Genomic DNA, 72,089 nt, shown 5'->3' on the forward strand with positions numbered 1-72,089 from the left:
CTTCGATCCCAATAGGTCAGAGGCAAGTTTTTGATGGACATCCACACATAACCCTTAAGATGCGGATGACTTTACTTTTCACGAGGTCACTTTTCAATATACAAATGTAAATTACCAGAGTCTCCATTTACCTTAAGAATCAAAAGACATGAATGAGTTTCCACCCTTAAAATTTAGTGAAGCCTTGTTTTCCATGAAATGATTAATTGAAACAAAGTCCTTAAAGTTCTCTTCCAAAACATCATTAATCTCCTTCCAATTGTTGTGAGTGAATAGCCTAGAAACAACCATAAGCTCGCTAAGATTCAAATTCACCACTTCTAGGTCTTTCTTCACCCATTGAGAATAAGAATAATGCAACTTTTCAACTGTGCTTAAAATATTGTCTTATTTGTTGGATGAACACGACTCTCCATTAGTGTAAGGCCTTCTGGAGAAGCCCAAAGCAAAGTCATGAGAGCTTATACTCAAAGTGGATAAGAGTATTCCTTGATTATAAACCCATGACCATTCCCTAAATTAGCCGATGTGGGACTTTCATCCGACACCTCCCCTCGAACAAAGTACGCCTCCCCTTAATCAAGGCTTGACTCCTTTTTCTTTTGGAGTCTTAGTCATTTTTTACTATGCCTTCAAGGAGCCTTTACTCTTTTTTTTCTTTTGGAGTCCTTTGTTCGACATTTGAAGATTCTATTAATATGGCTAAGTTTAGGGCATGGCTCTGATACCATGTTAGATGAACACGACTCTCCACAATGGTATGATATTGTCCACTTTGAGCATAAGCTTTCATGGCTTTGTTTTGGGCTTCCTCAGAAGGCCTCACACCAATGGAGAGAGTATTCCTTGATTATAAACCCATGACCATTCCCTAAATTAGCCGATGTTGGACGTTCATCCAACATTATTGATGGGAAGCCCAAGTCCCTGTTTTCCGTTCAAGTCCTTTGATACATCCCGCACATTACAACTAAAAGAAGAACAATTTTTTTTCTAAGGCGTCTTAGCTAAACCCTTTAAAACATGGGAGTTGTCATCATAATTCTTGAGGAAGTCTTTTAGCATTTCTTAGAAAATATACCAACTTTTTTTTTAAGGAACTCACAGGGAATTGAATTTACTTTCTTCCTCCAAAGGTGGCCAAACAATGCAATTATGAACCAACCAGAATAAGACCTTCGTTTTGACAAACGAATTGTACCACTATCAATCTCGAGTTTGCTTTTGAAAGTTCATAGACATTAGAAGAAGCAAAAGATCCACAAGCGAGCCTTCCAACTAGTGGAAATGTGGTAACGAGAGAGGAGTAATCAACTTGTTCTTCACTACTTGAACAAAGAACACACCATTTGCAAACCAAATGCTAAAGTTCTTATTATCAACATAGCAGCTCCTTTCAACCATAACTTATGGGAAAAAAGAAAGTGCAAAAAACGAAGTTAAGAATCCTTCGGCTGGCAATTAGACAAATGGCGATAGAGCTGATGGACTACAACAAAAACAATAACTAAGAAAGAAGGTGTGTTGACAGCAGGCAATGGCGACACACGACTGTTGAAGCTAACCCATCGGAGAGATAGAAGAGCTTTTGCAAACTAGAACCAAAGTGTGATGTCCCGCATTGGTTGGGGAGGAGAACAAACCACAATTTATAAGAGTGTGGAAATCTTCCCTTAGCAGATGCGTTTTAAAGCCTTGAGGGGAAGCCCGAAAGGGAAAGCCCAAAGAAGACAATATCTGCTGGCAGTGGATCTGGGGCGTTATAAATGGTATCAGAGCCAGACACCGGACAGTGTGCCAGCCTTCTCGCTGTTCCCCGAAGGGGGGTAGACACGAGGTGGTGTGCCAGTAAGGACGCTGGGCCCCAAAGGGGGTGGATTTGGGGGCGGTCCCACATCGATTGGAGGAAGGAAAGAGTGCCAGCGGGGACGCTAGGCCTCGAAGGGGGCGTGGATTATGATGTCCCATATTGGTTGGGGAAGAGAACAAACCACCATTTATAAGAGTGTGGAAACCTTCCCTTAGCAGACGCGTTTTAAAGTCTTGAGGGGAAGGCCGAAAGGAAAAGTCCAAAGAGGACAATATCTGCTGGCGGTGGATCTGGGGCGTTACACAAAGAATGAGTTCATAAATGTGGATAGATATTGAAGCAGAGATCGCAAACAGGGACAACAGACAAAGGCAACTGGTCTACGACAATTAGATGATAATGAATAGGACCAGCGGTGGTGCGACTGAGTTTGGCAACGATGGCAACTAGAGTTAGGTTTGACGACAACGGCTAGGGTTAGGTCCATCAGGAGTAGAGAAAAAGCCTATTGGCTTTTGGTTCCTTGACTAAATATTTTAATCATTGTCTTATTATAAGAAGAAATAAGGGACTCTCAAATTTTCCTAATTTATATCACAACTATCACCAAATTCTATCACTATAGTCAATCCTGCTTAACTTTCTTGATTGTTTTATATCATTGTGATTTATAACTACAAATGCCTAACTTCTAATAATTTGTGCAGACGGTGAAGTGTGGAGATTACTTTCCAGCTGAAGATGGTAGTAGAGATTTTGGTAATCTAGTGGTAGTCTCCAAATGGATAAAATCTTCCAATTCCTCTCTTATACTGCGCCATTTGGAAGTGAACCATAAAGAGGTAATTTCTTACATGCTATTTCTACACGTGTATAACTTCTATACGTCAACCGAAACATATAAATACTAATGTTGCCTCTGGGTGTCATGTAGTTAGAGGGTCAGTTGGGTATATTTTGAAGGTGACAAGTTGGGTTAGAATTAGCATGTGTGTGCAAATAAAGTGCATAGGAAGTTGAAGATAGAGGGTGACGAGTCGGGTGTAAGGATTCTGAATATAGGAAAAATAACGCTAAAACTATATTGCCAATATCAATAATCTTTCTAGAGGGCTATCTTTCTCGACAATCCTCCATCGTGTATTGATTCATCAAAATTATCTGTATCTCCATCTCCCGAACTTCCTCTATGGTACGAAGCTAGTGGAAATGACACAAGAAACTATGGGGGAAAAAAAAAAAACCTCTTAGACCTCTAGTACACAAACTGAAAGAACACAATAATATCAAATTGAAATTGACTCGAGGTGAGAGTTGGAAGTAGGGTATCTTATGGTCGAAGGCAAAGAAAAAACTTGTTCTTACCTCGAGAATGAAACGCTCTACAAGTTTGATGACCAACCAATACATGAATGCTTCAAACATGTAAGACTAAAGCAAGGCTTACAAAAGGACATGCGTGAACACAATTAAGATAATTCTTCCTAAACTAAAAATGCAATAAAATAAAGCTATAAAAGTCTCTTACAGAATATAATCCATGATCTAACATATCTCCAAAAGGATCAAGTATATTTCTAAATTAATCAAAGAAACAAGCAAGGAAACTTCTCAAAAGAAGTTGGTTTGGGTCAGGTTGTGGGCTGTTGAAGGGTGTGCAGGGAGTTGGGCGGTAGACAGGGTAGAGGCACGTGTAAGGAGAGGCGACTAGCCTTGTGAGTAGTGGATTAGGTGTTGTGGGTGGCCAACAGGTGATGTGCTCAAGGTTGGCATGAACATCCTGTGAACAAATGTTGGCATGCACCCGGTGTCCCACGCATGCATCGATGTGTTGGCAATGTTGATATTGTGTGTACACATTGGTGAGCAAGCGTGAGCTACCAAGACAGGGCAGTTGTGCATGGTATAACTTCTTAGGAGGGTTTTGAGTCTTATTGTGCGGATACACGTGGCTGATTGGCAATGGACGTGTGTCGTATGCACAACTTTACTCCTTGGTCCTCTATGGCTTATCCCTTGATGCGTTTTGGTAGGTTGAGACTCATGGTATCATGATCATATCACACCATTCATAAATGAAAAACCCATAAATATATAAAAACTGAACGACTACCGAAATAAAGACCTTACTTCCTTTTGAAACCAGGGCTGAATAGACTAGAAGGGTACAATGACAGCTTCCCAATGCTTGAGTCGAGTGGAGCCAACTTATAAAAAAGCCAGCTCATTTAGTGAGCTGCTTTAACATGTGCTACTTCTGGTGAAATTCATCCCCCTTTACGAATTCCAAATGCTAAGGTTTTGAACCATAAAAAGATCTGCTCACGAAATTCTCCTCCGCTATCCTAAATCCTAACCCAAGCCCACTGTAAGTAGCTATTGTCCTCGTTGGGCTTTTCCTCAAGGTTTTTAAAACGCGTCTACTTGGGAGAGGTTTCAACATCCTTATAAATAATGCTTCTTTCTCCTCCCCAACCGATGTGGGATCTCACAATCCCCCCCCCCCCCCCCCCTCCCTTTCGAGGCCCAGCGTCCTCGCTGGCACTCATTCCCTTCTCCAATCGACGTGGAATCTCAAAGAACAAGCTACCACATTTTGAGGAATAGAAGCAGAATTTCATCAACACAAAACTTTTTTGCAAAAGTATAACTTTGTTGAACAAGAGAAGCAAGTATCTACTTACAACACTGTCAACCGAAACACCCAAAACTTCTGTGTTTAGCTCCTTAAATTCTTCATACCGATCACTGAAAGCAGTAATCTCTACAAAATAGGAGGTAAAATAAACACAAGTTCAAAGCAGCTCAAAACAATATTTGCTGAGCTTCAATTTGGTATAGTTTAGTGCAACAAACCTGTGGGGCAAACAAACGTAAAATCCAATGGGTAGAAAAAGAGAATCACATATTTCTTCCCAATGTACTCAGAAAGTTTAACCTGAAATCATAACACTTTAGATCAAATGTGAAGACGATGCAATCCGAACGGTAAACCTTTGAAACTTGCACATAATCTTTAACCAAACCTTTTATAAGCTTACTGTAATTCTACTCCAAAAATCATTGCACTAATACAGTCTGATGACAACAAAGAGGAATAAACAGTATCCAAAACCTAAGCCATGGAGAATTACCTTGATAAATTCCTGGTCAAAAACTGCCTCAGCCTCAAAATCTGGTGCTACATTTCCAACCAATGGCAACTCACTCTGTAAAAACAAATAATGGAACACAACGTCAGAAGTGGAACCCTCAAAAGAAATAACTCGCATGTTCATATTTTGAGTTGCAAGACGCTGATTTCTGCCTTGCACGAACAAATATCATAAGTTACATATACAATATACATGAAAATTCTAATAGATACAAACTGTTTAAACTCACCCTGCATGACTGAATCAATAATCTGACTACGTGAAGAAAAATNTGGGACCCTCCAATTCACTCTCCTTCGGGGCCCAGCATCGTTGCTGGCACACCGCCTCGTGTCCACCCCCTTCGTGGCTTAGCCTCCTCGTTGGCACATTGCCCGGTGTCTGGCTCTGATACCATTTGTAATGGTCCAAGCCCACCTCAAGCAGATATTGTCCTCTTTGGGCTTTCCCTCAAGGTTTTTAAAACGCGTCTACTAGGGAGAGGTTTCAACACCCTTATAAAGAATGTTTTGTTCTTTTCCCCAACCTGTGGGATCTCACAATCCACCCCCCTTTGGGGCCTAGCGTCCTCGCTGGCACTCATTCCCTTCTTCAATTGATGTGGGACCAACCTATCCACCCCCTTGGTAGCCCAACATCCTTGCTGGCACACCGCCTCGTGTCCACCCCCTTCGGGGCAAAGCCTCCTCACTGGCACATCGTCCGGTGTCTGGCTTTGATACCATTTTGAATGGTCCAAGCCCACCGCAAGCAAATATTGTCCTCTTTGGGTTTTTCCTCAAGGTTTTTAAAACGCCTACTAAGGAGAGGTTTTAATACTCTTATAAAGAATGTTTCGTTCTCCTCCCCAATCGACGTGGGATCTCACACCTATAATGTACATAAGAATATCAAATCAGATACTAAAACACTCAAACAGGAACTACGAGCATTCTACTAATATTGCTTGATGAAAAAGACAAACTAATGGAAGAAATACGTAAAAGCATTAGCAAATCACTCACAAATATTAGGTTTTATACTTTAAGTCATAGCTAGTAACTCTTTTTAAGAGTTCTCCAACCCCCAAACTTGAATTATAACATGTCCCTAACTAATACAAACCTCATGAATCTCCCCTAAAATTTTAACCATCAGTAAACCAACTACCCTAGCTAGAGAATTTGTTTCTACCTTGTATAGCTCTCCATTGGGCTCTTCTTTCCACAAATCGCTCTATCAAGATTAATTATGCTGCAAAACTTTCTGCTGTAATGTTATCTTATTAGTTCCTAACTTAACTTACCTATGCTACAGTCTCATCATTCTCTTGCTAAAACCTATAAACGCTTAACTAACCCGTTAGTTCCCAATCGCTAATACAACCATTACTTGAATCCTCAAACTCACTATGCAATCTTTAACCAATTCTTATTCTTTAACTTTGTGATATCCCACATTGGTTGGGGAGGAGAACGAAATACCCTTTATAAGGATGTGGAAACCTTTTCCTAGTAGACGTGTTTTAAAGCCTTGAGGGGAAGCCCAAAGGGGAAAACCCAAAAAGGACAATATCTGCTAGCGGTGGGCTTGGACCGTTACAAATGGTATTTGAGCCAGACACCGGGCGATGTGCCAGTGAAGAGGTTGTTCCCCGAAGGGAGGTAGACACGAGGCGGTCAATAAGAACGTTGGGCCTCGAAGGGGGGTGGATTTGGTGGGAGTCCCACATTGATTGGAGAAAGGAACGAGTGCTAGCGAGGACGCTGGGCCCTAAAAGGGGGTGGATTGTGATATCCTACATTGGTTGGGGAAGAGGACAAAACATCCTTTATAAGGGTGTGGAAAGCTTTCCCTAGCAGACGCGTTTTAAAGCCTTGAGGAGAAGCCCGAAAGGGAAAGCCCAAAGAGGACAATGTCTGCTAACGTTGGGCTTGGGTCGTTACAAACTTACTAGCTAAAACCTTTCTTTTTCAATCACTCTTAGAGAATCCCTAATGTCACATCCTTCGTTCTTGGAACGACAAAAATTTATGATGAGGTGTATCCTAACATCTAGACTCGTCTCCTAAAACGAATAGTACTCATTCTCCAATCAAGATTAAGACCAGCCTTCTTGTTACTTCCTTCTTGCTCCCAGAATGGCAAAGTTGGTAATGAAGCTCATCTAACTTCTGGGAAGGTTGTAACTTTAAGGCAACCACTCAACCCTTCTTTCATTTTGATTCTTTTTTTCTTGTGTGTGGGCAAAGGCATTACTTCCGCCTTGGGAGACACTTTTGTGGATGATAAACAATTGCTCTCCAATTCTTGTTTCAGATTGTTAGTTTCTAACTCCTCCATTGTGGATTTTGCATATATCTTTGTATGTTTCTCCTGCATTTTCTGCTCGAAACTATCCGTAACGAGCTCACCCAGAACCCGAATCATAGAACAATTTTCAACATCAGTGGGGTATTTCAGGTTATCATAAACATTGAATTTCACCTCCTGATCATTCACTCCTATAGTCAACTCCCATTTATGAGGATCTTCCTAAGATGGTGGGTACATTTATGTCAGCCTCATGGTCCAAAATGAAAAAAGTACTTGTCAACTCGCACTGAAATACACTAATTTCCCTTCAGGAAAGGTAGTGGACCTATGTGCAAGTTGCAAAGTGATAGTGGTGAGCCTAGCTTCTCCTCTGCCTAATTTCTGATAAACAAAAAGAGGCATAAGGTTTATGCTAGCTCCAAGGTCACAGAGGGCTCTAAACAACTCTTTCCCTCCTATGTATATAGGGATGCTGATAGTGTCAGGTTCTTTCGCCTTAGGAGGAATTTGATCCTTCGAGATTGCGCTGCATTCCTTAGTCGAAGAGACCGTTTCATACCCGCCCAATCTCCTCCTCTCCTTGGTGAGAATATCTTTGAGTAATTTTACATAGTTGGGCCGTTGTTTCAAAACTTAAACCAATGGAATATTTATCCACTGATTTCTTGATGTTTTTAAGCACCTTCGTATAAATATTGAAACATAACATTAGTTCCATTGTTTATGCATGAGTTTTGGTTATAGTTTAATACAAACATTCTTAATCCTTACCTAATGGTGATTAGTTCATGTTACAAGCTGAATTATATATATGTGTGTGTGCGCGCGCACGTGTGTATGTATATATACACATAAACTAAATGAACAAGCCATCAAAGAAAACAAACTACAGTAGACTAAAGTTCAGAGGAAGAAAGAAGCTTCCCATTGGTTGATTCGAGCTGATTCAACTTATAAAAGAGCCAGCTCTTTAAGCTCATTTAATGAATTGCTTTCACACGTGCTCTTTTCATTCATTCGTGCGACTCTTCGTGGACCTATTTTGTGCTTTTACTAAGCTCCGAGTCGCGTTTCCCTCTCCATTGGCTTTCTAGTCAGAAGAACGTGTGGCTGTTCTACATATTCAGTACCCAGAATGGCCCGACCATGGAGTTCCTAATGACACACTTGCTGTTCGTGAAATGTTGAAGAGGCTGTATCATTTACCACCCGATCTCGGCCCAATAGTGGTGCACTGCAGGTACAGCCTATGTCCATCATCGTACGACACACAGTGCTCGTTCGCTTTATCTGAGGTTATTTCACTTCTTCAGTGCAGGTATTGGAAGAACTGGAACATATTGTGCAATTCATAACACAATTCAGAGAATCCTTATTGGAGACTTGTCTGCTTTAGATCTTGTCAGTACCATTTTTACATTTAGATCCCAGCGAATTGGAATGGTTCAAACACTGGTAAACTAGCCTCTCTCGTTCTATATCTGTAGCCTCCTAATTGTTCTAAATTGTTTGTCCATGAAAAGGTCGTTATATGCACGATAACGTAACCGTTGCTGCGCTCGTATAACCATGAGTTTATTTGCCTTTGTTGGTTTACTCCTAACAAACTTGCAACTCCTCTGTCTATTAGGATCAATACTTTTTCTGCTATAGAACCATCGTTGATCAACTACAAGACCTTATATCTGTCCCACAGTAGAGGCTCGAAGCGGTATGACTGTCTTCTTGACTCGTTTTCTAGCTTTTTTTAATGTTGCTCATGAGTCCAACGAAGTGCGGTGACTAGTAATATCATGTCTAACCGAGTTGCGACTGCTTGTTAATCTTTTTTCAGACGGATTAATGACCGACCGTATGCGGGGTTGGGATCTTGCTTAATAAAGAGCTTGCTGGATTTGATCTTCTCAGCGTTGATGAAATCAGCAGCTGTGGTTCCAGGAGGTTCGTTTTCTCGAGCAGCCGAGTATGAACACTGTTCATTGTGGTCACAGTGAATGTGCTAACCAACTAATTTTTCTCTTATGATGCTCACCATTGATCATTTCAGTAATTTGCTTAAACTGAATAGAATTGAACCATTCTGAATTCAGGCATTGAATTCATGAGCTTCATATATTTTGTGGCAAACATTTGCCACCCAACTGATTGTTCTTGGGTTTTAATTGGACATTCCTTGCTGAATATCATTACAAGTTTATCGTCTCCTTCAGTTTGACAATGGTACGTCTTGTAGTATGCTTAGTTACAAACATGCCCTTAGCGGGTGACGAGTTATTTTCATCGAAACTATTTCAAATGGGATTTGTCCTGTGGACACACGAGCAATCCAACACGTAGGTTTCTCAGTACTCGGGAGATCCATGAGAACTCTGACCTATATCGTTATTTTATACATATTCGACAATGTCTTCAATAGATCTAACTTTGTCTTCTCCTTGACGATGTTGAACGTCATGTTTCTAGACAACGTCAACTAGATCAACCCTAAGACTTATTGATTCTTGAGCTTTTGGACAACATCAACTGGATCAACCCTAGAATCTACCAATCCTTGAGTTTACACTTTATTTTTGGTCAACGCCAATTGGATCAACCCTAGAGCCTACCAATCCCTGAGCTTCCACCACGTTTCTAGAGACTAAGCACTTTTTTTCTCGGTGATTCCCTTAAAGTAGCAAACGGTGTCTAATTCGTTAAAATAAGTCAAGTATCGTTTCATGGCTTCTATTTCGTCCCAAACTCAAATGGATTAAAGCATTACTCGAAAATCTCGAAGTAGATCATCCCCACACCACAAATTTATTTCGTAACAGTTAACCAACATTACATATTACTCAAATCTTAATCTTTACGAAATCATCCGAAAAACAACCATTTCTTTATCTTCTCCGCAATCTCCATACTCCAACTTTATAAGAACGACTACTATTAATTTAAGAGCACACAAACATTTAAAAAATTATTATGTAGACATTTTAAACGTGGAATAATAATTTAAGAAGAAATTAATTTTAATAAAAAAAAAATAAATGACTAATTATATAATCAATTGTTTGATTGAAAAGGATTGACTTTTCAACGATCCCAAAGTCAAATTTCCTAAATTAAAATATAAATGAGAAACAAAATCGGTTGTCATTAAATAATTTTGCATTAAAAATAAAAAGGGAGAAATTTCTAGTCAAACCTTTAATTTTTAAAACAATGATAATTTATATGTTTTTATTTTTTAAAATTATAATGTTTTTCAAACTTTGACTTATAAAAAATGAAACATATGTTCTAAGTTGGAAAATATTTTATTAGGTTAAATATTATTTTGGGTTTTCAATTTCAAGTCAATTTTTATGAAAAATTGTTTATTAATTATAATTATTATTTTCATATATATATATATATATATATATATATATATATATATATATATATATATCCCCACTCTCACGGTTCACTCCCCGGTATCTCTACCTAACCAATTTGTCCCTCACTCACTCACGCACAAACTTACCTCTGCGCAGGGAATGTTAAGTGTGTCAATGTAGCGACCCGAAATTTTTTACTTAATTTAAGGTCGTTACTGTATACATATCATAAATATTAAATGTGAAAATACTTCATTTAAACTTTCATAAAATATAACATTCCGCTGGACTTACGTGTTTTGAAAACACTTTTAAGAATGACACAACAAAAAACTAAATAAAATAAATAAACGTATAAATTAAAAACATCATATTCTAGCCTAAGTCTAAGAAAATAAATATTACTACCCTATGCATGTGTCATGGTCTTGAGTTGCGATGTCGTCGTCAGCTGTACAGAAATGTATTGTCTTAACCTGAAAAATGTAGTAGCACGTGGCTTGATTATTTAAAGAAAGTGACCCCACTATTGAGGTTAAATGCAAGAACATGCAAATGCAATGACGGGACCTATCCTTTCAGTCTATTTTCTTATGGTACTATCCGGGTAACTTGAATGTGTACCATATGCTTTACATACAACCCATATGTGCGAGTATGGACTCACTAGTCAGTTCACACACTGCTGAGCCACTTGCCTTATCAGGCGAGCATACTCTGTGAGCTCCTTAGGCCAGGTACCTATTAGAATTGGTAACCGTCACGACACATTATGTAAAACATAATGATCGTACCCCTGCCCATTAGTGTACGCGTCCGTACCATCGTGATGAAATAGGGGTATCCCCCAATGCATGAGCACACATAATGTATGAGGTCCCAATATTTTTTCATTTTCAACATTATTAGATATAATCCCGCTATCGTTTTTCATTCATATCGTATCATTTATCATTTTTATTTCTCATATCATACATAATTCTAACGGGGTTATATTTTATGTCATTTATCGTGATCTCATGTCATTCCTATCATGTTGTATACACACAATTTAGAACACATAACATAATGTTTCATGCTTTTAACATAACATTGTCATCATATACATATCATATGTATCACAATATATCATATCATAAATATGTCAATTTATCACATTATCTCGTACCATAACATATTCCATATCATTTTCATATCATATGACGAGATATATATATATATATATATATATATATATATATATATATATATATCCGTCATTCACCTGTCGTATCATCATCATATCATATCGTAAACACTTCGTGGTCATATCATTCCTTAACTTATCATAGTCTTAATGTTCTTATACATATTATAGTCGTATCGTTACATGAACGTACCTTAGTCATATCATTACAGGAACGTATCCTAACGCTACCGTTCTATCAATCTATTACAATCCTATCTCTTTCTACCCATAACCTAATCGTATTCTTTTATCAATCGATCGTGACCATATTGTGTTTATCAATCTCTCATATCCATAGCACTTCGATACATAACCTAACCTTAACGTTCCATGAACATATCTTACTCCTATTATTACTTTACATTTAGTGCATCCTTCTCGTATCCTATCTCAAACATATCATTGAACACATCGTACCGTAAATATTATTATACAATTCACATATTATAACATATACACATCATATCATAAGCATATTGATCCATAAACAATTCACACATATCAATATATGACACGCACGGGTTATGTGTCAATATCAAATATATCTATGTCGATAGTAAGGCCCACTTACCTGATTAGCTTAGGCTGGTGTCACCAATTTATCTTTAAAAAAGTTCGATTTTGTTCTTTGTATTCAAGTCAACCTATATGAACCATGACATCAATTTCAATTTCAATTCTCTAAATTTTACAATGATCTGTACGTTAGACTTCATGTAAGCAGTAGAGACTTTATGAGTAGAGTTTCTTAACATGATATTTCTTTTATTTTTTTAACGTTCACGGAATCTTCCATTTTCCTCTATTAAATTTTCTTTTTTTCCTCTACTTCCCTTCATATTAATTTTAATTATGTTCACCATTTACTCTATTAAATTTCATCTCAAATTCGTCTACTAACCTATACGCTACTAAATAGAAATGCATTTCAACATATACTAACCTATAGTTTTTAATAATTAAATACGAAACTATCTTAAGCATGTGCCACAATCTCATAGTTGTGATGTCATCTTCAACCGTACAGGGGCGCCTTGCCTTTACCTGAAAAATAAAGTAGTATGTGGCTTGAGTATTTTATGAAATACTCAGTGAGCGACCTCCCTATCGGGGTTAAATGCAAACACATACAGTTTCATGCATGGGACCTATCATAACAGTCTATTTTCCTAGGACGGGCTATCTTAATGACCAATTTGGATGTGTTATTAATTTTCCTACACCGTGCCATTGGAAAATTTGAAAAATAAATAAATAAATAGAAAAATAATAATACCAACTAATCACATCTCTTCTCCAGACTATCATGTCCGGTAGGAACACTATGCAAAAAAATAGAGAAATGTCATGCATTATAAGTATATGTCATGTTTTGATGTTAGGAGACCTCATGCATTCTACTTATATCACGTGCATTGAGATACTTCTCCATTATGATTAGTATGGACATAGACCTTTACAATATTTATTTTTGACATGATATTATACAAGCCTTTTTCCTTTGTAGCGTTTGACAACTTGAGCATGCACTAACCCAACGAGCCAAGCCCAAGGGTACCTGATAAGATATGGAATCAACTACAAGGGGAATAAAATTCGGATTACCTTGTTGATCGAATATCTCAAGCCAAGAACACTTTGTTTGAGATTCGAATCACTCCAGAGGCAAAGATCGATCATGTCTAGCTTCAATGATTCTTGTTGATCAAATATCTCAATGCAAGAACACTTGTTTGAGATTCGAATCACTCCACAAGCAAGATCGATCATGTCTAGCTTGAATGATTCTTGTTGATCAAATATCTCAACGCAAGAACACTTTATTGAGATTCGAATCACTCCACAAGCAAGATTGATCATGTCGAGCTTGAATGATTCTACATGCAACCTAAACTACATAGAATTGCAAAGAAACTTAGCCATTGGCTAAAGAAAAGCACAAATGCTTCTTTTACTGTATTTTCCAAGTCTACGTTACAAATACAAGATACATGGCTTTATATAGCCTCAAAATGAAACTATTAAAGGCATTCCAAAAGTTGTAACATTCATACTTAATAACCATAATTAACCATTATGTAAATGTAACCTAAAGTAAATAAAATGTCTTAAAATACAATAACTCTAAATTACTTTAAATTGTAACCCACCCAAAATTTATAACCATCAAACTTCATTCCTCTTCAATGTGACATGAATTGCAACCTCTTTTGATAATTTTGACAACATTTTCTTCACATCTTCATTGAAGTATATTGTATGAATGATGTCTCTTGGTTCATATCAGTACCTCTACGAGCTCACCTAGTGGGCCCATGTGCACATGCGTGGGTCGTGTGTAGGGAAGTACTACACATCCAACCCTAATCATATGGAAAGTAGAGCCTAAGGTCATATTGTTTTTACGAAAAGATAAATCTCACCATGATTGTTTATGTTTGTATTTTTGGACCGTAATGGTGAGGTTTAGGCTACTTATTGAGTATTTTTTTAATACTCAAGCCACGTGCTGCTTTTTTTTTTAGATAAAGGTAAGACATTCCTGTACGAATGACAACATTCTTGTGAAAACCAAGGAACCTAAGCTTGGATAGTTCCATTTATGTTTCAATTATAGCCATTAATGGTTTGATCAGAGCTTTTTCATTACTTTGAACATATAATTGTCTCGTTTTTTTTTCTTTTTCATTGATGTTTATTTTTTATTTGAATGAATTCTACGAACGTTTAAATCCATGACATCATTTATGAAACGTGTTAAATGAATTTTTATAATTTTACATAGTTTATGTTGCATAGTTTGAATAATTCAAACTTGACGTAATCAATCTTCTTTACGAACCATTCGAATCTTAAACAAAGATCATTGCCTCAAGATATTTGATCGCGAAGTCGATTTAGTTTCCACGAGGAGTTTGACTAAATATTAAAAAAATTTCAAAGATAGACACCGGACCATGTGGCAGTGAGGAGGCTCTTCCTTGAAGGGGGGTAGACACGTGGCGATAAACACCGGACCATGTGGCAGTGAGGAGGCTCTTTCTCAAAGGGGGTAGCCACAAGGCGATAAACACTTGACCATGTGGCAGCGAGGAGAGTAGACACGAGGCAATGTGCCAGTAAAGACACTGACCCAAGAGGAGATGGGATTATGAAAAAAAAAAATCAAACTAAAAAAGCATTAAAAATCATTTTTCACCAATCTAATGATTATAGAGATGAAAGTTGTAAAAGAATTTAACTTTTTATCTAAGTAATTGAGTTTTACTTTTCACTGTGTGTATATATAAATAATAAATTAAAATGATCACATAACTCTCTTTTATATCTACATTACACACTTTTGCCCTAAAAGCTATCCCTAGGATCCCTTAATACCATCATTTTATAATTATTGTTCGTAATTTTTTTTTACGTGCCTTCTTGTAGTCTTGGAGGGCACGAGATGTTCGTTAGTTAGATTGAGTTGAGACATTTTTAGACCTAATCCAATTGTTCGAGTTCGAGTTAAAAAAATTTAAAATTCAAAAAACGCTCCTTAAATAATGAACCCTACTCAATCCAACCCAAAATATCTTGGGTTGGGTTGGTTCGAGTTATTTGGATTATTTATTCAAATTTTTGTTTTTAATATAAGATAAATGTTATTCCATAAATGTTACCATTCAATTTCAATATATGTTTAAAAAATGCCATTTTAAATAGTTAAAAATTATTTTAAAAAAAGTTGTCGAAGAATAAATAAATAAAAATAATTATAAAATTAAATAAATGTATATATAATTTATGATAAGCAAAAATTTATATATTAAAATTACCAATAAATTTAAATTGGTTCAGTTCAATATGGAATCACTACAAATGGAGTATGATTCGTATTACCTTGTTGATTGAATATCTCATTCGAATCACTCGACAAGCAAGATCGATCATGTCTAGCTTGAATGATTCTTATTGATCAAATATCTCAACGTAAGAACACTTGTTTGAAATTCGAATCACTCTACAAGCAAGATTGATCATGTCGAGCTTGAATGATTCTACATACAACCTGAACTATTGCAAAGAAACTTAGTCATTGACTAAAAAAAAGGCACAAATGCTTCTTTTACTGTATCTTCCAAGTCCACTTATAAATACAACCTACCTAACTTTATATAGCTTCAAAATAAAACTCTTAACCTTACCGACATTTCAAAAGTGGGTAACATTCATATTTTATGACCATAATAAGTTACTATAATTAGTAACTTAAAAATAAATAAAGAATCTTAAAATACATAAATAAAATACAATAACTCTAAATTATTCTAAATTGTAATCGAACCAAAATTAATAACAGTGAACTTACATGAATTCAAATATCTTTTAATAATTTCAACAGCATTTTCTAGGATTGATATCTCTTGGTTCATATCACAATCTATTTTTAATGTAACGCATTAATTATCTCAATTCAAAAGTTTTTTTTTTTATTTAAATGAACTAAATCAAATACAATTCAAATCTCATATTGGATTAATTATTCTCGTTATCGAATTTTTTGAACATCCATATTCCCGGGTCGAGATGAATTGATTTAATTATAAAAATTTTAGAGTGTGAATGCAATTAAATCTATTTCTTTAGAATAATATATAGTAAAATTGATTTTTAGTATATAAAAGAACCACGTTTACGATTTTTTATATTTTTGCTAATAAAATAAAATCTTATGATTAACTTAAAAAAAAAAAAAAAAAGATTTAATTGAATTTTAAGATTCAAATTTAAGTGGGGCCCACCAAGACCACTCTACGGTTCAAGACATATCTCTATTCTCTCCCCACGAGGGAATTAAAATAATAATTGGAGTTTACTTTTTTAATAATAATAATAATAATAATAATGCTAAATTAATTATAAAAAAATTTAAATAATCCTTAAACTTTTAAAATAATCCTAATAAAAAATAAAAAATAAAAATCTTTTTTTAGTTTAAAAATATTCTTATAATTAAAAAATACTCTTAAATTTTTAAAAGAATATAAAAACTGTGAAACATAATTAAAAAAAAAAAAAGAAAGATTTCGAAATTGTTAAATAATTTTAAATTGTTTACGTAAAAATAATATTATAACAAAAATATATAAATATTCCAAAACTCTAATTACGTAAAGTGTCTAATATCCACATTAAGTCTACCACATGGACTTTTGTAAAATTTAGCAAAATAGGGTATAAGTTTGAACTTGAAATTGATGTCATAGGCTCACATAGGTTAACTTGGATTTCAAAGGGAAAAAATTAAACTTACATTAACGATAAATTGGTGACACTAGCTTAAGTTAATCAGGTAAGTGAACTTACTATCGGCTCGATCGGACGACTTGTTTTATGTATGACGACACGTGTCCAGTGACCCTTACAGGTGTCATTTATGATTTACGTGATATGATGATGTGATGATGTTATATGAAGATATAATGACAATGATATGACGATATGACGATATAACGATACAATGATGTGATGACGTTATATGATGATGTGATGATGTTAAGATGTTATATGATGATGTAATGATGTTGCATGATGATGTGATTATGTTACGTGATGATGATGCACGATATGATATGATCACATGATGATGAGGATGCTTGATAACATGATGATGTAAAATGCATGATAATTATATGACTTAATACGACGATATTTCATATTAATATGATGTGCATGTATTACATGTCATGATGGATTATGATAACGAGTTTTCTAAGACACAACCCTAATTGATGTTAATGACGATGAATGTATGAAGGCCAATGCATGCATGTTACCTAGTGTAATGCGTGAATAATGTATAAGGTTGTGTCATAAGGATGATTTAAAGATAAAAACTATAGGACTTCATGGATTTTGTATGTTCATATACATCGAGTTACTTCCTCATTAATGATGATGAGTATGAACGTGTACACTATCATGATGATGATTGCCTCACATGACACTTGGGGGTTTGCTGATCTCCGGACGTCCGTCTACAGACAGCTAACCCAACTATGATGGGTCTAGGGGATGCAAACTACCTGGGAACTTACACTCGCACGTGTGGGGTGTGTAGAAAATGCTACACATCCAATTTTGTCCGGATTGGAGGTCATCTCTATGATGGTTTTAACGATAGGTTCTTAAGTATGAGTTGCATGTGTTTGCATTCCCTGACTCCAATAGTGGGTCACTTATGTATTTCTTAAAATATTCAAGTCGTGTGCTACTTCTATTTCAGGTAAAAGCTAGACACTTCTATACGATTGACGACTAATCACAAGTAAAGACCATGACACATACATAGGATAATGATATTTCATTTTACTTTTAATGTTTTATTTTGTTTTATTTAATATTTCGCATGTCCTTTTTAAAGATGTTTGAAACATGTAAGTCAATGACAATGTTTTACGATGATGTTTTCAACATTTATTTTTCGCATTAGAGAATATGTTATGATGACGATAGCGACTTTAGATTAGCAGAAATCTAGAGTCATTACATTTGATGACTACTTGGTCCCCTATAATACATTTTGAGGCGATTTAGGTATGACAGACCCATATATGATTTCGACGAGCGATCATACAAACAGAAAAATGTAATATACAACATGAAAGCAAATAAAAGGTTTGACATATCATGGACATGCGGCCCCAATACGTCTTGGACGAGCATAACCATGACACTGTACACTCAAAATGATTATACAAATGTTAAATAAGTATAAAGAACGACTACTAAATACAATGAACTAATAACTTTAACTTTATCTTTTAAACATTATGATCGATTGTTGGTGGTTGGTTGAGTGGTTGTTGAACATTTATTGCAACACTAGGTAGTTATTGTAATACCTCATGCTGCTCAGAAATTGGAATTCAAATTCGGTACCTAATGACTTCGACATTCCTCTACGACATGATCTTGTTACTTACTTCTCGCTTATAAGAGTGAAAATTTGACTCCAACATTCCCCTACGACATGGTGGATGACGGTGGTCGTTGGTAGAGTTTAGTGGTGGCCATGGTCATTAGAGGTTGTTAATTATGAATAGGAACTTTCACACACCATTTAGGTGTGGTGAGTTAAGCAAACATTCTCATGGTATCAGAGCCCTTTCGATTTAACAACCCTGATTCTTTCTTTTCAATGGCTTTTGAATCCTCTATTATTCTTCTCCATCACCACTGCTGGCTTTAACGCCGCAGGGGCAGTCTCCATGGCTGCCACATGCCGAGCCGATTGATTACTCTTCGGCTCCACCCTTTTGACCTCCAAATCACCCTTTGCCATACTCTGTACATACAACCTCACCTTCTTTAACACAATCGGTTTCCCCTTAGCCAACATAGCCTCTCTCATTTTCTTCCCAATCAACCCTTCATCCTTCATAGAAACCCTAATCTTAGGATCCTCATCAGCGTTCTCTTCAGAAATATACGGAATCTCGATAAGCCCATCGACCTTTTGCAGAGATTTACCTTTGGAATTTAGGCGCCGCACCGGCCTCTTCGCCAACCAAGTCGCCACCGCCCTTCTCACCAAAATTGGCTCCTTCGCCCACTGGCCTCTTCGCCCCTTCTACTTCTTGGGTCAGACATATTCTCACCATAGCCAAGGCAACATTGTCCTCTTCATGGGTTAGACATATTCTCGCCGAAGCCAATGCAACATCGCCGCTGATCAACGATCCCTCTACAGTTTTCGATGGCCAAGAAAGTGTTTCTCTACGCCTCCTCCAAACCAGTTTGTCGACATCTTCACAAAAAGTGTTTCTTGACCTCTCTTTAAATTTTTTTAGATCCAAGTTTCACGTTCGTTCAAATTCGACACTCAGCTTGCGAGGGGATATTAAGGATATTTAATACTAAATTATAGTTTACTATATATATCATATTTAATATTTTATTATAGATATTTGTCTTCTTACTCGGTATCCATTTATTACTATTTCCATATCCTTGTAATTTATTTGATTATAAACAGAGAACTTTCACACATCATTTCGGTGCGGTGGATTAAGCAAACATTCTCAGAGGTTAGTGACGATAGTCGACACTTAGTTAGGATTGCACGACCCTGAAAAGCAAACCCCACCTAAACTATATAACGAACGTGTCAACAAACCATGGAACATATTGTCTCACCATTGACAACAACTCAACTAAAGAAGCTCAAGGTGTCCATCTATGGCCATGGTTCAAAGTTATTAAATGACGTTTATTTATTTAAATTATATATATATATATATTTATTGTATTTACAGACAGTTACAAATTTGGACTGTCGTTTATTATATAAATTTGTTGTCTCATATAAACCAAATTGAATTTTTCATTTTTATTAATAATAAATGTCTGATCTCCTTTTATGAACACATAAATATACCTTAAACAATACTTTTAAATCTCTGATCTCGTGATCGAACACATATATTTTATTGTAAAGAAGCTATGTTGAAGCTACGACACAAATATATGTAGGTAAACTCATGGTGGATACATTTAAACATTGTGTAATGACTTGAAAAAAAATGCACGGTCATCGAAAATCTGCAAGAATTCAGGTGAGTGTTGGAATATTCTCGCTCCCGACTCGACCTACACATGCGTCAACGCCTCGTGGTACCGAAACCTTCGGCTTACATGGCTTAGTCGGCTTTGGCTCAAAAAGCATTCCCTCGACTCGGTAAAGGGAAATTTGCCTATTTTCTACTGATCCGATCATCACGAAGCTGAAATTGACCCTGTTTAAGGCAATTAAGGTCAATTTAAAGTCCAATTTTTTTGATTTAAATTAAGGACATGTGAGTTACTAACGAAACGAGATGAACAATCTAATAGGAAACGAAAACCGGTGATACTTGGAGCAATGTCGAGAGACGGAAAGCGAACGTACTGTGAAATGTAAGTGGCCACTGAGTATGAAATGTCCTTTCGAGAGATGGAAACACTAAGCTATGGCCAACCAAGTAAGTGGCCATGTGTCCATGGTTTCGCACGTGTCATATGTTCGTATAGTTGAACGGTTATGAAATGTTACGTGTATGTTATGATATGTGAATATTGTATGTGATAAATTGATATGTTTACGATATGATATATTAAGTTAGGATATGTTTGAATACATGCTCGTGATATGATATGTGAACGTTATGATATATGATATGTGCATGATACGAGTTGATACGTTAGAAGATATAATAAGCTTATAATATGACATATATACGACATAAATCATATATGATATGATTGGCATGCAAATGACGTATTGACATAAAAATGATATGATATAAAGGAAAACGTTAGATAGGCAGTGATACATATAATGAAAGGAAAAATGTTGGGACCTCATGTATCATTGTGTGTTCATGCATTGGAGGACACCTCTCCTTCTTTTACGATGGTACGGGTGCATACGTTACAAAGCAAGAAAACGATCATTATGTTTACCATAATGCTGCTATGATGACCGCTATTCCTAACGGGTGTCTGACATCAACAACTACCAGAGAATGCTCGCCCAACGAGAAAGGGGTCTAGGAGGTGTGCAAATCGATTAGTGGGTCCATACTCGCACGTCAGGATCGTGTGTAGAATAGTAAATATACATCCAATGACGCGCTTATGATAGCTGTCGTAGGAATATAGACTGATATGATAAGCCTCACTCATGATTGTATGTGCTTGCATCTAACCCCGATAGGGGTCAATTACTGAGTGCGGAACTGGAGCCGAAGCCCGCCATGTTCGCCTGCTAAGCCAAGTGTTCGCCCACTTCAATCTTCACATTTAGATAACAAAAAAAGGTGGCCGCTTCTTAGGTTGCCAAATTACGACGAGAGCTTCGTCTGTTGGCTACGCCAATCGCGGGCCAAATAAAAAAGGATTTGATGACTCAAGATTCATATTAGTGAAAGGAGAGTGAGCGGAGACCGGGCTACCTCAACCCCATCATTCTATTCACTCCAAGAGACAGATATGATTATATAGTCAAAACAACTCCGTCAATTTTAATAAAACTAAAATGTTAATTCACACGGTATCTATTTATTTATTTTCAAACATTTAATTAAATTTGCACTCGGTCTCAACTTATATCTTAAAAAATTACCTTCTGTTTTAAAAAATTATGAAATTAAATAAAAAATATTTTAAAATTAATAATAAATTTAAACGGGTTTAATTCAACTCTACCCAATTTTAAAGAAACTCACATGAACCAACCCAATCCATAAAATTTAAATTTATTCAAATCCAACCGAACCAAAACCGTTCGAGTTGGATTGAATTAGGATCGATCGAGTTAACCTAACTTGAAAATAATATTTTATTTAAATTCTGATCCAAAATTAATTTTGAATTTTTTAAGTTAAAAGGTGGGAAAATGGGAATAAGAATGAAAGTCGCGTGAAGAATACGCGCCATAGACGAGAGTGGTGGTGTAAGTCCACCAAAGTGACGGATTAAGAAGCTTTAAAGAAGAAAGAGAGAGAGAGAGAAACAGTAAGCAATGGAGGCTGGGGTGAGCTTCTTGGGGCTTTGACCAGACCCGATTCGCTTCAACCATGGCTGTACCACTGAGACCCCATTTATGGACTTCAAGCTCCTTCCTCTTTATTGATTTTTGAAAGCCTCACCCCTTCCCTGATTTTTCTCTCTCAACTCCGTTTTTCTTCCATTTCCATTTCCATTTCCATTTCCCTTCAATTTGTTTCTACTCTCTGATTTTCTCCTTCTTTCTATCGCAATCTTCTCTCCCACGATTCATCGCTGGAAATCGCTCCAAGATCATCGCCTCTTCATACGCTTTGATTTTCATCGCATGTTTTTGGTGTTTGTTTGATTCACCAGCGGTGTTTCAATCTTGGTTTCTTACAGATCCATCTACGCCCGCCAAGTGTTTGTTGGTTTGTTCCTTTTGCTCTCTGTCTCTAAAACATCACTAATTTATTGATTTTGCCTCTTTTTGTATGAGCTGATGGTGTAGATCTTTAGCATGTTTACTTCACTTGCTTTAATGATGGAAATCGTTTTTTGAAATATGGGTTTTGGTGAAGGCTTTCTAATTTGATTCTCCATGTATTGATTCAGATTCTTGATCTTTGAACTCTTCTGTTTGTGTTTCGATTCACAGTTGAAAGGCTATAATGGAGAGATTGAAGCTTCAAAATTTGTCGACATATGTTTTGTGGTAATTGGGTTCATCAGGGGTTTAGATTGTCAATGTTTGCTGAAGTTCAGTTTGGGAAAGGCCAAGTTTGTGAAAATTAATTAAGGCAGGATTTATGTGCGGATGTATTTAGTGTTCTACTTCATTGAGGGCTTGTAGAGGAAAATATTTGGCTTTTGTTTATGGAAATTGTGGACGCAGGAGAATTATAATTTGTTTTTGTACACAATGGGTGGAGTTTGTTCAAGAACGAGAAGAACTACTTCAGCTGTTATTGGTGGGCATACTGGTGTAGTAGGGGGTTCCACGCATGAAAATGGTCATTCTAACAATGAGTCGGGGATGGTTTATCGGTCTCGTGAACTGCCATCGAAAATTAGTGACTCCATACCGTCTGCTGTTGACGATGGCGTCAATAAGCCGTTGCGAGAACCGTTTTCGTTCCCTGAGGTGAATGTGGTTCCATATGGACTGGATGATATCAATGATGGAATTCCTCGCTTGTCTAGAACGTTATCTCAGAAATCTAGATCAACGAAGTCCAGACAAGCTGTTGCGAAGGTAAAAGCACCTAGGTTTTACTTGCAACTAGAACAGTTTAAGTAAATACTTTTAATTTTTATGAAATTCTGTTTACAGATTAGCAAAAATATTCACAAGGACTGTTTCTTGTATCTTTGTTAAAAAAAATGACTACAAAGAGCGGAACATTTTCGTATGGTTTTTCTTTTTATAGGACAATTTTCATAAAAATTTTCCTCATGAATTTAAACCAAACATCTTATCAAAGGAAAGATAAAGTCGAATATTCTCAATGCGACGCAATGAAGTGTCAAGGTTTATAAGAATTGTTTAATTATGGTGATACCCTTCTTACTCTACCAAGTGTATTTATTTCTTCTGAAATATTCATGCACATGACCTTAATAATTTTCTAACTACCAGAAGGGAGAGTTTACTTTTTGTCTTATGTGCTAGATTTAAATTTGAACCTATGATTTTGTTCTTCCAGGGAACTAGAATCTGATAGACAAATCAACATTATCACATCATTTTTTCTATGTCAACTCAAAAAAATTATATTTGTAATATAGGTATCAGAAATGAGCTCTCTTATAGGCAGAGCAGGTACCGTTGGGCTTGGAAAGGCTGTTGATGTTTTGGATACACTTGGTAGTAGTGTGACGAGTTTGAACCTTGGTAGTGGTTTCACCTCGGGGGTGGCAACGAAAGGGAACAAAATTTTAATCTTAGCTTTTGAAGTTGCCAACACCATTGTGAAGGGTTCTAGTCTAATGCATTCTCTCTCAGAGCATAACATTAGAGTTTTAAAGGAGGAAGTGCTTCCATCAGAAGGGGTCCAAAATTTAATATCAAGAGACATGGATGAACTCTTGAGAATTGCAGCAGCAGACAAGAGGTGGATAGTTTAGTAAAATGTTGTTAGTTCAGTATACTATTGATTTTTATCTCTCTAGGTCATTTTTTGAAGTCAAAATTGTGAAAAGAGTAATTCTCCTCTATGAATTCTGGCAGAGAAGAACTGAAAGTTTTCACTTGCGAAGTCATTCGCTTTGGCAACCGATGCAAAGATCCTCAATGGCACAACTTGAACCGCTATTTTGATAAGTAATGTCTGATGGAGTACTAGCCTCCCATTTTTTCCTGATTTCCAAATTATAATACTCACTTGTAAGCTGTAATCATTTCTTATGTTGTCTTTGATTGTTTTATAGGTTAGGTTCAGAAGTTACACAACAAAGGCAATTGAAGGAAGATGCCAAGGCAGTGATGCAGCAGATGATGATATTTGTTCAAAACACAGCAGTGAGTATATATAGGCTTACTGTTGTAAAGATATATGATCTTTCTTCTCTTGGACTTATTGCCGCTTTGTGTTCAACTATGTTTTGGTTGAATAGAATCATGATTAGGTTCTCTATACCGATGCAAGCACGTCAGCTTCTCGCGGGTCACCTACCTACTTCAAGTTTCTCTTTTTGACTTTGCTCGTTTTTTATTTCTTTCTTTTGCTGCATAATTTCATTTTATGATCCTTCTGAATCTTCCTAATGAGGAGTAAGCTCTAAGTATTTAAGGTGTATAACCTTTTACACATATTTAAGACTAACCTGTTCTGTGCAAAAAAGATTAGCCTATTCATTGTCTTCAAAGAAGTTAAAGACCTTCCGTCTCTGAGTAATTTTTTTTGGGCACTACCATGAGTATTTTCATTACCGTCTGTGGTGGTCTTGACTGAAGTCATGTATTAATTGTAAATGATCGAATTTTGTTTTAAAAATGATAGCTTCCGTTTTTAGCATAATTCATACTTTTAGTTCTGGTTAGGAATTGATTTTTCTGTTTTAAACCTTAACTTTAGAAGTTTTCTTTGTTATGGTATTGTAAAATTAAGGTTTTTAATATTGATTGAGGGTTGACTTCAGTAGTTTTGGTGTAAAAGAACTGGTTTGGGTTTCTCTTTATATCCAATTTACTTATATAGAAATTATTACCTTGTTTAATTGGATGAAACACTTAAAATGCAGTGGCCAATAACATTGGCCAAAACGAGAAAATTGTCTTATGTCAGCATACATCATGTTTTGCATATGCTTTTTAAGTAATGACTTCCGTAAAAAAATCACTTTTTTTGGAGTTTCTATAATAGCCAAAAAGATATGTTCAATCAAAGGAGAGAGGGTTGGCATCTCCCCTGGGTTCTTTTAGCATATGGTTAAGGCTACTCGCCTGTTGGTGGATCTCAAATCCATTATGGAAAAAAAGATATACCCAATACCTTCCTAAAGTTATTTCTGTATCCCTGAATTTAAATCTTATAAAATCAACTTGTAGCCTTAACTCTGGTCTTTTACAACGTAATTGAAGTTTTGAATGTTCCATTTCCAAGGTAAACAATAGAATTTGCTATCCCTTTTTATGTTACTTTAAAGATTTACAGAATTTTCTCTTCTCTTGTAGGAACTTTATCATGAGTTACAAGCCTTGGACAGATTTGAACAAGATTACCGGCGCAAGCTTCAAGAGGAGGATAACTCCAACACCGCTCAAAGAGGTAACTAGTGACTTCAATTACGTTGGGCTCTCTAATATTCTAAGATCACTTCTTGCATGGCCGTGCATGTCAAACTTTAGGCAAACCAGTAGTGGGATAGTATTTCTCGTGTTTATATAGTTGCTTATCCGAAAAAGGAAGGAAAATTTTGAAGCTATAGTCTTCTGAATCTTAATTTCTATTGGGCTGGCTGTATAAAATGTTCCAGCGGCTGGTCTGTTCTGTAGGCTTATTACAGTATTTTATCTCTCTAAGTGTGTTTGAGGTAAAATAACCAGTAGTTAATTGTAGTTTTGTAAAGTTATTGAATTACATTTCTTCAAGTTTGTTCACTTTATTGAATATTATATTGGCATACAGGAGATAGCATTTCAATCTTAAAGACTGAGTTAAAGAACCAAAAGAAGCATGTCAGAGGTTTGCAGAAGAGATCTCTCTGGTCCAGGATTCTGGAAGAGGTAGCAAATGCTTATACAACTTTTTATAATACTGTATATGGAATCAAATGGACGTTTCTTGGATGGGATCCAAAGACCCTTTTTGTTTAATTTCATATTATCAATGAAATGTTTCCAATTCAAAAAAAAAAAAAAAAAAAAAAAAACATCCCTTGCTTTCTTAAGTAGATGTTGCTATAAAATGGACCATTCATTGGAAAATTACCCGCGCATGTGCTTACAAACATTAAGATGCTCTTATTCCAGTGTCATGGGAACAGTAAGATAATATCATGCATTCACAGGTGATGGAGAAACTTGTGGACATAGTGCAGTACTTACATTTGGAGATTCATGAAGCCTTTGGCAGTGCTGGTACGCATTTAAAATGATGAATAACTTGATTTTTTTTGTTGACAAATGATGAATAACTTGTTGATAATTTTTTAGCAAATGCTACCATGTGTTTTATTTTATTTTTAATTTTTCAATATCTTTCAGCCCTTTGGTTTCAACCATATTGTTTAATTTTAAAATTGCTCTTCAGGAATTTAAGCAACCAAAGTTCATAAAAATGAAAACATAGTCACCTGCCTTGATTAATTGGAGGCTATTGAATGTTTCCTCTTATTTGACAAATGTGTAAAGGTGCGAAAGCAAAGAACTAAGGGGCTTATCCCCCATCCAAAAACCCTCCCAAAAATAGGAATTTAAACCATCATCAATCAAATAATCAATAAACATAGAGAACAAAGGAAATCCTTAAACTATAGCAGCCTAGAGGTGCTTGCTAGAACCCTACCAACCACCTGAAACCCTCTCAAAAGGGTGCTCACAATAATCCTACCCTATAGAGCATCTGGCTCCATGAAGAAATGCCACACCTTTTCGTCATAGAGCCTCATTATGTAATCTCAGGTTGCCCATGCCATAACTACCAAATTCTAGCTGCTTTGAAGTACCCTCCCACCTGACCAAGTAGGGCCCACCACCCTCATCCACTCTTTCCCATAAGAAATTGCATATTAAACTTTCAATGTTGTTCGGACTGAGACATGCATCCTAAATATGGAAATAAGGTAGATGGAGATCCCACTCAATAGCAATTGGATCAAAGTAAGCCCCCTCCCTTGGAAAAAAAAAATCAAAATGGTAGATAAATATTTAAAGGACTATCATATCATGTTACATGATCTGGATATTTGAGTTGACTATACATATGTTATGAAAAGTTAAACATATAAATAAGGAGGTGAGTGAGGTTATCTTATTCCGTCGTCACAAGATAACTATTGATAGTCATTTACTTTGAAGAGGAAGAAGACTTGATCCAATCCAAGGTGGAATTACTATGTAAGTTTGGTGGCCAACCTTGCGTGAATGAAGAGCTTTCATGCATGCTACATCAAGCTAAGCACCATAAGCCTTTTCACACTTAAAAAGGAGGATAAAACTTTTAACTCAACGATTTCACTTAACAACATTCTTGGTTACAAAGGAGTATAAGTTGGCTTACACATGGCCAACCAAAAAACCTTGAAATGCTGATAAAAATAGCTAACAAGATTAACCCCAAGTAAAGTACATTTGCAAATAAGTAAGATCGATAGAGTTTGGGTCAAAGCTTCAAAAGGTTTGGGCTTGTGCCTTTACAAGAAGTCAATAATAACAATGTCCTAAAAAACAAGTGAAAATAGGTTCAAGGGTCTATGGAGCTTGGTCCAGCCGGCCTTAGCGTAAACACTGGGCTTCATGGGAGCAGCATAGGTTGGACAAAGCGGGCTTGTGGGCGAAGGGTGGCGTCCATCAGGGCTTTCTTGGAGGTTATTCAGGTCCTTGAGGCAGCATGGCAGGATGGCACATGGGTTTCTCCTTGCTTAGCTTTTAGATCATGAGAGAAATGCTTGGCTAGAAACATTGAACTTGTCAGGAGTAATGAGTTCAACATTTGCAACCCCAGATCTGAAAATTTATTCTCCAAATTTTGATCGACTCCTGTTGTTCCACACTTGTCATCGAATTTGGGCTTAAGTTTGTAGTGGATTTGTTTTGGCATTGCTGGAATCTTATTCTCTTGCTTTTTTATGACTTCTAAACATTGTTTTGGCTCTTCTCTGATATTGAATTATTTGTCTGCCACATTAACTAGACATTCTACTTTGAATTAGCTGTGCTCATTTCTCATTTTATTATATTTTTTTCAATTGGGATCTTGTAGATGATGATAAACCCGCCGAAGGTTCCCAGAGTAACCACAAAAAGTTGGGTACTGCTGGTCTCGCTTTGCATTATGCAAATATTATTAGTCAAATTGATACACTTGTGAGTAAACCAATTAATTTATAATACTAAAACGTTCAATGGTTTATAGTTTTTTTAGGAAAAGAACAAATTATTCTGAATTAGCATATGTTTTCAAATCAGGTATCTCGTTCGAGTTCCGTACCTCCTAACACGAGGGATGCTTTATATCAAGGACTACCTCCCAGTATAAAGTCGGCTTTACGCTCAAAGCTACAGTCGTTTCAGCCCAAGGAAGAGGTATTTGTAAATTTTACTTGAGAGAAAATTCATCATACTCTACTGTTAAAAAATAGTCTGCTTCATTGGTTTTGCAATGTGCCAATCTTAATTTTCTGAATTTATTTATGAAGCTTACAATTCCTCAAATCAAAGCCGAGATGGAGAAAACCTTGCATTGGCTTGTTCCCATTGCCAATAACACTACCAAGTATAGCTGCTTACCCTTTATATAGAGCGACGATTCTTATTCTTATTCTTATTCTTATTCGTATTCGTATTATTCTTGGGCGTCATACATGTTTCCGTGAATAACTCGGGTTTTATTATTTTTTTCATCTCCTTTCAGCAGGATGTAGTTTTAGTTCCTTTGATTAAAGAAAATGCTCAAAGTCCAGGAATATTGATTGATCTATATTTTATTACCATTTTTGTTGGCAAACGATCCGAACGTCTTGTGCTAAAGACTAAAGTTTCTAATAGCGGTTGGAAGTCGGGTTCTGTGATCGGCTAATGTTTTTGTGGTTGATCTCTTTTTTCTTCTTCTTGCTCTCCAGGGCTCATCATGGTTTTGGTTGGGTTGGAGAATGGGCAAATACAGGGTGAGCTTCCTTATATCATAATTCCCACATCCTGCATATATTTTCTCACTTACCCAAGAAATCTGTCGTTTCAGGGCTGAATCTAACCGAAAACCTTCTGGCCAGAACGAGTTACTAAGGATCGAGACGCTCTATCATGCGGATAAAGAAAAGACTGAAGCTTACATTCTTGAACTGGTGGTATGGCTTCACCATCTGATCAGCCAAGCTAGAGCTTGTAATACTGGAATAAGGTCTCCTGTTAAATCCCCAATTAGATCCCCAAACCAGCGAACGATTCAGTTATCGAACCAGAAACCAAGTTCTCCGTCCCCGACGTTGACCGTAGAAGACAAGGAGATGCTTCAATATGTGAGTAAAAGGAAACTTACCCCAGGAATAAGTAAGAGTCAGGAATTTGATTCAGCAAAAACCAGGTTAAGCAAGCACCATAGGCTAAGTAAAAGCAGTAACCATTCCCCAACCAACGAAACTAAGAAGGATCCATTCCCGTTACGAAGGCCGAACTCCATCCCGGTTATTGATTTTGACATCGACCGCATGAAAGCATTGGACGTCATTGATAGAGTCGACAATATCCGAAGCTTTTCATAAACTTGGATGAAAACGCCAGTGTATGCATAAGGTGTAACATGCCATTTTCGGATTCGGTTCGTGTGGTTGGTAGCGTCTATGGTGAAGAAGAAGAAGAAGAAGAAGAAGATTGTTGGTATGAGATGATGGAAGGGAAATTGTAAGGCGTTGGTTTTGTTTTTGTTTTTGGATGTGAAAATATATAAGGTTAATAGCATGTTCATGTTAGAGGACAGGTTTGAAATAGTTGTAGAAATTGTGAGAGGTTTCAGATAATAGCTTCTTTCAGTTCTGTGTATAGAAATACTTTTATTATTTCATAATAATTGAAAGTTATTTGGATTCTTTTTCTTCTCTATTCTTCTCTCAACATGTGTATGTTTGTTCATCTCTGCTCAATCATGTGGAGCTATTGGCAAGCTTTTGATAAGAAACGAGCATGTGTTTAGTCTGTTGTTTTGGAGAGTTTGTTAAGCTTGGGAATCATAACTCTTGATTTGCAAACTTGTGTTTGTCTAGATATGACGGAACTCGTAGAAAATATGTTTGTCGAAACGTAAAGGCCAAATGAAGATTGGATAAGCCCGGGGCTTCCCTGTTTAGACGGAAAATGGAGGAGTTTTTCCTGTTAGATAAATGGGGTCTGAGACGGGATTATATTCCCTATCTTTGTCCGCGCCCAAGCCCCTGTTTAGACGGGAAATGGAGGAGGGAGTGGGAAATACTTTTTTCCCGTTAGATAAATGGGGTCTGAGACGAGATTATATTCCCTGTTCTTTGTCCCCGCCCAATTCTCTATCATGCTTAATATAAATATATTTTTAACGCAATAAAATAATATATTATTATTATTAGTAACTATTGTAATTTCTTTTTTAATCTTGAAGTTCGAGTTTGATAGCATTTTGGCTCCATCGATTAGTTTTTTATTACTTTAGTTAACGAAAGTTAATGTCAAATAATAATTTTAGATCGGGAAATAGGGGAAATCCTCCCTTGTTTATCATGTTATTGTTACGTGTTTTTAAACAACTTACAAAGGTTTTGGATCTTCTAACTTATGGTTTCTCGAACACGATTTAGGTCTTTATTGTTTCACCAAATCTAATCTCATAATTTCTCATGATTTTGCCCAATCAAAATTCTCATCATATCGTGATGTCTCATCACTCAGCTCTTTGTAGCACATCTATTCATCGGGGTTCTCTATAGGATCTTAAGGTGAATTGGTTAGCTCTTTAATATTTCCCGTGTCATATACTTATGTATCATAAATAAGTGAGACTTGACCTCGTGTTTGCTCTAACTATTCGTATTATGACATTACGAGAAATATTGGTTCTCTTCTAGGGATTGGCTGACAACCTTCTAATAGACCTCATAATGTCATACTGATATGGAAGGAAGCGACCCTCTACCTACCAATTACTAGATACCCATGTGGACCTTTGCCCTTGTAGACAAGTTCACGAAAAATAAATAGTTGAAGATTCCCTAACCGTTCCATATGAAATTTTTTTATGGCAAATAAACTAACCCGAGAATGACCCTATTTGTACCCGCTACTAAAAAATATTGGATATGAATATAGACCTCTATATACCGAGACAAGTTCACTGTTAAGAGTTATTGGCTACCTCTAGTATTTTCTACATCATGCAATCAATCGTAGGGGAGTGTCCCATATCTTTACAACATCATGCAAAACTCTTGTTAATTGAGCAAGTTCACGATTAGGGGTGAATTGGTGAGTCCACTAATCGTCTCCACATGACACCAACATCATACTATATGATACTAATCACGGGTCATAAGACAAGGCATAGAAAAGTTGCATAACCTAAGTTTCCGGCATCATATCTAACGTACATGTGCCTTACAAGGTGTATACAAAGGATTTATCTCATCTATTATGTGCTAATTGTCACAATCGCACTTTTGATGGTAGCGGACTAGCGATTGTGCAGCACTCATTTCCCATCAACAAGCGAGCTAAATCAATTCGTTTTTGCGTCGCCTATGGCCAATCAACGTATGTTCGAGCCTCTGGCCCCGGTTTAAGAAGAAAATTTTTAGAAAACGAGAATAGAGAGATTTCGAAAGAGAGTTTTGAAAGCAAGATTTGAAAGATTGAAATTGGTGTTATATGTGATGGAAGCAAAAAGGCAACAACAACGGCTTATAGCATATAACCATCGAGCAGGGAGGATTTGACAACTAGTCATATCCCCCGAGAAATACAAAAGAAAAACATTACAACATAGGACCTAAATTAAGAGAAAAGAAGGAAACCATTGAAAACAAATGGAAAATAAGGTTAAAAAAAAAAATGGTTTAACAGTCAAAATCTCGCTCGTCTCTATCGTACTATGATTGCTCTCTATTTATAAATACCACCCCTTCCCTTATCTTCACCTGATACAAGGCGGTCGAAGTCCACGCCACCCTGCAGATCTCAATCTAGCGACGTGGAACCACACAGCTGCCGCTGCCCTTTGGGCACGCCTCCTACACTTACCACTCACCTTTGTACTTGCAGCATACCCCCTTCCTTCGGGCAATACGACTTTCATAATACGCGAAGCAGCTGAGCGAGCGATAGCTATTCGATCGCTATATTCTTGTGATAGCGAAGGCGTGGTTGAGACTCTAAGAGAAAGTCGATTTTCTATTTTTTCTAGTTGTTTGATATTAGTAAAGCGCTAACGCGCCCCTGCCATCTTTCTAAAGCAACAAGCGGGAAACTTGGACTTAGAAGAAAGCAACAGCAACCCATCAACTCAACTACATCCATTCTCACCCTATCCGTCTCTTTTTGTCGGTTATTGATAGAGTGAATAGATCTTCAGTGTGAGACTCAAAAAACTTAGTTCAATAGACCCGTCCGTCGCAACCGGTTCAATCAAATCGAGTGATATCATCATTACCTATCTTGATTTCATCCTTATTAAATGACGGTGAATCAACAAAACTCTCTCAATAGTGAACATGGTAGATACGTTTTCTTTTACTATGTCCATAGGTATTATTGCGGGTCAATCCATGGGAGAACCGGGTCAAAACAGCAAGGGGGACATAGCCAAACATCCTTCTTTCTTTTTACCTACCCATCGGATGAACGTCAAATGAAGCGCCACTTTTCTCTATTTTGATAAAACAAATACTATCAAATAAATCGAGGGTAGTATTTAACTTTATACGCTAAACATTTCAAAACTCGTTTATGACATTAAATAACTATATAAAAGGGTACTCGTGGAATCGTATAAAGACATTCTCGTTCACCTATACTTCAAAACAAACACGATTATCTAAATATTCTCGATATATTGATTCCCAATAAACAAAAGAAAAACAATCCATTTAGGAACTGAACAAGTTACAAAAGTACACCATATAGCAATTTTACAGCAAACCAAGAGGACTGAGGAAAGCAAACATCATTCATTCATTCAAGGTTATTAGAGCTCGATTCCGCACCAGATTTTTCGGTGTAATTACCCGACCCCGGGCTAAGGAATGAAAACACATTGTCTACATTCTCAAATGGCGGTCGAGGAAACTCGTGAAACCCCTCGAAATTACACGATTCGAAGTTCAGAGGTGAAAAGCAACCAAGAGGATCATCAACACCAGCTTTTGCATCTGCTATGGTTTCAACAGAGCTTCCACCCGTAGCAATCGACCCGAAACTGAAATTTAGGCTCCTAAGCTTATCCGAGCGTTCTCCTCGATCGAACGACACGGCTGCTCCCTTCGACTCGTCGAGCGGAATCGCAGGAGTGTGGCCTTGGAAGAGAGCAATGTGTCCAAAGAGCTTGTCTTTCCTAGAGAACGTTGTCCCACAAGAACAAAGCCACTTATCTTTCCCACAGTGTTTCTCATGTGTTTTCAGATCAGCAATTACAGAGAATTTCTTAGAGTTACATTTGCTGCAAGTGAAGCTTTTGTCACAATGAGTTCTCTTGTAATGGTTTTTAACACATAGAATGGTTTTCAGAGGCTGAAACTTCTTATGATCCTTGTTCCGTTTGCAGCCGGTGAACGGACAGGAATATCTCTTGATTAGCATCGTCTCGGAACTCGACTCTTTGTTCGGTTTAGCCAGGGCAGCTGCGGTTTTATACTCGTCACCGTGACCCCTCATGTGCATTCGTAAATTTGCATCCCTCTTGAACCCTTTTCCACATATTGGACAGAAATGTGTGTGAGGTGCTAGAATCTCTTCTTTTTCTAGCTGCAGTATTTCGTATGAACCGGGTGGGAGATTCTCGTGTTCATCGGCGTCTTCTTCGTCCTTTGATTCGTTTTCTTCAACAGCCATGTTCTGTTCCTTCCCACATTTGCTATTTTCCTCTACTTGGGTTGGAAGCTCAGGGAGTTTGGTTCCATCACCACTATTAGTCCTAGGTCCAGATGCAAAAAGAACCCTGTCGAGCTGCTCGAGTTGCTCAAGCTGCCCGACCGGAGGAACAGCTGCAGACAACTTATGCTTTACAGAAGGAAGCAGACTACCAGCTGTCGAGATTAACTGAACAATAATCGAAGTTAGATCAGCCGTTATCAGCTGTTGTTGCTGAACTACGAGTTCATCGGGACTCCCCAAGGCTTGGTTCCTCCGGCCAACGATCAAATGCACGAGTTCCTGAAGCTGATGAATCTTCTGCTCAAGAAATGAAAGATTATTCAGCATCGCTCTCGGGTCCCAATCTTGAATTTTACTAGCTAGAAGTCCTGCATTCAGCTCATTACTATCTTTATCTAAGATTTCGATTCGTTGATTCGGGCTACACGTTAGGGAGGCCTTCGATTCGATCCGTTCTTCGAATTCTTGGAAAGGTTGTTCCATATCATAGTCTAAAATGGAAGGATCTACCCATTTCTGTGAAGGTTGCTGAACATTAATATTAGGAAACGATGAAGATTTTGCCCAAACTTCAGAGCTACATAACCTATTTTCAGGCTCCATCTTCAAAAACTTATCTCTACTAACAAAGATTCAATACTGTATGATTTGAATCTGCAACAAGTTTCAAACAAATCCATGATGAACAGCATGATGAACACAAAAACCAAAGAAACAAGAACAAACCAATCAGTTTTGCCAAAATTCATCAGCTCAGGAGCTTAGTTCGATCAGAGAAGAGTTCATGTTCATTGATCAAACAGAAATAAAGGAAAAACAAGAATGAATCATTTAGAAAGAAAGTCAAATTTCCAAAAAAGAGAACGTTTAACGGCCGCCCAAGCCCACCGCTAGCTGATATTGACTTCTTTGGACTTTCTCTTTCGGGCTTCCCCTCAAGGCTTTAAAACACGTCTACTAAGGAAAGGTTTCCACACCCTTGTAAAGGGTGTTTATAAGGTTTCGTTCTCCTCCCCAATCGATGTGGGATCTCACAATCCACCTCCCTTTGGGGCCAAGCATTATCGTTGGCACTCGTCGTTTCTTTCTCCAATTTCCCTTTCGTCCATTTCGGGCTTCCACTCAAGGCTTAAAAACGCGTCTGCTAGGGAAAGATTTCCACACCCTTATAAAGAGTGTTTCGTTCTCTTCCCCAACCGATGTGGGATCTCACAATCCACCCCCTTCAAGGCCCAGCGTCCTCATTGGCACTCGTTCCTTTCTCCAATCGATGTGGGACCCCTGCAAAATCCACCCCCCAAAAGGACCTAGCGTCCTTACTGGCACACCGCCTCGACTTTGATACCATTTGTAACAGCTCAAGCCCACCGCAAGTAGATATTGTCCTCTTTGGATTTTCCCTGTCAGGCTTCCCCAATGCATATGCTAGAGAAAGGTTTCTAAACCCTTATAAAAGGTGTTTCGTTCTCCTCCCCAACCGATGTTGGATCTCACAACCGAAGGAAATCCTCCAATAATCCATTTCATTCAATTTATTTCCCCAAACAAAACATTCAATAATCTCCGTTTACAAATCTAAATCAACAACACAAACCCCAAATTGCAGCAAGCAAGCAGAAACCATCTCAATCAACAAACAACAAACAACAAACAACAAAAATAGCCATAAACAGATCAACAAAATCCAATCCATTCCAAAAAAAACAGCCACGATCGAAAGGAAATTTACCGATTCACGATTCCAGTTCATTCAATCGATGAACCGATCAATCAATCTCCTCGTCGATGGCTGCTCCAAATCCTGAAGAGAAAAACAGAAACAAAAAACAGAGAAGCGAAAGTGAAGTGGGTTATAGCATGAAAAGCGATCGGCCAACCGCACGAATCAGGTCCGTTGAATGGGAGTGGGCGGAATCAGAGGCATGAATCGATGTGGGGTTTTTGGGAGTGGAAACATGGGATTAGAAGAAGAAGAAGAAGAAGAAGAAGAAGAAGAAGAAGGAAGAATGGGACCCATCAACGTTGGATGATTTTTCCCCATTGGAGTGATTGAATTGTATATACCTTTTGACCTTGAGTTCGATCCAATGGAGGGATTGTTTCGAATCCAAAGAGGGTTTCGAATCCAAAGAGAAAATTAAGAGCGTAATAAAATAATGGAGGGGAATTTGACTGGGGAAGGTTGAGACTGGCGAGAGATCGAGGATAATATTGCAACTTTTATTAAATTTTTTTTATAATTTAGTACAAATAACACTACTGTCAGATCTCGCATCCGTTAGAAATTTTGAGGAGAGGTTCAGAAGAAAAAACCCAAAAAGGATAATATCTGTGGGCAATGAGATACCATTACAGGTATATACTCATTTTACTGTAGAGTTCGTTGCATAAGCAACTAAACGGATGATGGCGGACGTTCAAATAATCATCGAACTCCTCGGGTATCTTTTTCTTTGATTGAGTTCATTTACTAGTCCTCGTGTTCTTGAGGATCTTCACAACCACTTCAATTTTTGAACTTTTGTTTGTTTTAAATAGCTTTCTATTATCTAAAATGGACGAACAGATCATAGAACTTCTAGTGTTGAGGATAAATTTTTTAATCTATTGGTTACTTAAAGAGCCTATTTGCTGAACCTTCACAAAATATGAGAGTCAATTATGCTTAAGTTGTAGCACTGCAGGGGTTGATATGCACAGTGTCACGATCATGCTTGTTCAAGACATGTCACCCATGTCCACATGCCTGTGACACGCCAAAACCTTTGCCTTGTACTACTTTATTGCTCTCTTTTACTGCTTTCATGTTGTATTATTTCTTTCTTGTTTTCTTTAAGAGTATGACATTTCAGCGATATCATGACTAGGTAGACATGAAATGCCTCAAAATGTACTATAGGGAGATGCGACTAGTTGTCAGATTATCCCTGCCCAGAATAATTATATACTGTTTAAGCCGTTATTGTTGACTTTTTGCTTGCATGCTATATAACGCCAATCTCTCTCTCTCTTGCTTTCAAAACTCTTTTTCCAAAACCTCTCTCCCCCGCTTTCTAAAACCTTCTCTTGAAATCGAGACTCGAGGTTTGTATTCACGTTGTCCGACCATAGGCAACGTGACTTGAAGTAGGCTTGACTCACTCAGTGCTGAAAGTGGGTGCCTACAATCGCCAAATACGTTGCCTAGAAATCGCGATTGTGACACACAGCGCCTAGATCCAGGGACAAAATCAATAGTTGAAAAATTAGTATGAACACTAAAGCAAACATAAATTTATTAGTATTATTAAATATATATATATATGGTAAGTTTGAAACTAGAGATTAGAAATAGAGTGGACTAGTTCACTACTTTCTATGTAAAATCATGTCTTTTAACACAAATTAACATTACCATATTCTCTTTAAAAGTTCATCTCTTTTATTTTATTTTATTCATTATTATTATTTTAGCTTCAAATCTCGTCCCGACCTGTACCAATTAAGGTGTACCTTTCTTTCGGATGGTTCAACCATAAGAATGTCAAAGTTTAGCATACTTTACTTTGAACAATTTTATGTTGGGTAACCTCGTATAAATTTTCCTCGGTTGTATGTGAGTGATCCATGTTGGTTTGTGGGGAGAGTCTTTAGTTTTAGAAGCAAGAAGTAAGTAACGTAACCATGTCGCATGGGATGCAGGAGAATGCTAAGGCACGTAGGTATTGAATCTGGATTTCAAATCCTAATTCGAACCTTAGATATGGAAAGTTACAAATGATATCAGAGTGGACCTCTTTCAGTAATATGTGGTTCTGGAACGAACTAAGGTAGAAATTAGTGAGCATGTGACAACTTAATAAAGAAGAGGAAGCTTTCAAATCTCACGTGCATATTTCCCACTTGATCTCATGTGCATTCCCTCAAGTCATTCAGTACTTTCCACTCCGCTCTACAAAACACACACGCTAGAATTACAGAATTGAGTGTTTGCGAGGTTGAGATCGCTGATGAATTTTCGATTTTCTTTTCAGCGAGCGCTAGTGACAAGAACACTTTAGTGTTGTTGTGCTAGTGATTGGTGAACAACCAATGGTTGGAATCGGCATGAGGTTGTCGGAGTGCAAATCGAAGAAGAGAGAAAGTTAGGGTTGCGGTTTCAGGAGGTTGGTGAAGAGGATGAATTCTCGGGTTGAGCATTCGAATCGGTTGAACCACGTTGATATGGGATTCGACAACCCAAGGAACGTGAATGCACACGACCCACGACCCATAGGGAATGTGCAACTAGTTAGGGCCAACTTGAATGCGACTCGCGACTTTCATAGACCCGACCCAAAGTACGTGGCTCGACCACAAGCGACGACCGTGTTTCCCTAGCCACGCACGTGCCAGACGCGTGCTCCTACCCTAGTCGTGGCTCGTCTTGACTTGTTCATCAGTGTGCTCCTCGGCTCAACTCACTAGGCTTTAACGGCATATCCAACTCAATATACAATTTTAGTACCATTTCCTATGTTTTTGACCTTCTCGAAACTGTTTTTGACTTTATTTGGGGTATTTGAGGTCCGTAGGGAAATTTACTCAAATTCAATATATTTTAGCCAAAATGAGGAGTAATCAATATGATTAGCTAAACTAAGTTTAATAATATGTCCTAAGAGTGTGATCTAGATATGTAGAGGTTAAATTGTACGTTGAAGTATAATCTCGAAACAGCTATAAAATAGTTAGGGACTCCGGCCAATGCCAAACAAGTAAGTGACTTTACCGTTGGTGTTGGTAAAATTGCATAATGTATGACGTTTGCACCGTGGTCCTTGCATGCGTCATAATGTTATGTTATGCTTATGTATGCTATGTGATGACATATGATGCCATGTTATGTACATATATGTGATGTCCCATTATGTCATGATATGATGAAATGAAAAACCATGTATGTAATGTTGTGCTTTGCCATGTTAAACGATTATTATAGATTATATGATGGTGTAAGATGAAATCCATGATATGTATCATGACACAGATGAAAAGAAGAACGAAATGATTATTATTTTATGCTATGATTTTAAACTATTGGAACCTCATGCATTTATGTATGTCATGTACATCAGGGTATTTCCCTGTTTCGTTATGTTAGTACGGACGCGTGCCTTCGATATTTATGTTTGCCATGATAATATGTGGATCTTTCCCCTTTGTGGCGTCCAACGATGCATAAGCATGAAGTCAAGCCCATAAGTACGTATATGAGCCTGCTTGGTGGGTCCATCTGCTCATACGTGGGTCATGCGTGGGGACGTACCACACATTCAACCTTACCCGAACTAGAAAGAGCTCAAAGTCATGTTATGTTGTTTCAAAGGAACATTACTCAACCCTAATAGTAGGGTTACTTACTGAGTATTTCTTAAAATACTCAAGTCACGTACTACCCTTATTTTTCAAGTAAAGATAAATTGTCCTTGCACGGATTTTGGTGAATGCTAGAATGGCAATGGAAGATAAGGTAGGATAGTAGTATGCATTGTTTTCGATCCGTAGTTTCATAGGTGGCTATTCATTTACGTACTAAAAAAAATTATGTCAAGGTTTTATATTTGATGATATTGTTATTTTTAATTCTTGTTTTAAATTAACCGTATAAGTCCACAGTTTCGTTTGAAATGTTTTGTTTAAATTTCTGCGTATGTAATTAAAGGCATGCATATAGTAACGTCTCTTATCTAAAGAAGAAAATTAGGGGTGTTACCTAAGAATTAGATGACTAAGACTTAAAAAAATTAAAGGTTACTATCAATACCAACAAGGTGCACCTTCTTTTTCAATAGCAGGACAAAACTTTATGAAAGAATCTGTGTTGGTTTTGTAATACAGATATACATCTAATCCACTTTCTATTTCGTATATTAGTCGTATAGTAATAATATATATGATATATTTTATAGTTTTGTAGGTCGATAGATCAATATTATATAATATACTTCATATTTTGTACATTAGCTTAGTTGAGTTAGGTGGATCGTGCAATAAGCCTCTCTCGACCCTCCCAGTATATTGATAATATATCTTATGTACTTCATATTTCATATACGAGCCAAATATCAATAGTATATTTATATACTTTATATTTGGTATAGAAGTTAATTGAGATACTCAAATGGTATGTCAATATTCATTTAAAATCCATTTCGAGTATAACATTTGTTGTGACCCAATTTTTGGGGTTTTTGAATCGTTTCAGACCTAGAAGCTTTCGGCTTATACGAGCCAAACAAACACCATAAACGAGAATAGGGGGAAGAGGAGACTCGGAAACGAAAGAAAAAGGAGAAAAAGGACATCGAAAACGACGTTACCAAAGAGAGAGAAAGCTCGCCAGAATTCCTCTAATAATCGGGCGAAGAAGACGAATCCCGACCCGCGCCCCGAACTGAAAATCCACCCAGATGAGTCCAATGTCCACGACCCAAACTGTGCCTCAGCCCAACCCAATCAGCGCATCGGTCTAACTTGTCAGTCGCAAACCGAACTCAAACCCGCAAGCCCAATCCACATACGGACAGATGTCAGCCCAATACTCGACACTGATTGTAACGATTAAGATTTTCCATTTTTGCCTTATTTGGTTAAAATTTTATTTTTATTTCTATAGATGATAAGATATTATGTTATGCATTTATTCTCGTCGGAAGAGATGCAATTTTCAATAAGGAAGTTATTACCTTAATGAAAATTGTAACAATTCCAGTTTCTGGAATAAAATCAAATTAAATTTTTTGAATAAAATAAAAATAAAATAATTAATTAAATGTAATCTCCTCGAAAATCGAAGGATTTTCTACTAGACTTTTATTACCTTTATTACCTAATAAAAACATTCATATTTCTCTAAGTTTCCTTTTCCTAAAACTCTAGAATGTCTTATTAGTAAATGTCTTGAGATTATTTTTATATTCCTATGTCCAACCTTTTACCTCCCTTGAAAACGATTTTCTCTCCAAACTTTCTTCCGGGATGTCGGGGTTACTCTCCAGAGGAAGAATCGAGTGGAAGTAAGGTATTGATGTCGGGATCATTGTGTCAAAGAAGGTTGACCGTTGGAAATTGGTGTTGAGGACGTTGTGGGATCGTCAGCGCGTCACCGGAATCGGGGAGGCGGAAACTAGGGTTTCGTCGTTTGTCGGGTAAGGAAGGTGAGGTTTTTGGAATCGGGTCGAGCCGTAGACGCATGCCCAACATCTCCGGCAGCTTCGCACGCGTACACAGTGCGGCTCAACTCACACATGTACGAAATCGTCTCGGTTTTGTCAATTCCCGCAGCTCGACTTGGCGACTTAGTTGGTCAGCTTGGCGGCTCGGTATCACAATAATATATCAATTCTAAGGTATTCAGCCCTTCTGAAGTCGTTTCTACCCTTAGTTTTACCATTTGAAGTCAGTATGGTTCCTAACTGTCAAAGACAAATTGGGTCGGGAGTTTATTTTGATAAATAGAATGAGATTTGGCTAGGGTATGTTATGAAAGGTTTCTAGGTCGGGAGTTTATTTTGATAAATAGCATGAGATTTGGCTAGGGTAGGTTATGAAAGGTTACTAAGTTTTTATGTGGTTATTATAGAACGTATTTAACCGTTGGGATTAGCTTGTTGTGAGTGACTTCGGCCAAGGCCATCGAGGTGAGTGACCTTACTGTTGGAGTTAGCTTACTACGTGTTGTATGATGGTGCGTGCCCTGTGGCCCCTGCATGCACCATGTTTCATTATGTGATATGACTATATGATGTATGAATTATGTGATTGTTTATGTTATGAAACATAATAGATTATGTTAACTGTTGACTGTTTATGTTATGTGAAGTTATGAATGATATGTTAGTAATATAGGGTATTTAATTCAACATTGTTTTTTCTTTCTTTCCCTTGTATTTATTTATCCACGAGGTAATAAAGGAGGTATGAATTAATGTCGAAACTATAAAGTATTCATTAAAGCAACTCTGCATTAAATGTAAGATTAGAAGTATAATAATGACCTTAGATTAAATAGGAAAAATTTAATGTCGTTGCACACGTCTCCTGGCCTCTACTGACATGTGGCCCGTTCCAAGGCCTAATGCGTTGTTTCTCTCACCGTTTGAAATGTGTCTCGATGGATGCTAGATTTGTTCTTTTGTTCGTTGATCAACACGTGTAACCCACGTTTGATCTTCTTCAACACGAGTTCCAAATTCATCACAATTTTCATAGTTTTTCTTATTTTCTTCGTATTTATGTATCTTTTTTTATGCAACTCGATTCAACTCATTTTTTTTTATGGATTTGGACGATTCAAATATCCATACCGAATTTCCACAACACTTTGAAAAGATCTTGGAAGGGACCTTGGCTCGAAAATGCCTCCTCGTGACGATTAGAATACCCACATCTCCTAATTAATTCACATTCAGTTACATGATTTAGGTGGATGGTGGAAACGACCAAAATACCCTTTAAGATTGACTTTGACCATTTTTCTAATTTTTCACTATTTTATATATTTTTCTTGGGCTCGGGTGATTTTTCTAAACATTTTTTTTATTCTAATTCATCCTAAAATTTGACCTCTAAGAGCCTTAATCAAATTAGGAAGTTAAAATTTTAAAGTAAAAATAAAAAAAAATTAATTCCCGTCGAGACACGTGTCTTACAACATTGATGTAACTGTAATAATCTGTACTTAAATTACATTTTAAATGAGTATCAATATGCCACGGATACAATGTAACACTTTAAATGCATTTTGAATGAGTATTAATATATTTTAAATGAATACACCAATCTTTAAATTTCATTTTAAATAAGTGTTGATATATTACTAATGCATATATTTAAAATGCATTTTTAATAATTAATATATTATTGATATGTGAGGTGCATGAAGGGGGTGTTTGGTTGGTGGGAATATAATTAATGGATTCAAATTAAATTTTCGACTAACAGTTATGGACTATAATTAATTATAATTAATTTAATATCATATTGTAATAATTATTTTTTATTAATAATATATGATTTATGATAAGATAACCCTAATTTTTAGCTTAAGAATCCAAGCTTTTTGTTGGAGCAAGAACCTTTTAATCAAATAAATTAATACTCCATTATACAAAATTCGGATCAACCAAGAGATAAGACTAGAATTAGATTATCTCTTACGATCAAAGATCTAGAAGTAAGATTCGGATCAACTAAGAGATAAGGCTAGAATTAGATTACCTCTCACGATCAAAGATGTAGTAGTAAGATTTGGAACCTTATTCTAAATTGAGTCACTCCACAATCGAACTTGATCAAGACTTGATTGAATGAGTTGTGTCAATGGCTTGAGTCACTCCACAATCGAACTTGATTAAAGCTTGATTGAATGACTCGGATGTAATTCTATCACAAGATCGAACTTGATCAAGGCTTGATTGAATGACTCGAATGCAATTTTATCATAAGAATGGCTTGAAACTTAGAAATGACAAAATTGACAATCGAACTTGATCAAAACTTGATTGAATGGCTCGGATGCAATTCTATCACAAGAATTACTTGAAATTTAGAAATGATAAAATTGATGATCGAATTTCTAAGGGAAATGTCTCAATTTGAGATTTCAATTTCATTCCTTTACGAATCTGATTTAATAAAAATACCGCTTACGTTCAAGACCTGTAGTTGACATTTTTGAATCTCAATAGGTCTCGATGGAACATGTGTAACTTCTTATCCATTTATAAGTATATATCATTTAAAATAATTTACTCCACTTTATTTAATTTGTATATAATTTTATTAAAATTATTTATTTCAAGATAATTATTAAAATTATTACTAAATAAATTTTAATACACTTATTAATGTATGAAAATTAAACTATTTTAAATAATTTTAATAATTTGACTTAATAAAAATAAAATAACTAAAATTCTAATATCTATGCAACACATCCTATTCTCAGGTACTTTATTTATTGAAATCTTAAACAAGACGTTCAATCAAACGATTCTCAAATGAATTTTGAACGAGTGATGATATTCTATGTTGATACATCAATGTTATTATCGAAACAATATTTAGAATAAGTGAGGCGAGAATGAACTATACAATCCATAACGAAAAACTATGATTCCTCAACCATTTAGAAACTGAGTTATGTTCGACTTTGGAAGCGTTTGGAGGTGAGTTAGACATGTTTTGTTCCCTTCCAACACATTTTTTATGACTTCATTATTAAAACATCGATTTTAGTTACAAGCTTGTCTGTTTACCGATTGTAAAGGTATAATTTGTTTTCAAGGTACTCTTATAAACTTAACAATCGAAGATAATATGTTATCATCAACCTCTACAATACTCTAATTAGAATGGTTGTCAACATATCAGAGTGGCGCAGCGGAAGCGTGGTGGGCCCATAACCCACAGGTCCCAAGATCGAAACTTGGCTCTCATAAAGTTAGGTGAACTTCATCATAACCATAACCTACTACTTGGAAGCTTTAGTCCAAAGAGTCGGGATTTTGTTCCTACACACGATAAATACGCAACGTCAACTCGAAAATCGCTTTAGCTCTAACATCCTAAGCTTAACTAGATTCATGCATACTTTTCTAGGGAGATATTCCTATCGATCATATAAAGCACAGAGAACTCATTCTAATCATTCATGCATACGAGAGATATTTGTATCAATCGCCTAAAGTGCATATATCATAATCTAAACATTCAAGCACTCTCAAGGGGAGATAACGTTCATCAATTACTTGGAGCACAAGCCATAATATATCATCCTCCTTTCAAGCAAAATAAGTAGGCATGTAAATTAAATTCTCGTCCTAGGGGCATTTTAGTAATTTTTCATATCATATATAATATTCTCATAAAAATATCCCTATATAATATTCTCATAAAAATATCCCTTCTAGACTCCTAAACATGCATATTCTAATTATGTAAGGTATGATATGTTCACATGCTAGCACGATCTAGCGATCCTCTAAGTACTGCTTGCCTAAAATTTTTGTGGATGAAGCATGCCCTCCCAAGCTTGCTTTCTACTAGTTGGAAGCTCCAAATTTCGTGAAAACTCATTGGTAGGTCTTGATTAAAGTAAAATTACGATCAATATCTAAGCCGAAACGGAAAACAATTGAACAGGTTAAAAAACAACTCATGTGCTTGCACATGCTCAAGGAGGGTTCCATGCGTAGGCTTCATGCATGCATGTCATGCTTAACTAACCACAGGTCGGGTCACAGTTTGGGTCAGTTCACTAGTAACTAGTCACGGGTCAAAGTTTGGGTGGATGGTTTCAGGTCAAGCCATACGTCGATTCTTGGGTCATATCTAATACTACACGTGTCACCGCAAGATGTTTGATGCATTGCTCAAGGAGGGTTCCATGCGTAGGCTTCATGCATGCATGTCATGCTTAACTAACCACAGGTCGGGTCACAGTTTGGGTCAGTTCACTAGTAACTAGTCACGGGTCAAAGTTTGGGTGGATGGTTTCAGGTCAAGCCATACGTCGATTCTTGGGTCATATCTAATACTACACGTGTCACCGCAAGATGTTTGATGCATTGCTCCATACGTCGATTCTTGGGTCATATCTAATACTACACGTGTCACCGCAAGATGTTTGATGCATTGCTCAAGGAGGGTTCCATGCGTAGGCTTCATGCATGCATGTCATGCTTAACTAACCACAGGTCGGGTCACAGTTTGGGTCAGTTCACTAGTAACTAGTCACGGGTCAAAGTTTGGGTGGATGGTTTCAGGTCAAGCCATACGTCGATTCTTGGGTCATATCTAATACTACACGTGTCACCGCAAGATGTTTGATGCATTGCTCCAACCCACTATCACCCCATATCCTTCGATATGATTTCTTCACAAGGGTATAGAGTTTTAATTTGTGATAAGATAAGGAATCACTACAAGGGGAGTAAGATACGGATTACCTTGTTGATTGAATATCTCAAGACAAGAATATTGTTTGAGATTCGAATCACTCCAGAAGCAAAATCGATCATGTCTAGCTTGAATGATTCTTGTTGATCAAATATCTCAAGACAAGAACACTTGATTGAGATTCGAATCACTCCACAAACAAGATTGATCATGTCGAGCTTGAATGATTCTACATGCAACCTAAACTATATAGAATTGAAAGAAACTTAGTCATTGACTAAAGAATAGCACAAATGCTTCTTTTTCTACATTTTTCAAGTCTCTACAAATACAATCTAGGCTTTATATAGCCTCAAAATGAAACTACTAAAGGCATTCTAAGAGTCGTAACATTCATACTCAATTGTCATAATTAATCATTATGTAATTGTAACCTAAAGTAAATTAAAAGTCTTAAAATACATTAATGAAATAAAATAAATCTAAATTACTTTAAATTGTAATCCACCCAAAATTTATAACATGAAGCTTTATTCTTGTTGAATGTAGTATGAATTGAAATATCTTTGGATAATTTCAACAATATTTTCTTCACATCTTCATTGAAATATATTGTATGATTGATGTCTGTTGGTTCATATCAATTTGTCTTGACAAGAATATTTTTCTTGTAATTAATTTTGAATCACAAGAAGATATAATTGAGTCCTAAATCGGCTAAAAATTCAATGCTTATAGTTCTTAACAAACACAAGAACTCCTACCTCTATTCTGATTCACTCAAATTTTCTTCACGAATAATGCACAAAAACCGTACAAGATCATCATATTAAAATTTGAGAACTTAATTCCTCAAAAATCTTATCGATGTGAAGAAAAATCGAGAACGAAGACTTTAAAAAAAAAAAAAAAATTACCGTACATTCTTCCTTAATTCTGAATAGTTTTGGACGGTTCAAGAGTCTAGAATGCTTCTCCACAAAATTCTTATAGAGAATTAATTGAAAGAAGTTTGACACAATCGAACTTTTATTGGGTGAATCGAGAGGTGTCCACGGATTAAGCTAGGAGTGGAAATGACCAAAATACCCCATTGAAGTTTGACTTGACTATTTTCTTTTATGATTTTCCAAACCTCTACAACCTATAATAAATCTCACGAATTCAAACACTAAAGAAATAAATTAGGTATTAAAATTTGTATCCAGGGCTCGGGTGTTACAAAATCAAATGGTAAGCCTTCACACAGTAAAAAGTTCATTATTCACTCAGAATTAAGATCGAGTCGCATACGATTATTTTATGAAATATAAATTTTCTCAATTAAATGATTTATAAAAAAAGATTAAATATTTAGATGTTTAGTCTTATGCAAACTCATTATATATGATACATCCACTCACATGTCTCAGCATGAGCGATTTAGATCAAAATATTTGTAACAATTATAAAGTGTGTCATAGTGTCACTCAAGAATAAAAAAAAAAAAAACGAAAGACAAGGACAACAACTAAGATTAGGATCAAGAACCAAGCATTATAAGAAAGAGTATTGTACTCTAGCATACTCTAAGACATGATTAAGAGCATACAAGTAGGCTACTTGCTGAGTCTTTCTCTCATATTTAAGGAGCTAGTTGAGGATGGAAGTGGATTTGAAGCAGTTCTGCCAAGCTGTTTTCCGACTGTATTATTATTTTAAATTATTTTATTTACTCTATTCAATATATTCAAACTTTATTTTGAATTGGTAAGAAAAATGCATTTATGTTCTTTTTAAATGCGATTTTTTTTTAATTTTACGATTCTAAGTATGTTTTAATTTAGTAGCGACTCGAATCAAAAAATTGGGTTGTCACAAGGCTCCAACCTTGTTCATACCTTATAAACTCTTTAGGTTAATACTTGAGTATGATTTTCTTACATGTCAAACACATGTTACCTTGAACTTTTTATATGATAGATAATATTAAATTGTAATCAAAATAATAAATTTATTTTAAAGTTAAATTATTAATTACGAAATTTTATGACATAAATCCCAACATAATTTTGATTACATTATTGAATTGATGAGTGAAAGCGTGTGATTTAGAATAAGTGATTATGCATTTAATTATGGATAATGTATTGATTGATTCTAGAAAATGAATAAACTACATGTATTATAGGAAACATGATTATGAACTCGCATATGATTTATAATTTTATAATGATCATACTATGTAGAGACAATTAGAATTTCACCAACTACCTTATAATTGTGAATATGTCTTGATTTTCAACGGTGTATATAGTACCATCGATAGTTGGAAATGAAGTAGGATCGCTCCCCTACGATAATTGCATGAGGTGAGAACTATTAAAGAGTCGTTAGTTAATTGTTAATAGTGATCTTGTCTTGATTGACAAGAGTCAGTGTCCTATGATTATGAGTTGGTATACAATACGACCATTCTCTTGTCAAGAGCGTGATCGAGTTGCACGGTTTTAGATGAGTTCGATCCAAGAAATATGTATATATATATTAATAAAAATTAAGGATAAAGAAACCAAATTTTAGAATTATGAAAAAATAGAAAAGAAATATGCTATGTTGCCTTTTTTGGTCACTACAAAATCACCCAATTTCTATATGCATTATGCTCCCCCTCTTTTTTATAGGAGAAAAATTAAATTGTTAATACTAAAAAAATAAATTAATAATACAAAAAAAAGAAAAAAAAAAAGAACTGTGTTCTTCTTCTTCTTCTTCCTGCTAAGATTAAAATTATGTTTAGACATGGAGTTAAATCAAACTTCTGCACATTTCATCGGCGCGTACCCCAATCTGGAGTTCTTCGTATCGTACAATATGTGGAAATTCTGCTGCTGGTAATTTCCGATGATCGACAGCCCCGATTTTGGAGTTCCTAACATCGCCAAGCACACTATATCCAATTGCTCGATTCTGATCAAGTAATTCTCCACCGGAAAGTTCCACACCGCACCGTCCGCGAACTGGATTCCGAATTCTGGAAATTCCAATTTGTCGACGCTGGACACGTTGTAGCAAGGATGTAAGATCGGAAAATCATCAACCAGTTTGTAGCCTTTCACTTTCCTCATGAATGCTTCTTTGATGATCTGGTAAGCCGGATCCGAGAAATAGCTGAGAGTTGTGCCGGAATCGATGATTGTTCCACCGGCACCGTCGGCGGAGAGGTTCCAGATCTCCTCCGGGATGTGGAGTTTATCGCCTCCGACGTATATCGATTTGATTTGCAGGTAATAGAATGTGTCGACTGGATTTTCCTTTCCGTTGATCAGAGATGTGAAATTCAGTTTTGGATGAGTTAATAGATCTCTGTCTTCGCCGAAAATCAGCTTGCTGCTCACGCTTGTATCGCTGTTTCGATCGACAAGACAGTAGGAAAAGGAATGGCCGTAGAGCGATTGAAGCTGCGAGGAGAAAGAGAGCGGTCCTCGGCCAAGCCCTAATAGTCCAGCGGCGCCATGGAAGAGACCTCTGTTCCAATGGCCACATCCAAACATCACATTCTCCACTTTCCGAAACTCCGACTTCCCCGACGAGGTTAGATTGATTGTAAAAGTTTCAAGCGCGAAATCACCTGTGGTGTTCGAACTATCGCCGTACCAGTAGAAATAAGGGCACGATTGAGTCTCGATTTTGCACGGCTGCGGTGGATCTGGAGACGAAACTAATTGACATCGAGGATCGTTACAGGTTACGTTTCTGAAAGAAATTGAATCTTTAGGGTTGTAATGAGGCCCGTTTTGCTCGAAACAATCGTAGCAAGGGACACATTGAATCCAGTTCAAATCACTTCCAGTATCGAGAATCAGAGAGAAATGTTTGGGCGGAGAACCGACGAAGACGTCGATGAAGTACTCACCAGAGCCGAGACTAACGCCGGATTCCAAAGTAGCCATAAGCTGACCGGAGAAGTAATCGGCGTAAGATTCCTGCGACGGAGCCGGAGAAACCGCCTCCTCCGCCAGTTTCATTTTCTCAACGTTGCTCTTCTTCAACCTCGAAGTCATATCTTGATTCTTCCTCTCAGCGATTCTCGTATGAAGCGTCTGGATTCTTGCCAAATCCCTAACTGCAGATTCAGTAATCGATTCCTTAGGTTCGGTTTCTCGACTCATTGACCGCTTCTTCAAGTGAAGCTTCACCGATTGCTTCACTGAATCCGCCATTAAACTCTCTACCTCTCCTTGTTCTTCACCTTCATTTCCAAAGCTACACGGAGCACTAGCGGATGAAGCCGCAATACCGGAACTAAGATTTTCCCCCAAATCGATTCCGAAAATACCAGAGCGATTGGAGTTGTTAAATCCTTGACGAACATGCGCTTCTGCAATCGAATCAAATACGGCAGAGAAAAGCAAAAAGGAAATCAATAAAACAAACAGTTTACAACTCTGAAAACCTCTGCTACATCCTGTTTGGTAACCGAGAAACTCCATTACGCATCACTCAAATGAGAGATGGAAGAATCAACTAATTTCACAGATCTCACAGAGGAACAAAATCAAATCCAGAAAGTGAAACGAAACCAGATTCAAGACAACAAAGCAAACAGGAATTGTGAAGACCAGGAGACGAAATCCCGGAAAAGAGAAGCGCGAAAACGGGGAGGAGAGAGAAGGAGAAGAGTTAGAGAGAGAGAGAGAGAGAAATGAAATAAATAAGAACGATATTAGGGATTTGTAATAAATTTGGTGGATTCAAAGAGGGCGCAATTCAATTCAACGCGCTTTCATATAAATATTTCGAGATATTTAAATTTAATTAAATTGAGGGCATACAATATACAATATATATATATATATATATATAATTAAATTATGTAATTTTGAAATTTAAATTATTTTTTAAATTAGTTTCAATGGGTTTTTTTGGTCTATAAATATTATTAAATTAAATAGGATATTTTATTTTTTAAATATAATTATATTGAAAATCCTTTGGAATAATATTTTATAAAAATTTTAAAAATAAATAAATAGAGAATCCGATCTGTGAATGTTTGCTGAATCCACCACACCTAAATGGTGTGAAAGTTATCTTATTTATAATCAAATAAATTACAAGGATATGGTACCTATAGTAATAAGGCAAATGTTAGATATTTGCCTTATAATAAAATATCAAATATAATATATATGATAAACTATAATTTATTACTAAATATCCTTAACACCCCACCGCAAGCTAAGCGTCGAAGTTAAACGAACGTGAAGCTTGAATCTGAAAAATTCAAAGAGGTTGAGAAACACTTTTCGTGAAGATGTTAACAACCTGGTTCAGAGGAGGCGTAGAGAAACACTTTCTTGGCCATCGAAAACTGCAGAGAGATTGCCGCTCAGCGGCGATGCTGCCTTGGCTTCGGTGAGAATATGTCTAACCCATGAAGAGGGATTGTCGTTTAGCGACGATGCTGACTTGGCTCTGGTGAGAATATGTCTAACCCCAAGAAGTAGAAGGGGAAACCTAGAGCAAGGGACAAAGACAATGTTGAAGCCGGAAGAGTCGCCACATTGGGCGAATGAGCCAATTTTGGCGAGAAGGGCAGCTGGAAGAGTCGCCACATTAGGGCAAAGGAGCCAATTTTGGCGAGAAGGGCGGCGGCAACTTGGTTGGCGAAGATGCCAGTGCGGCGCCCAGATTCCAAAGGTAAATCTCTGCAGAAGGTCGATGGGCTTATTGAGATTCTGTATATTTTCGAAGAGGAATGCTGATGAAGATCCTAAGATTAGGGTTTTTGTGAAGGATGAAGGATGAAGGGAAAATTGGGAAGAAAATGAAAGAGGCTATGTTTGGAAAAGGTGAGGTTGTATGTACAGAGTATGGCGAAGGATGATTTGGAGGTCAAAAAGGTGGAGCCGAAGAATAATCAATCAACTCTGCATGTGACAGCCATGACGACTGCCCCTGCGGCATCAAAGACAACAGTGGTGGTGGAGAAGAACAGTAGAAGATTTCAAAAGCCATTGAAAAGAAACGATCTAGGTTGCTAAACCAAAATGGCTCTGATACCATGTGAATGTTTGCTGAATCCACCACACCTAAATGGTGTGAAAGTTATCTTATTTATAATCAAATAAATTACAAGGATATGGTACCTATAGTAATAAGGCAAATGTTAGATATTTGCCTTATAATAAAATATCAAATATAATATATATGATAAACTATAATTTATTACTAAATATCCTTAACACGATCCCTAACAAATAAATGAGGAATTTTGTGGAGGTGAATATTGAAACAGGAGACAAGAATCCCGACCAAACGAGTTTTGGGTAAAAAAAAATCAAAACTATTACGGTTAATATACAGACAAAAATCATCTATCACTACTCAAGTATATATTATTTTTAAAAATTCAGAACTATTTTTTTAACAGTATTTTTGAATTTTTTAAAAAAATTTAAAAATATTTTTGAAATTATTAAAAAAAAAAATTAAATACAAAACCGAAGGGTATTTTTATTAATTTAGCGTTAGAGTATAATATATTTTTTTTTTAAAAAAAAGTAATTAAGAATTTTTAAATAAATAAATAAAAACCTTGTGAACTCGTTTTCGTGTGGCCTCGTTCTTGAGCAATACGGCACTTAAAAAAGTCTCCTACTCGCACACAACCCGTTCCTCGCCGCCGTGCTGTCAACTTTGACCGTTCTATTTTTCTATTTTATTTTCCTTTTTTCTTTTTCTATTATTATTTTCCGCCTCCAATTTTAAATCTCCATATAACATCACTTTTTATTTATTTATTTAAATTAATGGTATTGGTTGGACGTTCAATCTAGGACCCAAGACATTTTTTAGACTCAACAAAATTGTTCAGATCGTCAATTTTTTCAACTCAAATTTGTTCCGAACCAAACCATAAAATTTTATTTTCAGTCAATTTGGGTTGTTCGAGTCGTTTATTTAAATTTATATTTTACTAAAAGTAAAATGTTAATTCGTAAATATATATTTATTTATTTTCAAACAATAATTAAATTTTAAATTTTAATATATATATATATAGGGATGAAAAAAATAGTGAGAACTAATATAATTATAATTAATTAATTTTTTAAAAATTATTTAGTTGATATTTACATCAACATTTATTTGAAAAATCAATGGGTAAAAGTGTAAATGTTGAAATATAACTCGAAATTTAAAGATAAAAATGTAACATTATGAACAAATAGACTGAAAAGTGAAAGATCGAAACTTTCTAAATTATAAATTTAAATTAGATTAATTGTATAAAATATATCTTCACTTTATGCTTCCATTATAATACTCGATTAAATAAATCATCTCCCTATCTAAATCCACCTTTAAAATGTATGAAATTACTTAAATACCCCTCATCTACTTCGATTTGATGCCGAGAAAAAAAAAACAAAATAATAATAATAATAAATACTTTTACCTATTATCTTATTTTAATTTTCAGTCTCACGTGTTAATATTTTAATTTTCAATCTTACGAGTCAAACATGTAATATTTAAACCTAAGTCAATAATACAAGTGAGGGAAGCCTTCAATTTAGGGGCTTCCCCCGTTATCCCTCACCCTACCCTTTCATTTCTACTTAAGCTTCCCCGATTTGGGAGATTAATTGATTGGATACCCGAGAACCATAATCTTTCCTAGGAACTGCATCTACAACAATAAGTAGGGGTCAGGTTTGTTTGGCTTCTATGCCCCTACCCTCCAAACAGTATGGGAGGATTTCAGCTCGTATTGCTCACACTCCTAAATCTTCGCGGCACCTCCTCTACTATAGTGTGAGCTCGGAACAGCTCTTTTATTAATTATTTGATGATTTATATCTTATTGAATTATGATGCTTTAATGTGGATATGCTTTTACCCAAATAAATTAAATAATAGGCAACTAATTAATATAATTTAATAAAAACATTTTAATTATCAATTAATTTACATAATCTAAATAAAATATTTAATTCAATACAAATAAGTTTATCATTTAATTCAAATAAAAATAAAAATTAATTTTTAATAATTAAACAAATAAATTATTTAATTATACAATTATTTTAATTTTGAATAATATTTAAAACCAATAAAAAAAATAGTTTTTTTTTAATGTAAATATTTAATTTAGAAGCATGAAGGTTTTCAAAATATATTTTTGTTGTGGTTGCTGTCATTAGAGAGGACAGGTGGCATTAAATGGGCTGTTCACCTGTTTTTCTTTCCTCTCATGTCTCCTCCCTTTTCATTTGGATAATATGGTTTTATTTATTTATTATTATTTAAACACTTTTCACACAATAAATTGTATTTATATGACCAAATACGACTAATTTTATTTTGAATTAATAATTGATAAACTTTGAAGACATCGAAGATAAGAATGGAAGCAATAAACAGAAATGACACATGAGAATTGATGAAGTTAACTGAGGGTGGAAAGAAGGTTGGAGCAAAATAGAAAGAGGACTATTGGGAGTCTGTTCTGACATAGATATGAATGATTATTATTGGTGTTTGGAGGAATCGTTAGGCCTGAATTAGATTTGATTTAGTTATTTGAATTAGATTTGATTTAGATTTATTTATTTTCAGTGTATTATGTAACGGCTGTATATAATAGCCAATTTCATTGTTCAATAGAAGATGAGATTTCTCCCGATTGTTATAATATTTACAGTTTTATCTGTTCTTAACATTTGGTATCAGAGTCATGCCTTAAACTTAGCCAAGTTAAAATCAGAAGCACTAGTCTTCTATGTGTGTCATAATAAAAGTATGTCAATGAAGAGTTCATTTGTGTAGCTAGCAATTCCGAAATTTGATGGGTACTATAATCATTGGGCGATGCTCATGGAAAACTTTTTGCGTTCAAAAGAGTACTGGATTTGGTGGAGAATGGGATTCCTGTAGCAACAGAAGACATCGTTTTCACAGATACCTAGAAGAAGCACATTGAAGATTAGAAATTGAAAGATTTGAAAGCAAAGAATTATCTATTCCAATCATTAGATCGTTCGATCTTGGAGACAGTCCTCAATAAGGATACAACAAAGAACATATGGGATTCTATGAAGCAGAAATATCAAGGTTCGACACGAATAAAGTGTGCACATTTGCAAGCTCTTTGGAAGGAATTTAAAATGCTTCACATGAAGGCAGGAGAATCTGTGAATGAGTATTTTGCTCGAACCCTTAACATAGCCAACAAGATGAAACTAAATGGTGAGAACAAAGAAGATGGTGAAGTAGTTGAAAAGATTCTGAGATCTATGACTCCCAAGTTTGATTATATTGTGTGTTCCATTGATGAGGCCAAGGATACAACCATCTTAACCATTTGATGAGTTGCAAAGTAGCCTACTTGTGCATGAACAACGCATTAGTTCTCATGTTGAAGAAGAACACACTTTGAAGATCACTCATGGTGAACAATCTGGGGGAAGGGGTCAAGATCATGGAAGTTTTAGAGGCAGAGGAAGGGGATGAAGCAGACAAACCTTCAACGGGACTACAGTGAAGTGCTATAAATGTCACAAGCTAGGACATTTTCAATGGGAATGTCAAAGCAAGGAGAAGGAGGCAAACTATGCAGAGACTCAAGAAGGGATGTTGCTGATGGTTTTAGGTGAATATGAATAAGGCCAATAGAGAAGATATGTGGTTCCTTGACTCGGGATGTAGCAATCATATGTGTGGGAAGAATGAATATTTTTCAGATTTTGATGAAAGTTTCAGAGATTTAGTGAAGCTGGGCAACAACTCAAGTGAATGGAATCATACTGATAATCAAGAGTGTTTTATGTGCCAGAGCTGAAGAACAATTTGTTGAGTATTGGAAAATGGCAAGCAAAGGGGCTTACCATTTTGTTTCAAAATGAAATGTGCAAGGTATTTCATCTTGAGAGAGGCTTAATCATGGAGACAAAGATGTCTTCGAATTGAATGTTCGTACTGCATGCTATATCTCAACCAGTAGCATTCAGCATTCACTTGTTTTAATACAATCACAGAAGATATTGAGCAGCTTTGGCACTGTAGATATGAACATTTGGGCTTTAAGGGATTTAAGACTCTTCAGCGAAAGAAGATGGTGGATGGTTTATCACAGCTCAAGTCTCCATTGAAACTGTGTAAAAATTGTGTGGTGGGTAAGCAACAAAGGCACTTGTTTCCAAAAAGGAGCACTTAAAAAATTATCCAATTGGTGCATGTTGATATTTGTGGACCGACCAAACCCATCTCAAACAGCAAGAAAAGGTACTCGATTACTTTCACAGATGACTTCAACAGAAAAACATGGGTTTATTTCTTAATAGAAAAACCAGAAGCCTTTGCTGTATTTAAAAACTTTAAGATTCATGTTGAGATGGAAACAAACTCATTTATTAAAGCCTTACGAACTGATCTAGGAGGAGAGTTTACATCACAAGAATTCACCCATTTTTGTGAGGTAAATGGGATGCAAAGACAACTGACAACTGCATACACGCCACAGCAAAACGAAGTTGTAGAACGAAAAAATAGAACTATTATGAATATGGTTCGTAGTATGATTTCAGAAAAGAAAATTTCGAAAAGTTTCTGGCTTGAAGCAGTCAACTAGACTGTGCATGTATTGAATCCAAGTCCAACATTGGCGGTCAAAAATAAAACTCCGAAAGAAGCTTGGAATGGAGTCAAACCTTCAGTTGAGCATTTTAGAGTTTTTGGATGTATCTCTTGTTGGGTTTTATGTCCTAAAACTCATAGTTTGTAAACAAAAAAACATATTCTATTTTCAATAAAATTATTATTATTGTTTATTCAGTAAAAATTGTTATTGAATAAAGTAAACTTTACGATCATTAATCTAAATCCAATAAACTAAGAACACTCTGGCTATAGTATGATTACTTGAACTATATGTAGAGACATAAGAGTGGATCAAGTTCAAGTATATAGTCAAAATGATCTATAGTATAAGGATAAGGCCGAGTACCTTATTCTGGGGACACTATGGATGCAGCCCACTTTTGTATATGCTATAAACAATGTGATCACTAAATTGTACATGTGGAGACATGTGAGTGGGGGCGTCCTATGCAATGAGTATTGCATAAGATCGGACCATGAAGAAAACCACTCTCACTTTATAATGTCGTTTACTGTTGAGACTGATTTTCTTTTCATTCGATAACCTAGGTAACTCGGTTTTAATCCTGAGCTAACCATGAACTCCTGTTTATTTGAAATTATCCTTATATTTGCATGGGTAAGAGTGGCTCTAGTTCGCCGACTCAATAGGCCTCCCATTTCAGGGGTAAGACTGGGTGAATGGCTGGGGACATGGGGTGCAAGACGGAATTCACTCCTACCCGCTTTTAGGGATAGAAGAAAGGTAGTTCCCTTAAGCACTGACTTCAGGTCTTGAACAAGGGGCCCCACCCTCTCATTGGTCTGAGAGGGATTCGGTTTACTGGTTGGACCACAAACCAATTGTTCATTAGAGAATCAGTGAGACATAAGGAACAAGAAGTAACTTCAGGGGTAGAACAGTAAATTGACCCAGCTCTAGTTACGAACAACCTGTGAAGGATCGACTTACTAATCATGGTTATATCAGATGGACAGAAATATATCTATAGTGAGGGGAGTGCAACTACTAGGCTATAGTGGAGTGTCCTAGTAGTTAACGAATGTTGGTTAACCAGGTTAATGAGTTTAACCGGTTAATCTTGGATCGTTGGAGCCCATGATCTATAGGTCCATTAGGTCCCTCTACTAGCTCATATCGGACTAAACCATAGAACAGTGTGACGAGTGAGTTCGAAGTGTTCGAATTCAAATTAGGGAATATGCGTTACATATATACGATATATTTAACCGCAATTTTGTTTTATTTACGAATTAAACAAAAAGAGAGAATCTGAGATATTTAAATAAGATTTAAATATCTTAATCAATTATGTGTCGGAATTGATTGGGATTGACATTTGAATCAATATTAAATATTAATTAAATAGTTTAATTAATCATTTAATGTTACTTGAATTTGAAATTCATTATTCAAATTAATTGTTGAATTAAAATGAAGAAAGTCAAAATGTTGACTTTATCTAATGGAAAAATCCATGTTAGTGGAATTTTGAGGTGTCAAAATTTGGTTTAACCAAACTTGCATGTTTGCCAAATAAACCTCACAAGTTTGAGTGGAATTTTGAGTGTCAAAATTTGGTTAACTCAAACATGCATGCTTGCCACATAATCCCAAACATTTGAGTGGAATTTTAAGTGTCAAAATTTGGTGATCTCAAATTTGCATGAACATGCAAACATGACTCTTTAAATAGAGTGATCATGATACATGGGAGGTCTTCCTTATCTTGGTGAAAAACCTCTCACAAACACTCTCTTCACATATACAAAATCCCTCCCAAGTTTAGTCACTCACCTGATTCCACAATCCTGTTCTAAGGCCGGAGGATAGTGGAGAAGACACTAGTGGTGGTTCGAAACCGGTTCGTGAGGCAAAAGAAGTTCGAACTACAAAAGGTTAGTATTTAAACTCATTAAGTTTTAATACTTAAGAACATGCTAGTTATTTACAATAATTGATGTTCTAAAAGTGCCTAAGATCCAAATTGCTTCCGCATGTGTTATATTAACACCATCATCTCTCATGTTCATGTGCGTGACAGTAAAAGAACTAAGTTGGATGATAAGAGTTTGAGTTGTGTTTTGTTGAGAGTTAGTGAAAAGTCAAAAGCTTACCGACTCTATGATCCAACTTCACAAAGGATCATAATAAGTAGGGATGTTGTATTCGAGGAAGATAAGAGTTGGGACTGGGATATGACCTATGTAGAATCCATTATGTGTGATTTGGAATGAGATGATCAAAAGGAGGCAGCAGATGTTGTGATGAAAATGAAGAAGGGAGCGAATCTGATATAAAAGCTGTAGAGGAAAATATTTCCCGTCTCTTTGGCTGAAACAAGCTGTTCTAGCTCGAATAAGGAGAGGAATAGGAGACCACTAGTCTGGATGAGAGACTATGCAATAGGAGAAGATCTTTCTGAAGAAGATAATGAAGCTCACTTGGCCATGTCTACCACTACTGATCCGGTAAACTTTGAAGACGCATTGAAGAGTGAGAAATGGAGGCAGACCATCGATGAAAGTAACAAACAGAAATGACACATGGGAATTGATAGAATTACCTGAGGGGGGAAAGAAGATTGGAGTAAGAGGGAGAGAGGACTATTGAGAGTCTCTTATGACATATATATAAATTGATTACTATTTGTGTTCAGTTTAAGGGAGAAATATTTAGATTTTCTTGTTTTGCCAATTTCATTCTTCAATAGAAGGTGAGATTTCTCCCACTGATCTTTACCGTTTTCTCTCGGTTCTTAACAATTTTACTTTCAATTACACTCAAAGTCACTCGAACCAATAGAATTATTGTCCATCATACTTTGTTTGCACTCCCGATGAAAGAACCAATCCATCTTTAAAAATATCACATTTCTTTTTTTATAAAACAATCAAGTTTTTTTTTCTCGAAACTTTTAGATGCATTTTTGGTCGAGACGAAAACAAAAACAACCAAACAAAAGTGCAACAAAACCAAGTAAAGTAACATTTGAATGCGTTGGCTGTCTGCCATTAACAACCCTTGGAATTTACAAAAAAAAAAAGAAACAATCCCATGCAGCCTTCAAATATTCACAATTATCAAAATTAGTTTTCCAATAAAGTGACCAATTTTTTTAAAAAAACGTTATAACGAGAAACTTGACTTCTGAGCCGTCGGATTAAGTACGACTGTTGACTGGGGTCGATTTGTACGGTGAGAACGGGTGCAGGGGATTGTGTGTCGTGTTTGGAAGGTTAATAAACCATGTGGGACCCACTTTCGTTTCTCTTATTTGACTTTGGAAAATGGAAAATAATTATAAAAAAAAGAAAAAAAGAAAAATGAAAAAGTAGAGATTTGGTGGATCTTTCTTTGTCTTTCTTCCTTTTCTCGGTCGTTTTGTTGGAAGATGAATGTGAGGTGGGGTCCACTAAACTAAGTCCTTCATGTAATTAATGATCCCATATAATTTTGTGTTTTTTTTAGAAGGTTGTTTGATTTAATATTATGTGATCTTCTCATTCAATTTTGTTAGATGGTGAATGTTTTTGTATTTAGGGTATAGAGATTTAATGAAGAGTTACAGTCGATAATACCCAAAAGAAAAAAAAACATTGAAATATTGGCGTCGATCAACGTCTCGTGGTGATAGATAACCGATCACCTTATCAACGAATATGAAATTTAAATATGTTGTTATTGTCTAATCGAAGAAATCTTTGACTTTTTCCCTCATCTTTGACCGCTTCAAAATCTTTCTTAGTCTCCAAATTGTCTGTTTTCCTTTCATTCGAAGAATACATGTTATTGACTTGATTTTCGTTGATATATATATATATACAATATTTTAAGACTTTTAACAATGGACCATGGTAAATTAGAGAAATAATTTTATTATAGAGTTCAAACTTGAAACTGATGTTATGAGCTCACATAGGTTGACTTGGATTTCAAAGGACGGAATCGGACTTTCATTAAGGATATATTCGTGACAACGACTTAAGCTAACCAGGTAAGTGGCCTGACTATCGGCATGGTTATATTTGATGTTGACACGTGCCCGTAGTTCTGCACGTGTCATATATACTGATATATGTGAATTATTTGTGAATCAATATGCTTATGATATGTTATGTATATGTTATGATATGTGAATTATATGATAATAATCACGGTACGATGTGCTCAATGATATGTTTGACATAGGATACGAGAAGGGTGCACAAAATGAAATGTAACGATAGGAGTAAGATACGTTCATGAAACGCTAAGGTTAGGTTATATACCGAAGTGCTATGGATATGAGAGATTGATAAAATAATACGGTTAGGTTATGGGTAGAAAGGGATAAGTTTGTGATAGATTGATAGAATGATAGCGTTAGGATACGTTCCTGTGATGATATGACTAAAGTACGTTCATGTAACGATATGACTGTGATAAGTATAAGAATGTTGAGACTATCATAAGTTAGGGAACGATATGACCACGAAGTGTTTACAATATGATATGATTATGATACGATATGTGAATGATGGATATATATATGTTGTCATATGATATGAAATATGTTATGGTACGAGATATGTGATAAATTGATATGTTTATGATATAATATATGGATGCAATATGTTATTGTATGATATGTGTATGATGAAATGTTATGTTAAAAGCATGAGACGTTACGTTATGTCTCCTAAATTGTGCGTATACAACATGATATGAATGACATGAAATCACGATAAATGACATGAAATATAACCCCGTTAGAATTATGTATGATATGAGAACTGAAGAACGAGAAACGATATGATATAAATAATGAACGATATGTGAAATGATACAATATGTACAAAACGCTAGCTGGGTTGTATTAAATGATAATGAAAATGGAAAAATGTTGGAACCTCATACATAATGTGTGCTCAATTCCATTACAAGGGTATGGACGCGTACATCCACTAGACAGGCGAAGTATCATTATGTTTTACATAATGCTGCCGTGACGGTTACTAATTCTAATGGGTGTCGGCAGAAGGAGAGCTACCAGAGAAGGCTCATCCGACAAGAAAAGGGACCCAATGGTGTACGAACTGTCTGGTGAGCTTATACCCACACGTATGGGCTATGTGTAGAGTATATAGTACACATCCAAGCTGCCCAATTAAAATAGTGTCGTAGGAAAAATAGACTGATATAATAGGTCCCATCATTGCATTCACATGTTCTTGCATTTAACCCCAATAGTGGGGTCACTTACTGAGTATTTCTTAAAATACTCAAGCCACATGCTACCTCTATTTCAGGTTAAGGCAAGACATTCCTGTACGGCTGACGACGACATCGCAACTCGAGACCTTGACACATGCATAGGCTAGTTGTATTATTTTCTTAGACTTAGGCTAGAATAGGATGTTTTTCATTTAAATGTTTATTTAGCCTTCTATTGTCACTTTAAAAGTGTTTTCAAACACGTAAGTTCATAGTTGTGTTTTAAGCTTATATTTTATGAAAGTTTAAATGAAGAATTTTCGCATTCATGTTTATGACATATATATATAATAGCGACCTTAAATTAAGTAGAAAATTTCAAGTCGTTACAAAACGAGTCGAGCCTCGATTATATTTTTTTAAGTTTAGAGACCAAAATAGAACGATGAAAATGTTAGAGATACAACCCAAAAATTCACGAACAAAACTATAATTTAAAAAAAAAAAAAACGAAAAAACAATTACGTTTCCCTTAAGATTTATCAAGCACAAACCTAATTTTGTGACTTTAAAATGTGTAAGTCTATGCATGAAAGCAATAGGTATTTAAAGTGGATGAACAAAAAGGTTCCATTAATTTAACAAACAAACCAAGCAAAGTCGATGATAATGATTTTCGTCTCTACTCTTTACAAAAGCTTCCACGTGTAAATAAAGAAAAATTAAGCTTAATTGATTATTTATTCTTCTTTATATAGTCAGATAATTTATATTTTTAATACAAATTATAATGAAAATGTAAATTTTTCATAGACAAGAAACATTTTACTTCGGAAACATTAATGAACAATTTTGTGGGGATGAAAATACGGAGACATCTCTAATATTAAGGAGTTGATAGTATTTCGGTAATCAAAATTTTATAGTTATCTGTGTTGGATGAAAGTCACACGTCGGCTAATTTAGGGAATGATCATGGGTTTATAATCAAGGAATACTATCTCCATTGGTATGAAGCCTCTTGGGGAAGCCCGGAAGCTTATGCTCAAAGTGGACAATATCATATTGTTATGGAGAATCGTGTTCAACTAACAATCTGACCACTTTGCATGATTTTGTGCATGGTCTAAGTGCACTCGTCAAATTTTAATATAGTGATGTGAGTGAAGAGTATCTTATTCTATTATTATTCTAATTGACGAGAGTACTGCAAGTACTAACCTTAATAAATTAGAGAGAAAAAGACGGTCGAATTTCAAGATGATTTTCACAAGAAAATGTTTATAATAGAATAGTGAAAAATTGAAAAAAAATGGTCGAAGTCGAGGGGTATTTTGGTCATTTCGTCCCATTTCAAGTGATTTTCGGAAGAAAATGTTTATAAAAGAATAGTGAAAATTTGAAAAAATGGTCAAAGTCAGAGGGATATTTTGGTCATTTAATCTCATTTCAAGTGATTTTCATAAGAAAATGTTTATAAAAGAATAGTGAAAAATTGAAAAAAATGGTCAAAGTCGAGGGATATTTTGGTCATTTTGTCCCATGACTTAATAGAAAAACAAGTTTGGGCTCTTGAATTATCTAAGCCCGAGAGAGAAAGATTTCTAGTTTTCATTTTTTTTTTGTTTTCCTCTCCATATGACAGATTTTCAAGAAATTAGGGTTTCGAATTTTGTTAAGAGAACTTTTGTAAAGGAAGCCCGAGTTGAATCAAGCTAGAAATTGGAATTATGATGAGCCTCAAGAACGATAAGTTTTCTAGTTTTGGATTGATTTTGAATGCAATTATGTCTCTTCCTAATTAAAACAGAACGAAGATAGTTTCTTGAAAAATAGGATTAAAACTCTACAACTTTGGTGATGAAACCAAGTTGGTTCGCGTTACGTAGAAGAAGATATGAAAATCGGAAGAAAAGTAGGAAAGAACATTGAAATCTCGAAAATCTAGTAAACTAATTAGAGAAGACGGTTGACATATGTTAGGCGTAGAGTGGAAGAATGTGGCAACCATCAAAAGAGGAAATGCATCTTGTTGAGAGCAAGCACGAACACCCTTAATTATAGGAAATAGCTTTCATGATGCCTTGTCTTACCGAATAGAAGTAACACGTGGCTTGAGTATTTTAAGAATTACTATGTGACTAACCCCATTATTGGGTTTAAATGCAAACACATACAATCTCATGAATGGTACCTATCATAACAGTCTATTTTCCCATGGCGGTTATCCTAACGGGTAATTGGAATGTGTACTTACTTATCATACACACGGTTCACACATGCGAGTGTGAACCCACCAATCGGTTCACACACCTTCTGCGGGCGAGCGTGCTCTAGGAGATATTGATGCCGAACACCTGTTAGGAATAACGACCGTCACGACAGCATTATGATGAACATAATGAATGTTCTCCTGCCTAGTAGTATATGCATCCATACTATCATGAAAGAATAGGGATATTCTCAAATGCATGAACACACAATAATTGCATGAGGTCCCAATATTTTTCCATTTTCACAACTCCGCTAGCATTTTGTTCATATCATATCGTTTTTTCATATCATTTTTTATACCATTTATCATATCTTTCATGCATACGTTGGGATTGTATTTCATGTTAATTCTTCGTTTTGCATATCAATCATATCATATCATTTAGATTATATAAATATATCATATCATATCATAACGTTCCATGCTTCCAAACATAACAATTTTCATCATATACATATCATACCATAACATATCGTATTACAATATATCATATCATAAACAGGTAAATTTGTCACATATCTTGTACCATAACATATATTATATTATTTTCAGATCATATCACAACATATGTATGTTCGTTATTCACATGTCATATCATAATCATATCATATCGTAAACACTTCGAAGTCACATCGTTTCCATATGCATATCCTAGCCATATAGTTTCCTAAACTTGTCAGTCTTATCGTTCTTATATATCTCATAATTGTATCTTTTCATGAACATATCTTAATCATATCGTTTCAGTATCCTAAATCATATGTTTCTTGAACGTATCCTAATCATGTCGTTATAGGTACGTATCCTAACCCTATCGTTTTATCAATCGCTCTTGATCATATCATTTCCTATACATAACTTAACCATATGTTACGCTACATTTATCGCATCATTCTCGTATCACATCGTTTACATATGCATATCCTAGCCATATAGTTTTCTAAACCTGTCAACCTCAGTCATATTTTTTCCCAACGTATCCTAAATCATATCATTTCATAAACGTATCTTAAATCACACCATTACAGGAACGTATCTTAACCATATCCTAATCATATCGTAGTCATATCGATTCATGAAAAATTCACACATATCAAGATACACGACATGTGCAGAACTACGGGGCACATGTTAGCATTAAATATAACCATATCGATAATAAGGTCAAATAGTGTAACCCGAGTCGAATAATGCATTTTTGACTCGTCAGAGCTGCCACCGGAGCCGAGCGAAAGGAGTCGGCGTCTGCATGCGAGATTCTAAAATATTTTCCTTTGTCTTTTCATCATATATATCGATTCATGAAAAATTCACACATATCAAGATACACGACATGTGCAGAATTACGGGGCACATGTTAGCATTAAATATAACCATATCGATAATAAGGTCAAATAGTGTAACCCGAGTCGAATAATGCATTTTTGAGCCGTCAAAGCTGCCACCGGAGCCGAGCGGAAGGAGTCGGCGTCTGCATGCGAGATTCTAAAATATTTTCCTTTGTCTTTTCATCATATATATCACAATATATCATATCATAAACAAATAAATTTATCACATATCTCGTACCATAACATATATCATATTATTTTCATATCATATCACAACATATATATGTCCGTTATTCACATGTCGTATCATAATCATATCATATCGTAAACATTTCGTAGTCACATCGTTTCCATAAGCATATCCTAGCCATATAGTTTCCTAAACCTGTCAACCTCAGTCATATTGTTTCCTGATGTATCTTAAATCATATCGTTTGAATGTATCCTAATCACATCGTTATAGGTACGTATCCTAACATTATTGTTCCTTAAACCTATCAACCTCAATCATATTAAATATAACCATGCCAATAATAAGGTCAAATAGTGTAACCCGAGCCAATAACCCATTTTTTAACCTTCAGAGCCTCCACTGAAGCCACCAAAGACAAGTTGAAGAAGTTGGCGTCTGCATGCGCGACTCTAAAATATCGACATCTCTAGTCTCCCAACTGGCTCGTTTCGTATCCTTCCCCATTCATTCTTCAGTTTGATACCCCTTCCTTCTCCCTCTGTACCTACTAAGGTTCAAACCTGATCATAAATAGTTATACTAGAAATTAGTTCAACTTCTTGGCCGACAAAGCTATGACACCATTTTGTAGTAATCACTCGTGTGTATCAGGGTGTTCCTTAGCTCGTTAGTCTTCTCTTCTATGACATTATCTACACTATACAACGGTGTCACGAGATTTCACAACTATTCGTCTCTCTCTCTTTTTCTCTCTCGTTTTCGATGTTTCTGTGTTTTTGTTTTGGTGGACAGAATGAGGTAGTTGGAGTTAGTGAGAGGGGGACAGGTGTGTCCTTGGGAAAAGCTGCATGAGAATTCCGGCAACTCGTGAATAATTTTTTTAATATATATATATATATATCTCTCGTAACCATTCCAGTTTTATTCTAAATTGAGATTTTCATTAGGTTCAGGGGACTCAAATATAACATTTTTTTATGAAAGAGTCGAAGGCTAACTCGTCCTAGATCAAGCTACCTAATAGAATTGAAATCACGTTTTTGAATAAACTACAAATCGAAAAGATAACCCGAAAATTGGCCTCAACCGCATGAATTAGTCTTCCTAAAACTAAATATTGAGACTGAGGAAATTGTAAGGGAAAACTTTGGTGAAGAAAGTGTGGTCGGAAAGTTTCTTGAATTCCTTAATCAATAAGAAGTGGTTCTAGGTTTTTTCCGGTGAGAAAATGAGCTTTTCGGTCGACTTTGGATAGCCATCTCACGCTATAGTGAACCATAAAGTAAGATATCACCATATGGCTATTACTTGGTGTTCCATCTACAAGTTTCATGAAGGGAGGGATTGAGGGGAGAAGCACCACGGTGGCGATACAACACACACATCTTCTTCTCATGACGATGACCATGTCATCTCAAATCTCGATTTCTCCTTAGTTTTTTATTAAATTGAACCGTTTTTGAGCTAGTTCTCATAAATTTGTCAATGGTTACAAAAGCTAGACTCCTTTAAAAAGTTGTCAAAAGAGAATTTAGAGAAAATTGAGTACCACAAGCTCGAGAAACGAGACCCTAAACATCGAATATGAGGTAAGTAACCAATCTATATTTCTTGCAGAAATCATAAATATTAATTGAAGTAAGAACTAGGATATCATGAATTTGTTTTTGCTGAGTTAAGGCCTCCAAACCGAGTGATTAGCTTCGAATTCAAGTGATGTGATGATAACCAACTAAACAAAACGCTAAATTTAATATGACATGTTATGATTATATATATAATTTGGTCGTTAGTGGACAAGAATGAGTAGTTAATCCAAGTAATGGTACAAATTGACCAAAATGCCCCTAGGCCATAACACCTACGATTCACAATCTTAATGACCTTTGAACGACTTGAATATCAAAGTACTATTAAGTTTTTATGGCCATTAGATTTCGTTAAGGGCTGGAACTATGGTTTAAATGAAAAATTACCATATTGCCCTACTATCTAAGACTAAATTTTAAGAACTTAAGTACTTCCTTTGGTCATACCTAAGATCTCTTTATATGATATTCTAATTATTCATGATATGAATGGAGCTAAGGAAATTCTCAAGTTTACCTTAGGGCTATACTTGCACAATGCATAGGATATGACATGAATTTCAAGTAAACCTAGAGCTAACAATGAAACATGTACCAAGAGCATAGCCTAGGGCCCTACAAAACAACCCTACAGTTACTACGCTCAAGTTTTCAATGTCCTACGCTACTATACCCAAGTGTCCTCCTGCCACGTGGTGCGTTATAATGTCCCTAATTCCTCTTTTATCTGGGATGCCCTGTGTCACGATTGTACTTCTTCAACTACTCGACATCGTAATCTTGACATGCTCGTGACAAGTCTTATGGGGAAACTCAAGCCCCATTCACATTTTTCGTCTGACTTTGTGGATTCGTTAGATTTTAGGTGAGGTTTATCTTTGCCAACCAAACATCACTTGTGTAGAATCTAAGCTTGTTCGGCCACACACACTGTCTGCGCATACATGTTCAATCGTCTGTGACAACACTGACTTGCCTTTACATTTAGCCAAGTCAATCGACTTGACCTTGCCTCTACTTGAGGCAAGGGTCTCTCATAGCTCGACCATCTTGACTTGCTCAGACACATCCATTAGGAATTGACCCATATGTCAATCATTTCATCGAATCATCCCGAACATCCATCTATCTGGGTTCTCTCAGGCATTGGACTCTCCCATGTCCATGATAAACCATTTACCATATCTGTTTTGGATAGTAGGTGCATAATCTAACCTCCAACACATGAGACAATATCTATCTGTGAATTGTTGACTAGGGTCGAGGCCTTAGAAGACAAGGCCAGAACTACTGGTGGCTTCGACTGTAGGGATAGCTCGACAGGCTCTATTGCCAAAATGGAAGAACGCATTGAGGGCTTAGACAATTTTCAATAAGCGATCATTCAGATGGTCTCAATTGTCTGAAGATTTAGGAACAACCCTTGGAGTGGTTAGAGATGAAGTGCTAGATCTAAGCACCAAATTAAACCTCACCATGAGAGCGGTGGGGAAACAAACCCCAATTGAGGGCGTAACACAGTTTAACAAGATAATGGTCCAGGAGCCCACGCCCTTTTGTGGCGTTCTAGGTGTCAAGGCTCTAGAGAACTTTATCTTTGACCTCGAACAATATTTATGAGCCACAAATATCGTGGCAGAAGAAGCGAAGGTCACGTTGGCAACAATGCATCTAACCGACGAAGTGAAGTTGTGGTGGAGGTCCAAGTACATGGACATTCAAGATGGTTGATGTACTACGGACACTTGGGATAGCTTGAAACAAGAACTCTCCTCCTAGTTCTCCCCGGAGAATGTCAAGATAATCGCAAGAAGAAAATTAAGAGAGCTGAGTCATACGACAGTATTCGAAACTACATTAAGCAGTTTTCTTGGCTTATCTTAGATAATCGTGATATGTTCGAGACATATAAGGTTTTTAGTTTTATTGAGGTACTGAAGTCGTGGGCAAAAATCAAGCTCTAATCAAGAGTTCAAAACCTTTATTTGGTCTATGCTATCGTCAAATGATTGTTTGATCTTAGTATCGATGAACCACATGATGAGATAGGGCGGAACCAGGCGTTCGCAAGTGGTGAAAATAAGAATTACTGACAAACTCTCCTAGAGGTGGGGGAAGTGTCAAACTCGAAGGCAAGGAGTAGGAAGAAAAATCCTCCCAACAGAGAGGTAGGACTCCGTTGTGGAGACCTCACAGCTAGAACAGTCAGAGTTAAAGTCATGACCTCCATCTCGCTTCATATGTAAGGGGGCTCATCAAGTATCTGAATGCGCACAGAAGACAACATTATGCGACTTCCAAGCAAAACTCGGAGTGAATTTAGAAGTTGAGTATGAGACGGTAGAAACAAACATATCGTTAGCTAAGAATGTTAGACACCCCTGCTTGAGGGCACTACAGTACTTGTCTGCTTTCCAGAAGAGAGTGGAAGAGACAATAGACACCTGTTAGGAATAGTGACCTAGTATTATGATAAACATAATGAGCGTTCCCCTGCCTAGTAGCATACACGTCCATAATATATTGAAGAAGAAGGGGTATCCCCCGATGCATGAGCGCACAATAATGCATGAGGTCCCAACATTTTTTCATTTTTATTATCATTTAATGCAACCCAACTAGCATCTTCCTTCATATCATATCATTTTGTCATATCGTTTTTCATATCGTTTATCATATCTTTCATGTATATGTCGAGGTTGTATTTCATGGTAACTCGTCGTTTTGCATGTCAATCATATCATAAAATTTGGCATGTTATGATTATATATGAAATTTGGTGGTTATTGGATTAGGTTAATTAGCTAAACCAAGCAACGATGTAAAATGACTACAATGCCCCTAAGAAAATTTACCGTAAATAAATTTATCGTAAGATTCAAACTATGTTTTATTTCTCATGAAAAATTTATCAAGAACAGAACTAAAGAGTGTAAGTACTTACCATAAGAACAAGAAACGAGAGTGTGTGACTAAGTACTTACCCTTTTGTTTTAAATAAAATGATAATTACTTATGTATGTATAAAATAAATTTATTATGGAGGTGCAGGGAATTGCACCCTGTGCCTCTCGCATGCGGCAAGCGCTCTACCATATAAGCTACACTCCCTTTATAAAGGTCCTGACGTCCATAATGAGGTAAGTAGTCATTTTGGGCTTTTCTTAAGAAATACTTGTAGAAATTGCTTGAATCTTTATATAAATCTTAAACCAAGTATGAATGAAAGGAATATGAAAGAAAAACACCCAGGACCGTAAGTTAAGGCTCCAAACCGATCAAAATTTTCAAGATTTAAGTAACTTAAAATAACCCACTAAATGAACACCGCTGCCTTTTGATTTTTAATACTGAGCATAATATGACATGTTAAGATTATATTTTAAATTTGGCCGTCATTAGATAAGGTTAATTAGCTAAATCAAATAACTAGGTAAAATGACCCTAAGACTCATAAGGAAATTTACCTTTGGTTCATGACCTAGATGATCTCTAAATGCTATGAAACTTTGCATTAAGCCTAAATGAGAGTTCAGACTACGTGGCTTGGAACGCATGAAACCTTGGACACAAGATGCCAAATTTATTACTAGCACCATAAATATTAGGGGAAGTGTCTTAGAGAACAAGACAACGATCAATGACTAAAACTAGGATCAAGATCCAAGTTCTAAAGATAGGACCCAGAACAATAGTAATAAGACCCTTAAATCAGAACTTAGATCAAACCTAAGGTTGAGACATTATAATCCAACTAACCTCATAATCAAAGAATAGAACTAAATAGTCAAAGTACTTACAACAAACAAGGAAAAAAAACTAGTGTGGTAGACTATGGTAGGCTAGAGTCTTTGTACTCATTCCCTCGTTACATGTGTTTAATTACTTACGTATGTTTAATATATAAATGTACGGTAAATTATGTTTTAAATTCTCTGGGTTCTATTTTTCATGAAAAATTTACCATATTTTTCTTTTTTAGTTCAGAGTAATCGAGTAACCCCATCATTACAATTCCAAAGATTTGAATTTAAGATTTCAAAATAAACAACAATAGAGGTTCAGAGAATTGCACTTTGTGGCTCTCGTATGCAAAGCGGGCGTTTTACCACATGAGCTACACCCCCTTTATAAAATAGAGGTCCTACACATCCATGACGATGTAAGTAGCCATCTTGGACTATTCTTAACAAATACTTAGAAATTGCTTGCTTCTTTGTATATACCTTAAACCAAGTATGAATTAAAGGAATAGGAAAGAAATAATGAGCATAATATGACATGTTAAGATTATATATTAAATTT

General features: G+C 36.0%; 4 protein-coding genes and 1 non-coding gene across 5 annotated transcripts in view; 3 read left to right on the forward strand and 2 right to left on the reverse strand.

Moving 5' to 3' along the window:
* The window catches only part of LOC111439047 (protein-tyrosine-phosphatase PTP1), a 12,477-nt gene extending 3,008 nt beyond the window's left edge, over positions 1-9,469 (forward strand). Inside the window, exons 5-9 of the mRNA XM_023076790.1 lie at positions 2,518-2,652; positions 8,355-8,500; positions 8,574-8,715; positions 8,891-8,971; positions 9,095-9,469. Coding sequence (XP_022932558.1) covers positions 2,518-2,652; positions 8,355-8,500; positions 8,574-8,715; positions 8,891-8,959 — 492 coding nt within the window. The 3' untranslated portion in view covers positions 8,960-8,971; positions 9,095-9,469. The remainder of the gene's footprint in view (positions 1-2,517; positions 2,653-8,354; positions 8,501-8,573; positions 8,716-8,890; positions 8,972-9,094) is intronic.
* Positions 9,470-22,369: 12,900 nt separating this feature from the next.
* LOC111439029 lies at positions 22,370-30,609 on the forward strand. The gene is made up of 13 exons (XM_023076762.1): positions 22,370-22,793; positions 23,021-23,617; positions 24,151-24,476; positions 24,593-24,685; positions 24,793-24,883; positions 26,039-26,132; positions 26,493-26,590; positions 26,875-26,944; positions 28,788-28,891; positions 28,994-29,110; positions 29,224-29,300; positions 29,647-29,691; positions 29,766-30,609. Exons 2-13 carry the CDS (start codon positions 23,285-23,287, stop codon positions 30,283-30,285), a joined length of 1,968 nt encoding a protein of 655 aa, XP_022932530.1. The 5' UTR covers positions 22,370-22,793; positions 23,021-23,284; the 3' UTR covers positions 30,286-30,609.
* A 2,962-nt stretch (positions 30,610-33,571) lies between these two features.
* Positions 33,572-36,790, reverse strand: LOC111439033 (protein SENSITIVE TO PROTON RHIZOTOXICITY 1-like). Its single transcript, XM_023076770.1, has 2 exons — positions 36,360-36,790; positions 33,572-35,284 (listed from the first exon to the last, which is right to left on the reverse strand). The coding sequence occupies exon 2, from the start codon at positions 35,231-35,233 to the stop codon at positions 33,713-33,715; it is 1,521 nt and encodes a 506-aa protein (XP_022932538.1). The 5' UTR covers positions 35,234-35,284; positions 36,360-36,790; the 3' UTR covers positions 33,572-33,712.
* An 8,230-nt stretch (positions 36,791-45,020) lies between these two features.
* Positions 45,021-45,092, forward strand: TRNAM-CAU. The gene has a single exon. It is a non-coding gene; the product is annotated as a tRNA-Met (tRNA).
* Positions 45,093-49,174: 4,082 nt separating this feature from the next.
* Positions 49,175-51,254, reverse strand: LOC111439024 (aspartyl protease family protein 2-like). The gene has a single exon (XM_023076757.1). It carries the CDS (start codon positions 51,022-51,024, stop codon positions 49,345-49,347), a length of 1,680 nt encoding a protein of 559 aa, XP_022932525.1. The 5' UTR covers positions 51,025-51,254; the 3' UTR covers positions 49,175-49,344.
* Between the last annotated feature and the right edge of the window lie 20,835 nt (positions 51,255-72,089).

The sequence above is a fragment of the Cucurbita moschata genome, unplaced genomic scaffold (assembly GCF_002738365.1).
Source record: "Cucurbita moschata cultivar Rifu unplaced genomic scaffold, Cmos_1.0 Cmo_Scf00085, whole genome shotgun sequence".
Lineage (NCBI taxonomy): Eukaryota > Viridiplantae > Streptophyta > Magnoliopsida > Cucurbitales > Cucurbitaceae > Cucurbita > Cucurbita moschata.

Coding starts and splice junctions, on each gene's coding strand:
- LOC111439029 (XM_023076762.1), top strand. CDS start 23,285: ATGGGTGGAGTTTGTTCAAGAACGAGAAGAACTACTTCAGCTGTTATT. Junction 24,477..24,592: donor ATTGCAGCAGCAGACAAGAG/GTGGATAGTTTA, acceptor GAATTCTGGCAG/AGAAGAACTGAAAGTTTTCA. Junction 26,133..26,492: donor CTCCAACACCGCTCAAAGAG/GTAACTAGTGAC, acceptor ATTGGCATACAG/GAGATAGCATTTCAATCTTA.
- LOC111439033 (XM_023076770.1), bottom strand. CDS start 35,233: ATGGAGCCTGAAAATAGGTTATGTAGCTCTGAAGTTTGGGCAAAATCT.
- LOC111439024 (XM_023076757.1), bottom strand. CDS start 51,024: ATGGAGTTTCTCGGTTACCAAACAGGATGTAGCAGAGGTTTTCAGAGT.